General features: G+C 53.0%; 4 protein-coding genes and 1 long non-coding RNA gene across 5 annotated transcripts; 2 read left to right on the plus strand and 3 right to left on the minus strand.

The window, feature by feature from the left end:
• Nucleotides 1-6,685: 6,685 nt before the first annotated feature.
• On the plus strand, nt 6,686-21,928 carry LOC128847190 (L-amino-acid oxidase-like). Its single transcript, XM_054046552.1, has 7 exons — nt 6,686-6,710; nt 11,105-11,328; nt 13,299-13,405; nt 14,027-14,228; nt 16,947-17,000; nt 20,007-20,137; nt 21,040-21,928. The coding sequence occupies exons 1-7, from the start codon at nt 6,698-6,700 to the stop codon at nt 21,833-21,835; spliced, it is 1,527 nt and encodes a 508-aa protein (XP_053902527.1). The 5' UTR covers nt 6,686-6,697; the 3' UTR covers nt 21,836-21,928.
• Nucleotides 21,929-25,740: 3,812 nt separating this feature from the next.
• Nucleotides 25,741-41,182, plus strand: LOC128847292 (uncharacterized). Its single transcript, XR_008446887.1, has 3 exons — nt 25,741-26,000; nt 36,181-36,290; nt 40,874-41,182. It is a non-coding gene; the product is annotated as an uncharacterized LOC128847292 (long non-coding RNA).
• Nucleotides 39,182-49,104, minus strand: LOC128847290 (killer cell lectin-like receptor subfamily B member 1). The gene is made up of 6 exons (XM_054046684.1): nt 49,017-49,104; nt 48,343-48,432; nt 47,439-47,600; nt 45,040-45,194; nt 44,374-44,479; nt 39,182-39,412 (listed from the first exon to the last, which is right to left on the minus strand). Exons 1-6 carry the CDS (start codon nt 49,102-49,104, stop codon nt 39,282-39,284), a joined length of 732 nt encoding a protein of 243 aa, XP_053902659.1. The 3' UTR covers nt 39,182-39,281.
• A 3,004-nt stretch (nt 49,105-52,108) lies between these two features.
• On the minus strand, nt 52,109-59,826 carry LOC128847289 (killer cell lectin-like receptor subfamily F member 1). The gene is made up of 6 exons (XM_054046683.1): nt 59,739-59,826; nt 59,124-59,207; nt 54,778-54,954; nt 53,763-53,917; nt 53,096-53,208; nt 52,109-52,478 (listed from the first exon to the last, which is right to left on the minus strand). Exons 1-6 carry the CDS (start codon nt 59,824-59,826, stop codon nt 52,355-52,357), a joined length of 741 nt encoding a protein of 246 aa, XP_053902658.1. The 3' UTR covers nt 52,109-52,354.
• Nucleotides 59,827-62,772: 2,946 nt separating this feature from the next.
• Nucleotides 62,773-67,304, minus strand: LOC128847291 (killer cell lectin-like receptor subfamily F member 2). Its single transcript, XM_054046685.1, has 6 exons — nt 67,217-67,304; nt 66,252-66,341; nt 65,346-65,507; nt 64,308-64,462; nt 63,742-63,854; nt 62,773-63,059 (listed from the first exon to the last, which is right to left on the minus strand). Exons 1-6 carry the CDS (start codon nt 67,302-67,304, stop codon nt 62,936-62,938), a joined length of 732 nt encoding a protein of 243 aa, XP_053902660.1. The 3' UTR covers nt 62,773-62,935.
• Between the last annotated feature and the right edge of the window lie 1,706 nt (nt 67,305-69,010).

Raw genomic sequence — 69,010 nt, forward strand, 5'->3', positions numbered from 1 at the left:
TGTCGATAAAAACTCAACAGACACTGGCTGTGAAAGATTTCAGTTAATCAAATACCCAATTTTCCATCAATTAACAGTTTGGATGGGAAATTTTTGACTCATTCTACTCTTGATTTCGAGATCTTAGATACTGTATTATCGAATGAGCATGCTCAGTGCTTCTCCAGTGCGGACATCCTGTTCCCTTTATCGATGGGTCAGCTCCGTGTTTTATCAGTACCAGGAAGAGAAGATGTTAATATCAGCCATTATCAGACTCAGTAGCAGACAGTAGCTTCTTTTTTAAAGTGAAGTTAAAGTTCTTTAAAGCCAGGCTGCACAGAAACCATGTGGGAGGGGCACCCCAATTCTTTGTGTGCTCCCCGAATTCCACACCATGTCCCCAGGAGTGGAGAACCTCACTGGCTCAGACCAAATCCCTGGGCTTCTCTCCACAGCTTTCGAGGGGGGAGAGATTAGCCCCAGAAATACGCGCTGGGCTCAGACATGGCACCATTGACTAGATCCGGGCAAGGACAAACCCTCGATGGATACAAGGAACCATTCAGGGGCCCCCATGTGGAGTCCCCCAGCCCTCCCCCCACCGCAGCACAATGTACTGAGTCCCCAACACTGCTACATGCACTGTACCAACTAATCTAACCTGATTACGAGTCCAAACAGCCCCTCCCTCCTCCTCACCAGCCCCCGGCTCTTAGGGCTAGATCCACAAAGGCACTGAAGTGCTGCAATGCTCAGGTTATAACCTTTAGCCCAGTGGCTTGGTGTGACGTTGCACTCTGTATGATTTTATGAAAGTATGCTGTTGAGTGTGAATATAATGTAACTAAAATATGCTTAATGCAAAAGGTCTCTTGTAAGGTATCATTACAAAGCTTATAATCTACTGAGCATGGTCATCCTATTTGTATAAATGTACCACTCTTGTACCAGAAACTAGAAATATGAAATATAACTCGAGGGCCTATTGTAGTTATGCAAAATGTGGGCCATTAATGATGGTTTGGAGTCTTGATGGCTCCCATTAACCAGGACAATTGACTGTGGATGGCTCCGTTTGCTTGCAGGCCTCCCTGTGAGTCAGGCTGGGAGGAATGAAGGCTTGGGGGTCTTACAGTGACATGTGATCATGTCACCTGAACTGGAATCCATCTTTAACCTGGTGCTTTTCCATTGAGGAGGGTGGGAACCCAGAGGGACAAAGGATTCCCGCCTTATGCAAAAGATATATAAGTGGGTGGAACAGAACAAAGGGGGTGGCCATCATGAGGAATCCCCTAGCTACCACCTGAGCTGGAACAAGAGCTGTACGGGGAAAGGATTGTGCCCAGACTAGGAAGGCATCTAGTCTGAGAAAATAAACTTATTGAAACATCTCTAAGGGTGAGATTTTATCTGTATTCAGTTGTATTACTGTATTAGGTTTAGATTTGCGTGTTTTATTTTATTTTACTTGGTAATTCACTTTGTTCCGTCTGTCAAGACTTGGAACCACTTAAATCCTACTTTCTGTATTTAATAAAATCACTTTTTACTGATTAATTAACTCAGAGTATGTATTAATACCTGGGGGAGAGGGGGGCAAACAGCTGTGCATATCTCTCTATCAGTGTTATAGAGGGCGCACAATCTATGAGTTTACTCTGTATAAGCTTTATACAGGGTAAAATGGATTTATTTGGGTTTAGACCCCATTGGGAGTTGAGCATCTGAGTGTCAAAGACAGGAACATTTCTGTTAGCTGCTTTCAGTCAAGCCTACAGCTGTTAGGGGATGTGGTTCAGTCCTGGGTCTGGGTTTGCAGCAGGCCAGCGGGTCTGGCTCAAACCAGGCAGGGCACTGAAGTCTGAAGTTGCCAGGGCAGGAAAGCAGGGGCAGAAGTAGTCTTGGCACATGAGGTGGCAGCTCCCAAGGGGGTTTCTGTGATTCAACCTGTCACACTTGGGCACTCAATGAAGATGTGGGAGACCTGGAGTTCAATGCCCCTCCCCGCCTGATGGGGAAGTGGGATTTGAACCTCCGACGTGAGTGCCCAGCCATGGGGCTGGGGGGATCCTGGAGCAGGGCTCTCTCTCTCTCTCTCCTATTGAAGCGGTTACTCTTTGTATGAATAATTAAATAGGCATTAGCGCAGGTGGGGGGAGGGGGGGAGTGGAACCTGGATCTCCCACCGTGTCCTGACCACCAGGCCACTGAGTCATTTTCACTCTCTTTCTGGCCCAATTTCCTACCAGCTCTAATGAGAACTGGAATGGAGCTATTGCTGGTAGCTGCATTGCATTGCCAGTGTGTTTGCCACTTGGGCAAAACGCATGGCCCATTGGCGTTTAACTATTCAATTTTTTTGTGTGGCAAACACACTGCTCTTACAGCATATGCAAACACAAATGGTTAAATTCTGACAAGTCCCTGAAGGACCGGTACTTGCTTAGCCAGTGCTTCCTTTTCTGCCTGGAAGTCCTGTCTCAAGGCTTGCAACTTGCCCTGGGTGTAGGTTTGAGTTGCTGCCTGGTTCATGATCTATGCTCTTAATTGCTTAATTTTAGTTATCAAGTACACAACTTATTTTTTTCTTTAACTTTTTTATTGCCCAGTCTTGCTACGACTGGGGTAGATCCACTCTGAGATGTATGATCTTATCTAGATTGAAGGTACTTTCTAGTGGGCATTGTTTAGATGAATTTTTACGCGTGTAATGATTCTAATTCTCTAAATACTTGCAGGTTTTAGTACCATAATGTACGTACATGAAATAAGCTGGGGTACCCTTAGTGGGTGAGAGGGAATCCTTAGACTGTCCCCCACCCATTTTCCAATCACACACACAGGGAGGAGGATGCCTTGTCCGCGCTAGCGGCACATAAACTAAGGATCTCTCTCTACAGGCTAGTCACACAGGAGAGACTAACAAGGATGGCCACGACTCTCCTACACCTCCCTTCAGCAAAGAGCATTGGCTAGTCTCAGAGAGACGGCGCCGCTTACTCTGTTGCATCCAGTGAGATGATCAGACTGTCAGTGGCTCACACGGAGAGGAAAAGGGGAGGGAAGATGGGTTCACACACTCCTAGACCCAGGTAGCCTCCTCGCCGGACGATGCCAGGCCGAGTTAGCCCACCGTGGGTCGGATCTCCTAAAAGATCCTCTAGTTACCGGGCTTGCGTTAGAGTAGTTCTGGTCACGAGCCAAAAGACTTCGCAGAGTACTCTGGGCATCTTCCGGTAACACTCAATTCACACTGATGTACACACACACACACACACACACACTAAGGCCTTATTCCAGGTACTATTCCCAAGTACCTCCAGGTACTATTCCCAAGTACCTCGATGCATCACTCGAGGCGGTAAAAACCCCTCCTGAGGCGGTAACAACCCCTCAACACCGGTGCAAACCTATGCACCTCGCATATGCATACAGGGGGCGGCAACAATTCCCCTATTACGCCGCTCAGCATCTGACCTTGCTGCACAGTCAATAAGTTCGGATGGCGTGAGCCCAACAAGGACAGACGGCCCCACGGACAGTCCTCCTCCGACACCCCAATAGAGATTTCAAAAGGTCTCCTACCTCTATTGTGGCGCCATGGGGTTCGAAGAGGAACGATCCGTAGCAGCTGCCGGTGCCTCTGCGGGCGTTGCCATCCCGGACGAGCACCCAAATTGTCGGAGAAAAACAGAGTTCTCACTATTTGTTTAGGTACAGCAAATCAGATGCTTTATTAACTCTCACAATTGCGCAGAGGGAGAGAGCTAAGCAGGTCTCTCAACAGGTAAACAATTACAGCAAGCATTTATACCTTTTGTTACAGACCATAATAAGCAACAGCTGCATTTTGTTTATACATAGGTCATTTTGATATTTTGTTTTGCTCACTAATGTAGACTCTTAGTCTACATTCCATATTATTTACACAAGGTCGCAGCAACTTCTCTCGCAGTTCTTTCTCACTCGCCTCACACATTCCTCGCTTCTACAAATCTCATGTTATTAGGGTTACAGTTAGCCTAACTTTTGCTAATGAACTGTCATGCATTGCATCCCCTTCCTGTCAGTTCTTTCTCTGCTTCCACACAAAGTTATGGGGCAATTTCTAATTGTGCTGGGTGTTGAAATCCATTTTCTAGGCATGAGAAATCCAGCACATTGTCATCCAACTTAGGTCACCTCCTTTAAGGGCCTGGACTGAATTTTCTTAAGAGTTGCCTACAAATCTGTTCACAAGTTTGAACGTTAGAGACAGTGAAAATGAACTTGCAAAACTTGTTCACTCGTGTGTGTAAGGGTTTGACCCTCCACTCAATGGCACCAGTGTTACATCAGTGTAATTCCTTTGGCTTCACAACCATGCCACGTTCCCTGGCTGCCCAAGAATTCTACAGCCTCTCTGACACCAGCGAAGGGTGATGGTTCTTTGCCAGGGGTGTACAACTGTTCTCCAAGGTCACAATCTTTTTTCTTTCAGTTCAACCATCAGCTGTCACTTCCTACCCAGGAAATCTCCTCTGTCTTCAGGCAGGAAAGGAAACATGATCACAATCACTGGCCCATTGCTCATGGAGAATAAAGCACAGACTCTATTCACTCAGAAACAACCTTGTTCGCTGCTGAGGAGTTTGCCTTGCAGCGGTTTATATGCCCAGTCTGGCCCGTCAGTAACACCCCTTGCTAACAGGGAGGGAGCAAAGCATCCCAGACATTTCAGCACTTTAAGATGCAGGGAAATCATACCCCATTCAGTGAAGCACCACAGAATCCCCCCAGCTCGGGACCTGGTCCCATTGACTCCAACAGAGCTCTGCTTGTCTGCCTCAGCTAGAGGGCTGGCCCAGTGACTCCAGTGGGGCTAAAAGTGATCCACAGCAGCTGGGGAATGTGGCCCTGTAGTGTGCAATCTTCAGTACACTGACCATGGGATGGGCTGTGCGCTCCAGCTGGGTCTCAAGGAAACCAGAGCCAGGGTAATGGGGCTGCTCAGATCATACAAAAAGTAGGATTCTAGGTCACCACAGACCCGTATCGTGTTACACGAACGTGATACAGGTCTGTGGTGACCTAGATGCCTCCTTTCGACGTCTCCGACTCAAGGAATGTTTCCAGCACACCTCTGAACAGCGCACTCACCCACAGAAACCTTCCTACCAGCACTACAAAAAGAAGGATTCTGCGTGGACTCCTCCTGAAGGTCGAAACAACAGACTGGACGTCTACATAGAGTGTGTCCGCTGACGTGCACGGGCTGAAATTCTGGAAAAGCAGCAACACTTGCCCCATAACCTCAGTGTGCAGAACACAACGCCATCCACAGCCGCAGAAACAACTCTGAGATTATAATCAAAAAGGCTGACAAAGGAGGCGCTGTCGTCATCATGAATAGGTCGGATTATGAAGGAGAGGCTGCTTGGCTGCTCTCCAACACCACAAGCCATTACCCTCTGATCCCACAGCGGGTTACCAAAGGAAACTACAACATCTGCTCAAGAAACTCCCTGAAAAAGCACAAGAACAAATCTGCACAGACACACCCCTTAGAGCCCCGACCAGGGGTAGTCTATCTGCTACCCACGATCCATAAACCTGGAAATCCTGGATGCCCCATCATCTCAGACATTGGCACCCTGACAGCAGGGTTGTCTGGCTATGTAGACTCTCTCCTCAGGCCTAATGCTACCAGCACGCCTAGCTAAAAGTCACAATTATTCAACAACAAAACGTCAAAAACAGACTCCAACGAGAAACAGCAGAACTAGAATTAATCTGCAAACTGGACACTATTGAATTAGACTTGAATAAAGACTGGGAGTGGATGAGTGGTTACACTAACTAAAAGCTATTTCCCCATGTTAATTTCCCCCCTACTGTTACTCACACCTTCTTGTCAACTGTTTGAAATGGGCTGTCCTGATTATCACTACAAAAGGTTTTTTTTTCTCCTGCTGATAATAGCCCCTCTTAATCGATTGGTCTGGCAACCCCCATTTGTTCATGTTCTCTGTATATCTATCTATCTTCCTACTGTATTTTCCACAACATGCATCTGATGAAGTGGGCTTTAGCCCACAAAAGCTTATGCTCAAATACATTTGTTAGTCTCTAAGGTGCCACAAGTACTCCTCGTTCTTTCCACAAATGAAATAAAATTTCAAATGTTTTTAAACCCAGGAAATACAGATTTCAACTTGTGCCTCCGAAACAAAGCACCCACTCATTGGGCCAGAGAAAGAAAACAAGCCCGAGAATGACTTTGTTGTCTAGTGGTTGAAGCATTGAAGTGGGAGACCCAGCATCCAGTCCCTCTGTGCCAATGACTTCTTAATTTTATTTTCCCCACAGGGGAACAGCTTCAACAGGAGAGAGGATATGGGCTCATGAGGATATGGAGGGAATTTTGGGGTGGTTTCCAGGAAAGAAGAGGAGGCTGCCAGAGTCAGCAGGGTGTGGAAGAAGATAGATGGGCCAGAGTCTACTAAGACCACAGTTCCTTTGTTCCCAGGTCCTATGTGCCTGGATGGAGCTGACCCAACTCAGAGTAACCTGCAGGCTATGAGCACATCACAGGAGGAGGTCCGATAAGACCATGTGACAGTTTCTCTAGGCACAGAGTCAGCAGTTCCTGCTAAGATATTTATCAGTAGGTCTATATAAAAGGTGGGTATAAAATAAGAGGGTAACTGGATGACTCCACCCGCCATCTGAAATGGACAGGTTCTGTGAGTGAAACTTCTCTGAGCTTTTTCAGTGCGATGGAATAGACTGTTCCTTTGGGCACATGTTACTGTAGCAATGGGCTTTCATGTTTCACATCTTTCTCTCTCTCTTATCATCTTTCTCTGTTTGTCTTTTTCTTCCTCATTTTCAATTGAACTTCTCCCGAAATTGTCTACTCCTCTTTCAGTGTGACTATAGGAGGAAACAAACACCAGTGTGGTATTTTCGGTTGCGCTTGGCCGCAGTGACACAGTAAATCAATTGTACTGTGGAACGCAGGTGTAGCAGCTCTGCACTTTCTGCGGCTGCGGCTCGGTGATTAGATTCAGTTAAAATGTTAAGAGAACAAATGATCTGTTCACCAAGTGAAGGGACACCAGTGTTGTAAGTCAGGGCTGGACATATTTATTTCAATTCACCAGCAAAGCCTTTGAGATTTTAAATACATTTACTCAAAAATCAAAGTACTGATGGTGCTGAAGTTCTTGCAGAAGTTCTTAGGTAACCCCTGAGTTACCATGACAAAGGGGGCTCCCAAATGCAGGCTGTTTTTCCTCACAGTATATGTTAGATGCCCTGTTTATTTCTTGTCCAATGTCCATTTGGAAATGTGGGTGGAAGAGAAATGACAATTTTATAATGATTATTATTTATTTATTTATTTATTTATTATTCCTTGGCTGACTGTTTTCACCTGCAACTGTTACAGTTAAATTGTACGGTGTATTTCACAGTCCTGAATTAACCTGCATTTAAAGGTCATGGCCTATGAAGGAAGATTGAAAACATTGGGTTTGTTTAGTCTGGAGAAGAGAAGCAGTTTTCAAGTACATAAAAGGCTGTTACAAGGAGGAGGGAGAAAAATTGTTGTTCTTAACTGACAAGAAGCAATGGGCTTCAATTGCAGCAAAGGAGGTTTAGTTTGGACATTAGGAAAAACTTCCTAACTATCAGGGTGGTTAAGCACTGGAATAAATTGCCCAGGGAGGTTGTGGAATCTCCATCATTGGGAATTTTTAAGAGCAGGTTAGACAAACACCTGTCAGGGATGGTCTAGATGGTGCTTGTTCCTGCCATGAGTGCAGGGGATTGGACTAGATGACCTCTCGAGGTCCCTTCCAGTCCCACAAGTCTTTGATTCTATGATTGCTGTCATGTCCTTTTATTGTTGGAAGGGCTCCATGAATAGGACGTGGTCTGTCCTTTCTTTGACGATAGCTGATTCAAAGCATGTTTCTGAAAAACTAAGTTAACTTTAACGCTCCTCAAAATATGTCATTTGAAGAATTTTTTTTTAGGAAAATTGACCTTAGTTCTAAACAAAAACGTTGATGGGAAATTTTTAATTTTCTTTTAAAAATACATTTTAATTAAAAATGGAGGATTGGATACATTCTGGTTTTCAGCAGCTGGGGAAGGAGACCGAGGAGGGAGGATGTAGTGAGTTCCCTCTCTCTGCATCTGATAGAAGGTTTAAGGGGCTAAGAAGCAAACAGGATGCCTCCAAGGTGAGCCTGATGCCTGAGTGGCTGTCAGGAGCCATTGAGGGACGACAGCCTTCCAGCAAAACCCTGGCAAGGTGGGGAGAATTGAGCCAGGTCAAGACTGGGGATGGAGTGAAGCACCGGAGACTGAGGACAGATGTGCATGGTAGCTGGGTCCCGCCTGCAAAGGAGAGGGGTGGCCAGCTGAGGCCGAAGATGTTGTTATTTTTATAGTTCTGTTGGACTTGTTAAATCAGCAGTTCTCCGATGGGGGTCCGCAGCCCCGTTTGGGATCACGGGCAGGTTTCAGGGCTCTGCCAAGCAGGACTGGTATTAGATTCACTGGGGCCCAGGACAGAAAGCTGAAGCCAAGTCCTGCCGCTCGGGCCCAAAACCCAAGCGCAGCTGCTTGGGGCTGAAGCCGAAGCCCAGGTAACTTAGTTGTTTGTGGCAGGGGGCCCTAGACAATTTCCCTGGGAGGGATAGCTCAGTGGTTTGAGTATCAGTGTACTAAACCCAGCGTTGTTAGTTCAATCCATTTAGGGATCTAGGGCAAAAATCTGTCTGGGGAGTGGTCCTTCTTTGAGCAAGGGGTTGGACTAGATGCGTTCCTTTCTAATCCTGATAGTCTATGATTAATTCTGGCCCTGCCTCTTATATGCAGGAAAACAGTTGTTGTGGCGTAGGTGGACTGGTGAGTTTTTATAGCACGTCAGGTGGGCCTCAGAAAGAAAAAGGGTTAAAAAGCCTTGTGCTAAAGGATTCAGTGGTCCTGGATGGGGTCAGGCATTTGACGGTGTCATGGATGGATGGTCAGGTCACTCCTACGGACAAAATAGGCCAATAAAAGACATGAGGAAAACTGAAGCACAGTTACCTCAATGTCACACACGGCCACAATTGGGTGTGGTGCACTGGTGCCAGAAACAGGAGGGACAGGAGTCCATGCCCCTCCCCCCCACACACACTCATTTTAACAAAAGAAACACATGTGCTGTGGGAATAACATGATCATGCTACTAAATCTATTTCAGTGTCATTGCAAAACAGAAAAATAGGCATGGTGGCAATCCTCCAGTCCATGCTTCCGGGTGGCAATATCAGCCTAGCACATCTGAAGAGTAAGGAGAATGTAATAATTGTCAAGTGTATCGATGGCTTTAACCCAGTCCTTCCTGGTTTTGCTTTTTGCTAATCGTTCCAACACTGTCATTAAAAATACATTCCATGGGTGTTTATGGCTGTGGTGACCCTGTACCATTTTTGGTTTCATGGGATAGTTATTTAGAACATAAGAACAGCCATACTGGGTCAGATCAAAGGTCCATCTAGCCCAGTATCCTGTCTTCTGACAGTGGCCAATGCCAGGTGCCCCAGAGGGAATGAACAGAACAGGTCATCATCAACTGATCCATTCCCTGTCGTTCATTCCCAGCTTCTGGCAAACAGAGGTTAGGGACACCATCCCTGCCCATCCTGGCTAATAGCCATTAATGGACCTATCCTCCATGAATTTATCTAGTTCTTTTTTGAACCCTATTATAGTTTTGGCCTTCACAACATCCTCTGGCAAAGAGGACCACAGGTTGACTGTGTGTTATATGACAAAATACTTCCTTTTGTTTGTTTTAAACTTGCTGCCTATTAATTTCATTTGGTGACCCCTAGTTCTTGTGTTATTAAAAGGAGTATCAGGATTTGTGACAGGATGTAGCCCTGTGTCCACACCCTCCACACTATGGTAATCATTTTTGTACCAAGTATGTTTTGTAAGGTATCAATCGAAAACTCATAATCAAAACTCAAGATAGGGGTTTGGTTAGGTCCAAGAGGGCTGGCGGATGCTCAGGATGGAGTTATAGCCCAGATTAATATCTCCTTTGGGATCATGGGCAGGTTTCAGGGCTCTGCCAAGCAGGACTGGTATTAGATTCACTGGGGCCCAGGACAGAATATCTCCTTTCATCTGCTTTCGCTGAGCAGAGTCACCATTGCTGTGAAATGTGGGACCTCCACGCCTTTGTCACCTTCAGTTTAGACCAGTCAGAAACTGATACTAGCAGAAAATGTGGGTGCTCACTTGGAAGGAGCTTTCCATAATAATCTTGCTTTGAAAGCTGCACTGGCCACCTGTGAACTTCCAGACAGAGTTTCGAGTGTTGTGTTGAATTTTAAAGCTGTAAGGGGTTAGGGGAGTGGTGGCCTCACGCACCACGTATTTCTTTGTGGGATCCTTCCGTAACTACACTCCACAGGACACAGAGCTCCTTCGCGGTCATCGAGAGAGGGAATCACAGCTTTCCATTTTGAAAAACAAAAAGCTTATCTCGAATTGTGGAAAGCAAAAGCAGAACTGAGGTTTTTTTAATGGCATAAAGCAGAGACTCTGGTTAGGTTCCTCAATTCACCTCATGACGTTAAATCTTGAAGACCTTGTTCAGTCACATTGTCCACGGTAGATTAATTTCTCCTGCACCATTCCCTCAGGTGATGGCTGGCCCCCAAAATCATGACATCCCTGTGGTATGCACAGCTCTAAGTCAATCTGTGGGGCCCACGACCCTCAGTGGTAGACTGGGTGGTGGCCACGTGTGGTACCAGCCACTGACAGAAGGCAGGATACTGGGCTAGAGGATCATTGGTCTGACCCAGTATGGCCGTTCTTATATTTTACAGTTATAAGAATGCATGAACTGTGAGAGGATTTGAGAACTGACTTCCCTTCTCTGGGTTATACGCTGATTGTATTGGATCGTAATAACATTCCTGGTTTGTTGATATAAGCGAGCTCTGCATTTGCAGTTGTTAGCCTCTTCCTAGAGATGAGGAGTAGCATGTCAGTGATGATACTGAGCTGTCTGAGAGAGTGAGTTTGCTTCAATGTGGGTGTTTTCTTTGCATCTCTGTTCTAGTATTTCTTCAGCTCTTCCTCCTTGTAGCAGTCCTGAGCTCGGAGGGTCTCCTGCGCAAACAGAAGGAGTGGGAAAAATGCTTTATTGACTTGGACTACGAAGAACTGGTGGATATTGCCAAAAATGGGCTGGGAAAAGCGTGTCGTTCAAAGAAGGTGGTGATTGTCGGGGCAGGAATCAGTGGACTCACTGCTGCCAAACTGCTGAAAGAAGCTGGTTGCCAGGTAACGATAATGCCCGAGTGGAGCCCGAGACAGGCCAGGGAGGCAGTGCTCCTCTGAAATAGTCTCATCATTCCTTATGGATGGCGCCGGGGTGGGCAAACCTTTTGGGCCGAGGGCCACATGTGGGTGGGGAAATTGTATGCCGGGCCGGAGCAGGGGGTTGGGGTGCGGGAGGGAGTGCGGGGTGTGGGAGGGGGAGCGGTGTGCAGGAAGGGGCTCAGGGCAAGGGATTGGGGCAGAGAAGGGTGCGGGGTGTATGAGGGGGCTCAGGGAAAAGGGTTGGGGTGCAGTAGGGGTTCGGAGTGCAGGAAGGGGCTCAGGGCAGGGGTGCAGGAGGGGTGCGCACTGCGGGAGGGGGCTCAGGGCAGGGAGTTGGGGTGCAAGAGGGGTGCGAGGTGCAGGCAGGGGGCTCAAGGCAGGGGGTTGGGGTGCAGGAGGAGTGTGGGTGTACAAGGGGGCTCAGGGCAGGGAGTTGGGGTGCAGGAGGGGTGTGAGGTGCAGGCAGGGGGCTCAGGGCAGGGAGTTGGGGTGCAAGAGGGGTGCGAGGTGCAGGCAGGGGGCTCAAGGCAGGGGGTTGGGGTGCAGGAGGAGTGTGGGGTGTACAAGGGCGCTCAGGGCAGGGAGTTGGGGTACAGAAGGGGTGTGAGGTGCAGGCAGGGGGTGGGGGGCGGGGTTCAGGAGGGGTTTGGGCTCCGGCCCGGCGCTGCTTACCTAAAGCGGCTCCGGGGGGGCAGCGGCATGCACCAGGGCCAGGGCAGGCTGCCTGCCTGCCCTGGCCTCACGCTGGGCCGCTCCAGGAAGCACTGTGGCCCCTGGGGGAGGGGAGGGGCGGAGGGCTCCACGTGCGCTGCCCTTGCCATGCCTCCAGGTTCCCGGCCAATGGAAGCTGCGGGGGGTGGTGCTTGGAGGCAAGGGCAACGCATGGAGCCCTCTGCCCCCCTTCCCGGGGGCCACTTCTGAGAGCAGTGTGGGGCCCGTGGCACCACGGGGGGCAATCCCACAGGCCGGATCCAAAGCCCTGAGTGGCCGGATCTGGCCCACGGGCCATAGTTTGCCCCCCGCCCCGTGATAGAGTAAACAATGCTGAAGAACAAAACGGTGTGAACTTAAGTAAACTGGGTGAATCACGAAAGAAAGAAATCTATTATTTCCAGACAACATGTTCATTGCCTTGAAGTTAAGGTTGTTAGTGAAATAGCAAAGCTGTATGAAAAATAATGCGGCAGCTAAAAAAATTCTACTCACTACCGTTTATGGAAATGGTGATTTGTTTAGTCAATGTTCCAAAAGACCAGTTTGCACATTTCTGACAAAATTCTCTACCTGTGAAAACTGATATTAACGATCCCGTAACAACTTTAACTTTCACTCTCACTCGTTTGTTTGTTTGTTTTGTTTTTCCATAGAAAGAGCGACTGTCTTGGGCCATGGGAAAGACCAAAACCCATTATCCCTATAGATTGCCTAAACATCCTCTACTCCCCCTCCTCAGAGCCACCCAAGAACTACAGCCCCTGAGTCTGGAAAAGTCAACAGACATAGCTTGTGTATTTATAGTTGAAGTGCTTAGTTGATGTTGTTGGTTTAAAACCTCCCTCACTGAAAATCTGGCATTAATAATGAATGGAAAAATTGCTATTACTATGAAAACTTCCATACGGGAATGTGTTCCTTGAGTACCCAGTGCAGGAACACAGCCCGATTCTGGATGCATGCTTGAGAATGTGCTTAACTTTAAGCCTATGCTTAAGTCTTATGAAGTTGAAATTCAAGTTGAGCATATGTGTACCTGCTTTCCTGAATCAAGGCCTGTTTGCTTACATAGCATCTGAAATTACTTTGATAAAACATTAATGTTCTTCCTTTGATGGCCATTTACAAAAGAAAGGATGTGGGAGAAATCAAGCCCTACCTACAGCTACTAGGCACCAGCCAGGGATTGAAAATCATGACCTGCGCTTTGCCCCTAGGTTGAGATTCTGGAAGCCAGTAACCGCGTGGGAGGACGTATCTTGACCTATCGAAAAGAAGATTGGTATGCGGAGCTGGGCGCCATGCGTTTGCCAAAAAACCATAGGTAATACCCAGTTCGCCCTCCTTACCCTCCAACCTTGTTCAGAACCGTGGAAGCTCCGTTTCAAAGACTTTTATGATAATTCCAAGAAAAAAAAATCATGGAAGGCTTAAAATTGAGTAGGTTAAAATCTCCCCTTGCTTCGTTATGTGGACGAATTGCATTGCATCAAATAGTCAGTCTGTGTGCATGGACTGAGATCTCTATGGAGCTGTAACTCTTCCTGCATAGATGGGATGGGATTGGGTGGGCGGAAGTGCAGAGTGGGAGGATGACAATCTACTCCACCAGCTAAAATGCCAAATGGCATTTTTTCAAAAGTAAATTGTTTAGTACATTTTTTTGTTTCAGTTTTAGCAAAATGTTTCATGACACATTTAACCAAAATGTTTATTATGAACGTATTTATAATTGTTATTGAAATAGTTATCCACATTTTTCATCTACTGCAAAACAGGGTTGAATGTGGATTTGGTAAAATATGGATTTGGGGTCATATGACACACAAATAATGTCATTTACCTAGGTAGGATTGGGCCATTCACGCTCGGGACCATATATGAGCATGTAACATTCTTTCTCATTTGGGAATTTTTCTCTTTTTATTCCTTCTCTTTTCTTTAGGATTGTGCGTGAATTTATTACCAAATTCAGACTTAAACTGAACCCATTCTATAATACTAATGACAATGCCTGGTATTTGACTAACAACGTCAGGGCAAGATCTGGAGCTGTTGACCGAAACCCTGATATCTTGCAATACCCTCTGCTTCCCGCAGAGAGGGGGAAATCTGCCAGTGAACTTTATGACCAGACACTGGATGAGGTATGTGTGTTGTGGAATGGACTCATGTACTAGAGGTAGGTCTTCACTTCAAAGTTAGATTTTGGTCCTAAACCCCGTCTCATCCACACACAAAACCATCTCGCTCAACTTAAGTGGTCCTTTCAACACAGGCTAGCTGGCATGGCTTGAGGGCACAGGCGCCGGCTTCCTCCTTTCCCTAGGCGTGCTCAAACCCAGCTCAACCCCTTCCCCCAAGGTCCCACCCCTGCTCCACCACAGGCTCCACCCCCAGCCCACCTCTTCCTGCCCCCACTCCGCCCCCACCCCACCTCTTCTGCACCTCTTCCCACCCAGTTCCGGCCCCTCTCCTAAGCAAGCCCTGTCCCCACTTGTCCTCCTCTCCCAGCGCCTCCTGCATGCTGTGGAACAACTGACCACAGCAGGCTGGAGGCACTGGGAGGGAGAGGGAGGAGACGATCAGCTGGACCTGCTAGTGGGCCGGAGGTGCTGGGGTGTAGGGGGTGGCAGCTGACTGAAGATGGGTGCTAAGCACCCACCAATATTTTCTGTGGGTGCTCCAGGTCTGGAGCACCCATGGAGTCGGTGCCTGTGGCTGAAGGTATGAGTTAGAGCTAAGGATTTGTGTTCACTTGAGCTAGTTGGCAACTCAGTGTGTGCAGGGAAGATGCAAGATAAAACCCTTGAGTTCTGATAGTCCTCCAACGCCTTCCCACAATCCCCACCCTACCTTTCTGGGAGGGAATCATCGAGGGGCTCAGCTTACTATGGTACAGAGAACCGTGGAAAATGGCCCCCGAAGCCCTAGCGATATATACATGGGGGAATGCGTCACCGGAGAGGGCGCGGTATCTCAGCTGCGAGGAACAGACCCCTGTTCAAATCCCCACTGCTGGGCAGATAGAGGGAAGACTTGCACCAGAGGTTTCTCCCATGCTCGGTGAGTACCCAACCCCCTGGGGAAAGCTATGAGGCTGGCGCTATTGATTTCAAGACACGCCTTAAACTCCTGACTCCAGGAAAGGCTTCACAGCTGAGATCCCCAAGCAGAGATAGGCCTCTCTGGGAGGAGTAGGGATTAGGACACACCTAGGGTGACCAGATGAGAGGAAGAAAATATGGGGACACACGGGGGCTGGTGAAAGAAAGCCAAGTGCTGCTGGCGGAGCGAAATATCGGGACAAATTGCGTTCCGACCAAAGATCAGTCGGGACGTGGGACAAACACCTAAATATTGGGACGGTCCCGATTTTATCGGGACGTCTTGTCACCCTAGACACACCCCTCTCTTTGGCATCTCCCATTGGCCAGTTTACCTGGCTCAGGCTGCTGTCTGTTGTGGATCCCATGCTTAGGTGCCGAACGTTTCTTCCTCCTCATTGCGTAGGGAGCCTGAGAATGTGACTGTGTGAATCCCGGTGATTTTCTAGGCACCTAAAAGTGAGGTGTCGAGAACGGAGCGCTGCAATGTCTATATCCACTTGTGAATCTAGCCTCCTGTGATATTTCCAAAAGATCAATGGGATTTCAATGGGATGAAAGACACTTGGGTGCTTTGGAAAATGCCAGTAGATGCCTATTTAAACAACTAAAGACACTGGAAAATCTGGTTCTCTTTTTCCCTTTAGGCCAGTGGGTCTCAAACTTTTTTACTGATGACCCCTTTCACATCGCAAGCCTCTGAGTGTGACCCCCCCCTAATAAATTAAACACACTTTCTTATATATTTAACACCATTATAAATGCTGGAGGCAAAGGGGGGGTTTGAGGTGGAGACTGACAGCTCGTGACCCCCCCATGTAATAACCTCGCAACCCCCTGAGGGGTCCTGACCTCCAGTTTGAGACCCCCTGCTTTAGGCTCTGTCTACAAGATGGATCTTACAGCTGCAGAGCTGTGCCGCTGTAAGGTCTCCTGTGTAGCTGCTCTACGCCGGCAGGAGAGAGCTCTCATAATGAAACCACCCCCAATGAGCTCTCCCGCCGACATAGCGCTGTCCACACCAGTGCTTTTGGTGGTGAAACTTTTATTGGTCAGGACGGATGTTTTTTCACACCACTAATGGACAAAAGTTTGACCAACAAAACTGCTACTGTAGACATTGCCTTAAACTATTTATTTTATTGTTCAAAAAGTCTGAGCGAAAGTGGTTGAGTGAGCTGGAGAACTGCAGGAAAGGAAAACAAAACTTACCCCTCCAGGGCTGGAGCACCCAAGTAGAAAAATTAGCGGGTGCTTAGCACAGCACCAGCAGCCAGCTCCCTCCTCTCCCCAGTGCCTCCTGCCCACCGGCGGCCCCGTTGATCAACTCCCCCTCTCCTTACCTGCGCCTCCCACCTGCCTTGAACAGTTGCTCTGCGGCATGCAGGAGGCTCCTGGAGGGAGGGGGAGGAGTGGCGACGGGGCACACTAAGGAGAGAGGGCAGAAAGAGGTGGGGCAGGGGTGGGAAGAGGCAGGGCAGTGGCAGGGGCTTGGTGGAAGGGGTGGAGTGGGGGCGAGGCCTGGGGTGAGGGGCGAGTACCCCCCAGCTAAAGGAGAAGTCCGTGCCTATGTCCCCATTAAAAAGATCTTGTTAACAGATCTTTCTCCTGAGCAGTCGTTTCATGTCCTGCCTCCTTGGGCACATGCACTAGGATACCAGCCGTAAGTACATGATCGCAAACAGGGAGAATAACCAATCTGCAAAGGCAGAGCTGCGATCTGTGACACTAGCGACTGTTTTCTTCGTTGCTCCCCAGGTGACAACAGACTGCAGAGCTTTGAAAGAGAAATACGACTCATTTTCCATCAAGGTAATTGAAGATGCCATTCCAGTATCTTGTGCCTGATTTCCTAAAGCTTTCCTCCCACCAGCGAATGCAACTCCTTGTGGGACAGATTGTGCCATGTTCACACAGTCCATGGCAGGCGGTATCGCATCTGAATCCTCCTACGCCTCCTGGGTACGTGGAGGAAACACACTTGCCTCATGGGGCCTTGCATGGTCCTCCGGGTTCTGCTTTGTGGAAGGGGGAGGGCAGGGCCACGGATCCACATCTTCTTTGCCTCTCCCTACCCAAGACATCAGGCTGTAGAAAGCCAACGGTCTCTGTGCTCCCATCTGCCCTGTGTTTGTGTAGTGAAGACAGGACCCTCCTCCATTCCTATGTAACCCACTTGGCATCTCTTCTTCTCACCCTGGTCTCTGAAGCTATGTGTCCTCATCCATGGTTATTTCAATGCGATACCCTTCCTCGGTGTACCTGCACCACCATTATTTTTACTCCGTACAACAGCTGCTCTCAACCTTTCAGGAGTCTGATTTTCTTGCATACCCCAAGCTTCACCCCACTAAAAACCACTTGCTTACAAAATCAGACCTAAAAATCCGAAAGTGTCACAGCACATTATTACTAGGAAATTGCTGCCTTTCTCATTTTTACCATATGCTTATAAAATGAATCGATTGGAATATAAATATTGTACTTACGTTGCAGTGTATAGTACACAGAGCAGTACACACAAGTCATTGTCCGTAGGAAATTTTAGTTTGCACTGACTTCACTTCACTGGTGCTTTTTCTGTAGCCTGCTGTAAAACTAGGCAAATATCCACATGCGTTGATGTACCCCCTTGGAGACCTCTGCATTCCCCTGGGGATACGTGTACCCCTGGTTGAGAACCACTGCTGTAGGAGGTGTGACCTGGACCATGGCTGTTTAATCAAAGGCAATACAATCTTGCTATGGACACTCTGAATGAAATCCTGCCCCACTGAAATCAATGACAAAGTTGATTTCACTGGGGTCAGGATTTCACACGGTGACTCAAAAGGGATGAGGGATTGTGTCCTGAATGGGATCATCAGCCTTACTCCAGTGATTGGTTATGAGGAAGCTGACAAATCACACAGGAGGGTGGTTGATGTTTGGGATGGTGTTCCAGTCAGCCGGGACTGTAAGGCCATGTCTATACTAACACTGGGAGTTGATCTAAGTTACGCTAGTTAAGTTCCATAACGTAAGTCGACGTCTATGCCACGCTATGTTGACGGGAGACACTCTCCCATCAACGTAGCTTCTGCCTCTCATTGAGGTGGAGTGCTGAGCTCTCCCATCGACTTATCGCGTCTTCACCAGGCCCTCTAAATCGACGCCGGCTGCATCCAGGGCAGCAGCACCGACTGAGCGTGGTAGTGCAGACAAGGCCTAAGTCACTTTGTTTCTCCCGGCCTCCAGCTCGAGGAAGTCTTTGTTGTGGTAGCTGCGGGGCCGCTCCCTGACACCACCAGCCTTTCAGTCACTCAAGCTCCCTCCTCTGGGCTGTGCCAGTCGTAGCTTTGCCTTGCGGGCGGTTAACAGTACGTGAACCCCAGTCCCTGAGACTCATTCCCCTGGGATATCCGGTCCCTTCCGCTGGCTACTCAGAAATCCCAGCTCCTCTGCAGTGTACCTCAGTTTACCAGTTTACTTTAAACCACCACTCCTGTAAACCACATAGCCCTGGTGAGCACTTAGAATGGAAGAAGGTTTGTTTGAGAAAGAAGAAGTATTTAACTAGAATGGAGAGAAAGTGATAGACGCAAATGGCTAGAACATAAAAGCATAAAACACAAAGCTGGGTGTCCCCGTCTCAATAGTTACCTTTCCAATATACTCAAGTCGGCTTCCCCTGCCGAGCTCAGGCTGTTGCAAAGTTGGCTGGATTCACCAGAGCCAGCATCAAAATGTTCATGAAAGGCCCCTGCTCCTTAAGACAGTGGTCCCCAAACTTTTGATGTCATGCTCCCCCTTACCCATAATGTTATCTGTCTGCACACACACACACACACCCCGGGAGCCAGGGCCGGGAGCGGGGCCAGGGGCTGAGAACTGGGGATCAGGGTGAGAGCTGTGACTGGGGCCAGGGCCAGGAGCGGAGCCACCGCCAGAGCTGGGACCATGGTTGGGAGCTGAGCTGCAGCCGGGAGCCGGGCTGCGGTCAGTGGCTGAGGCCAGGGTCGGGCCATGGTTGGGGGCCGGAAGCCAAAGCCAGGGCCTCAGCTGGGGTTGGCGCTGGGCTGGAGCAGAGATGGGGCAGAGTGGGCCTGGGTGGTGCTCCTTCTCTGCCCCCAATGGGGGCTGGGCCCCATCAAGCCCCCTGAATGTTCCTCCATGCCCTGCTAGGGAGGGCCTGCCCCACAGTTTGGGGACTACTGCCTTACGGGGTTTTCTCGGCGAATGAATCCAGAATGCCTTCCCTGACACTCTATTTATACCGAAACAGGCTTTTGCCTTGATTCATAGCCAGGGCGATCTCCTGCCTGTTATAATGGTCTTTTTTGCTAATTTGTTCTGGGATGTGGCCAGGGTAGGGAAAAGAACCTTGCATTATGTCCTGGCCGACTGGGGGAGGGGAACAGTCTGGTTTGAATGAGTTGTCACCTAGACACAGTACCCCGCTGAATAATTTTTACCCCAAGTCCACCAACCATACGTTCAGTATAAACACTTTACTCCTTAAATATTACCCATACATACATCTCGCCACGATTATGAATCTTGACAAGTTGTGAGCTGTCTGCAGATACCTCACATGTTACTCTTCATAGACAAATAGCTTGTAAGCTGTGTTCGGTGTAGTCAGTTTGTCAGGTCTGAGCTGAGAGATGTTTGCAAAGAACAGGGGACTGTTTGCCAAGGGGTCTCTGTGTCTCTATGGGTGTGACCTTTGGCTAACCCTTACGGGTACCGAATAATTCCTACGTTCATCTCTCCAGCTGTCATGTTTCAATGTGGATGTGATATGCACTTTCTGCCCTTCCTGTCTTCCCCAACCAGGAATATTTGATTAAAGAAGGAAAATTAAGTAGAGGAGCCATTGACATGATTGGTGACCTGCTGAATATGGATGGTAGTTTCCATCTGTCTTTTCTGTACTCTCTCATGGCTGATATTGCATTCAAAGAAGGGTAAGAAGAAGAGTATCTTTAATTACTTGCTTTATATGGAGAAGAACATGTATCTATGGTAGGATCTGTCTATCTATCCAATGAGGTTGATAAGCAGATAGACGGATCTTGTCCATCTATCAGTGTGACCAGTTGCCTTCTTTCAAGTAGGCACCGATGGTCTGAAGTGTCACAGAGGGCAGGTGTTCATTACTATATTTCTCTAGCCATACAAGGCAGGGGGCACCTCCACAAGGGATGAGATGAACATTACGGAAAGTGTCTATCTCTGGCTTCTAATGGGGAGCGTTCCTGTGGAATTCAGTAATTAAGTTCTGACAGAGTTGAGCGGGAGGGATAGCTCAGTGGTTTTAGCATTGACCTGCTAAACCCAGGATTGTGAGTTCAATCCTTGAGGGGAACATTTAGGAACTGAGGTAAAAATCTGTCTGGGGATTAGTCCTGCTCAGAGCAGGACATTGGACTAGATGATTTCTTGAGGTCCCTTCCAACCCTGATATTCTAAAAGTACCTGGAATAGTGATATTAGAGCATCACTCGGTTATACCAAGGGAACCCTTTGGTCAAATGACCCCCAATGAGGATTACTAATCCTACCCTGTCCCCATGAGACACACCTAATTCTAAGGCAATCTTAGTAATTGTGCAGAATTCAGATCACGTAGAAGAGTGAAACTTTAACCAGAAAGCTGGTCTTAACTTTAACTACTGCAGACCTGGCACTTGCCTGTAATAAAAGGAGCCGGAATTGAAGTAGTCACTGGGGGAGGAGGGATTATATCTTCAGCTAAGCAGCGCCTTACAGAGCCGCTTATTATTTTTGTGATATTCACTCAGAACTATCGACAGAAGCTGTCATTCTTCTACCGTCATCTCCTCCCCACCCCCTGCCTTTCTTTCAGATTTGATGAGATCACGGGGGGATTCGATCAGCTCCCAGAGGCCTTCTACAAGTCTATGCATAGGGATATTCGATTTCAGTCCACAGTGGTGAAGATACTACACGACAATGAAAAAGTGACAGTGTTTTATCGCAGGCCACTCACATGGCTCCCCTCCTCAGAGACGGCCGACTACGTCCTTGTCACAACCACAGCAAAAGCCGTACGGCTCATTAAATTTTCTCCACCTCTTTCCTCCAAGAAGACCCATGCTCTGCGCTCCCTCCACTACTCACAGGCTGTGAAGATTTTTTTGGCCTGCAGGGAAAAGTTTTGGGAGAAGGATGGAATCTATAATGGGAGGTCAATCACTGATCGCCCATCCAGATTCATCTACTACCCCGGCCACAATTTCTCCAGTGGAGTGGGGGTGATCCTGGCTTCCTACACTTGGGATAATGATGCTGAATTCTTCATTCCCCTTAGTGATAAAAAGTGCGTCGATCTGGTACAGGAGGACCTGGCAGAAATCCACCAACTGCCCAAGACTTATATCCAGAACGTCTGTGATAAACATGTAATCAAGAAATGGGGCCTGGACAAATATGCGATGGGAGCCTATGTTTCATTAACCCCGTATCAGTTAGTTGACTACTCCAAAGCTTTGTTTCAGAACGAAGGGAGGGTCTATTTCGCAGGAGAATACACCGCTCACCCTCACGCTTGGATCGAGACGGCTATGAAAGCTGCTGTGAGAGCAGCCAGGAGCATCCATGGCGCTGTCAGTGCATCACCCAGTGGCAACAGGAAGAGCTGAAGGAAAATGAACTGTAATGGATTTATGAGTGTTTGGTGGAGATACAACCCAGGGGGATTCTGATTGGAGAATTAAAAATTGCGCCACTGATCATTGAGAGTCCTTATTGTTGTGGTTGTGCTGGTGGTAGCGCCTCACATAGGCGCTGACTCCGTGGGTGCTTCGGGGCTGGAGCACCCACGGGGAAAAATTGGTGGGTGCTCGGCAGCTCCCTGTGGCCCTGCTCCGCACCGCCCTGCCCTCCCCCAGCTCACCTCCACCTCCACCTCCTCCCCTGAGTGTGCAGCCACATCCTGCTTCTTTCCCCTGCCTCCCAGAGCTTGTGCCGCCAAACAGCTGATTGGTGCAATCCTGGGAGGGAGGGGGGAGGAGGAGGAACGCACGTGCTCGGGGAAGAGGTGGGGCCAGGGCGGGGATTTGGGGAGGGATCCAAGGGGGCAGGGAAGGGGCAGAGTCAGGGTGGGGCTGGGGGGCGGGGCCAGGGCAGGGCAGGGATTTGGAGGGATCCAGTGGGACAGGGAGGGGGTGGAGTCGGAGCAGGGCTGGGGCAGAGTTGCGGTGGGGGGGGGAGTTGTTAGGGGGCTTATTCCTTCACCCTCTCACTTCCCTGGTCCTTCTCGCATGAACAGAGAACAACAATACCCGAAGTCCAAAGCCGCAAACAATTTGATATTTTTGGGGGTGAACTTCCAGCAAGCATGATTCCAGTTTCCTTCCTTAGTGTCCCCCTTCCCAACTCTGACACCACAGAGCCTTGCCTGTGTCCCTGTTCCCATTCCCCCCCTTAACAAAACATAATCCCAATTCCCCCCGTCCCTGTTCCCATTCTCCCACTCCACTTCCTGATTGACTGCAGACTATATAGTAAAACTTGAGTTCTGCTTAGCTATACCTTAACCAATCATTTTCCTGAAATTTAACTAACCAATCCTAACACATTGTAACATGGTTATTTAAGGTTTCAGGGTAGCAGCCGTGTTAGTCTGTATCCGCAAAAAGAAGAACAGGAGTACTTGTGGCACCTTAGAGACTAACAAATTTATTAGAGCATAAGGTTTCGTGGACTACAGCCCACTTCTTCGGATGCATATAGAATGGAACAAAGTTTTTTTTTTCTCTTAATTAATTGGCCTCTCAGAGTTGGTAAGACAACTCCCACCTGTTTATGCTCTCTGTATGTGTGTATATATATCTCCTCAATATATGTTCCATTCTATATGCATCCGAAGAAGTGGGCTGTAGTCCATGAAAGCTTATGCTCTAATAAATTTGTTAGTCTCTAAGGTGCCACAAGTACTCCTGTTCTTCTTTTTATGGTTATTTAACCAATTATATCCCACCACCTTAATTGGTTTACCCCCAACAAAATTAATTATACAGCAGACAGAAACAATCACAGAACCAGACAGAGATTATACAAACAATAGGGAAGTGGAGACTACAGTGATAGAACAATACAGAAATGGGGATTTTACATCCCAGCTATTGATAAGTGAGTTCTTGCCAGACAGGATGCTATCAAACTAAGTTTCCTTTTACATCTTCTAGACTCTTCCCTTTCTCTGGAGGTGACAGGAATATCAGGACAGGATTGTATTCCTAACAGCCCAATAGCACCTTATTTCCATGTGACTAGTTTGGGATGGGAGGATGTGACCATACATTTCCCAGTTTATGGCTGCCTCTGCTGCTTAGCCGAAGGCCTTACTTGGCCTAAGAACCAGGCCTCAGACTGTCACGGTGAGAGACGGCCCTTTCACAGACAGTGATTTTGATTCTTTCTTTTATACCTCTATAACTAGCTAAGTGATAAGAATACACCTAAATTCTTAAAGTATAGGCCTTTACAGACAGGCCTGAATATCTATATCCTAACAGGGGTGCGAGCACCCACCGGCGCCAACAAAAGTTGGCGCCTGTGGCGCCTCGGTGTCCCACTGTGTGAGTCCCTTCAAAAAACGCAGAACAAAAAAGAGGCGTGCCTGCCTATGAGGGGGTGTTCAAACGCCACACTGGGCATCAAGGAGCTCAGGGATTATTTTGGGCTCAGCCAGCCCCGCCCCGCCACACCTGCAATATCCTGTTTTAAATATGAGCTGCAACATTTACGGAGTTAACAGAAGCAAAAGGGACCCACCCGTTGTTGAATTCGGTGCCATTGGTCCACATCCAGGGTTGGTCCGGTTCCCTCCAGAGGCCAATCCCATGGTCAAGGCGTCCTTTATAGCGCAGCAGTGGGCAGAAAACCCAAAGCCCCTTCCCTGAGGCCCTGCCCATGCCCTGCCCCTTCCCCAAGGCCGCACCCCGCTCACTCCATCCCCTTCCCCATTTGGCCGCCATACCATTTCACAACTCTGATGTGGCCCTCGGGCCAAAAAGTTTGCCCACCCCTGCACTAGAGACTAAGAGATTTCCCCCCCTGCTTTGCCAATGATGAGTGTAGCTAAAATAGACTGAGGCTTGCCCCAGAAGTAAAGGGGTTAGACCAGGGGTGGGCAAACTTTTTGGCCCGAGGGCCACATCAGGGATGTGAAACGGTATGGAGGGTCGGGTGGGGAAGGCTGTGCTTCCCCAAACAGCCTGGCCCCGCCCCCTATCTGCCCCTCCCAGTTCCTGCCCCCGACTACCCCCCTCAGAACCCCCGACCCATCCAACCCCCCCGTTCCTTGTCCCCTGACCATCCCCTCCTGGGACCGGACCCCAGACCCCACCCCCATCCAACCCTTCTTCCCCATCCCCTGACTGCCCTGACCTCTAACCACACCCTCGCCTCCTGACAGCCCCCTGGGATCACACCCCTATCCAACCCCCCCACTCCATGTCCCCTGACCAGCCTCCACCCCGAACCTCCACCCCATCCAACCACTCCCTGTCCCCTGACTGCCCCCCGGGACCCCACCCCCTATCCAACCCCCCCGCTCCCTGCCCCCTTATCATGCCTCTCAAAGCGGCAGGACTGAGTTATTGGAAAGCCTGGGAGGTGGGCGGGCGCAAGCCGCACAGCCCAACAGAAGCAGCGGTTCAGAGCACTCCCCGCGTGGCTGTGGGGTAGGGGGAACAGCATGGGAGGGGCCAGGAGCTCGCCTCCCTGGCCGGGAGCTCAAGGGCCAGGCAGGACAGGGACCATTCTTATGTTCCAGGTTGGCTACGAAATCCCCACATGAATCAAAACTTTTTTCAGATGGAAAAAACTGAAAAGAGTTGAGAGAAAAAAAAGTGCTCCTTTCTACCACATTTTAAACTTTTTATTTTATTTTTTAAAAAAAATCATACATTGCCGGTTGGCATGAAACCAGACGTTTTGCTCCTGGGGGAAATCTTTCCAAATGCAGCTCTGTGCACAACACACATTCTCACAAAGCTGCCGGGGAGAGGACTCAAACTGGCAGTGTTTGGCTGCCATGTGATAGACATGACATGTCAGTCACACACTTACTCTGGTGGCAAGTGGCCTGCAAGCCCTATTGTGCTAGGTGCTGCACAAATTCAGAACAAAAAGACAGTCCCTGCCCCCAAATATCTACCCTTCTATCTCTAACAATGCCGGCTGCATTTCAAAGCTCTAATCATTTACAGATCTTCCTAACCAGTCTCTAAAGTTCGACCATGGGTCAGGTCGGTCTGTGAGTTAATTAACTCTTTCTGGCCCTGTCACCGAGATATTATATTAAACTCATAACGTCACACTGGGACAGGCACCGGGTGTCGGCCGCCTTCCTGGCACTTTGGCACCGGAGGGTGTCGTGCCAAGTCTCATTCAGTTGCTAGGGCTGTAACCATCCACTAGCTGGCACTGCTGGTGCATAAACTAACCCAGCCCCGCCCCCGGGGCAGTCCTGGGAGGAGCATTTTGGGAGCCTTTTCCCACTGCAGCAACCCAGAGATCAGAAGCTGAGACAGTCCTCACCAGCAGGCAGTTCTCTGCGGAGTAGATTCACCCCCATGTCTCCGGAGCACAGAGATGGGCAGGGGACAATCTCCCACTGCTGGGGGCTCTGTGGATTTCCTTAGCTCTGTGGATTTTGCTGTGTGGATTCCCCCGACCTGAGGGCTGGCTCTGACCACACCGGGAAATGATGCTGAAGAGGGAAAGGGAGCTGGGGCTGCAGCTGGAGCCCCTGCCCCGCACATGGGGCGTGAGTGGACTGGACAGGAGGGAGTGCAGGTAAGGGGCAGTGCGGAACCATTGCGATAGACCAGGCGCGGCATGAGAAACAGGGATGGGACGGTGCGGGGCTAAGCCCCAGGGTGTCCCTGGAAACACCACATTGCTGCTGGAGAGAGTTAAATATTGTGGTGTTTAGAGCAGAGGAGACTGGGAGCCAGGCCTCCTGGATTCCATCCCCAGCTCCGGGGAGAGTGGGGTCTAGTGGTTAGAGCAGGGAGGGCTGGGAATCAGGACTCCTGGGTTCTCTCCCTGGCTCTGGGAGTGGAGTGGGGTTTAGTGGTTAGGACCAGGTGGGGATTGGGTCTCAACGGGACTGAAGGATGAGAAAGAATGACACCTGACATGGGAGGAGACAGCAGAGATTATCCTGCTGTAGAGTCACCCGCCATCGCAGCAGGAACAGACACTAATGGTGACCCAGACCCAGGAGATCAAACTCCAGACGGAACACGTGACCCCCACCCTGGCTGGTACCCCCTGACAGAGCCCTTAGGGGTTTGGATTCCTTGTGCACCTGCTGACCTCATCCTGTCAGCGTGGCCTCTTTGCAGTGAAGTGGGGTCTGGCTGGACTCATTCATTCTCCTCTTCCTCATGGGTGTGAGGCTCATGACGCGCTTTGAGATCCTCCAGTGGGAGGGGCTAGCGAAAGGCGCTGGATTATTGCAGCTGTGTTTGGATCACTCCTGTAGCGCCGGGACACGGTCTGCAGGCTTTGCTGGGGAGCTTTACCCAGAATGGAAATTCGCTGCCAGGGCGTAACACAGAGGGAGCGTTGGACTGCTCCGAAGAGACAGCCTGGGTCGCGTCCCCCTGGGATCCCGCTGATCCGCACGTGGAGGGGCACCCCAGCCTGGATTCTCCCCTGGTCCGTGCAGGAGCCGGGCGGCACAGCTGGAGCTGGGTGAGACAGTGATTGGTCGGGTCACTGGCTGTTCCAGAGAAATGAGGGGGAAATAGTTTTGGGTTGAAGGAAACGTTTCATTTCAGTTCTGGGCTTGGGGGGGGGGGTTACCTTTTTTTTACTGAAATAAAGCAGAAGGAAATTTCTACAGGAAAAGCTCTCGTGAGTTGAAAACTGAAGCGTTTCAGATTGAATTTTCCCGACTGGCATCTGCAGCTTTTGGCTGGCGAAAAGTTTCACATTGAAAATTGTTGCCCATCTCTAGCTCAGCCTCGTCCCCACTCCAGGCCATGTAGAATTGTCTCTGTGCAAGCCGGAATACGTGTGTACACAGACACACACACACACACACACACTCTCTCTCTCTCTCTCCCCCAGCTTCCTGGACCTTACATGCAGAATGAATCCTATCCCAGGCTGGCTTCTGGGTCCATAATTTCCTGTCTCCATGTTTATCCCCTGCCCATCCCTGGTGGCACCTTAAAGACTAACAGATTTATTTGGGCATAAGCTTTCGTGAGTAAAAACCTCACGAAAGAAGTGCATCCGAAGAAGTGAGGTTTTTACTCACGAAAGCTTATGCCCAAATAAATCTGTTAGTCTTTAAGGTGCCACCAGACTCCTTGTTACAATCACAGTTCCTAAATGCTAGAACTTTCACCTCACTCTCACTTCATGGACCTAGTTTCCTTTTGCCCAGATGTTTTCAGGTGGGATTGGTGGAGCGAGACCTTTAATTGAACTTGAGTCTTTAACATCAATGGGCCTTGGAGGCTTTTAGCTTTGGAGCCATTGTTACGTGCTGTGCATTTACTGAGCCAGGGTGGAACGGCAGCCAGAGCCGGGGCTGACCCCATTTTCAGCCAACAAATATTTTGGATTGACAATGCTTAAAAGCAAATATCCAAGAAGGCAAATTGCCCCTGAGCTCCTCAAAGATCCAGTTCATCAAATCAAAGGATCTGAAAAATGTTGGGTGGGAAGGGACATCACATGTCATCAAGTCCGGCCCCCTGCGCTGAGCACGACCAAGTAAACCTAGACCATCCCTGACAGGTGTTTGTCCAACCTGGTCTTAAACACCCCCAGTGACGGTGATTCCACACCCTCCCCTGGAAGCCTGTTCCAGAGCTTCACTCCTCTGAAAGTTCTATTTTTCCCTAAAAAGAAGAACAGGAGTACTTGTGGCACCTTAGAGACTAACAAATTTATTAGAGCATAAGCTTTCGTGGACTACAGCCCACTTCTTCGGATGCATCTAATAAATTTGTTAGTCTCTAAGGTGCCACAAGTACTCCTGTTCTTCTTTTTGCGGATACAGACTAACACGGCTGTTACTCTGAAACTATTTTTCCCTAATATCTCACCTACATCTCCCTTGCTGCAGATTCAGCCCCTTACTTCTCGTTTTTCCATCAGTGGCCGTGGATAACAATTGATCACAGTCCTCTTGATAACAGCCCTTAACGTATTTGCAGGCTGTTATCAGGTCCCCCCTCAGCCTTCTCTTCTCACGACTACACATGTCCAATTCTTTCATCCTTTCCCAAAAGTCGGGTTTTCTAAACCTTTTATCACTTTTGTTGCTCTCCTCTGAACTCTCCCAAATTGTCCACACCTTTCTTAATGTCCAGAACTGGGCACAGTGCCCCAGATGAGGTCTCACCAGCACTGAACCGAGCTGGACAATGACCTCCTCGGTCTTCCACACAGCACTCGTGTTCATGGACCCCAGAATGTTATTCAAGTCTTTTTTGAAACTGCATCACATTGTTGTCTCACATTCAAGTTTTTGATCCACTAGAACCCCCAGATCCCTTTCCCCACTACGACCACCTGGCCAGTTATTCCCCGGTTTGTAATTGTTAATTTAATTTTTTTCCTTCTTATGTGTAACACTTTGCACTTGTCCTTATTGAATTTCATCTTGCTGATTTCAGACCAATTCTCCACTTTATCAAGGTCATTTTGAATTCTAATCTTGTCCTCCAAAGTGCTTGTAACCCCTCCCAGCTTGGTATCAGCCTCCCATTTTATAAGCATTCGCTCCACTCCATTATCCAGGTAATTAATGAAAATAATGAATAGCACCTGACCAATAACTGACCCCTGCTAAACCCTACTAGATACATCCTCTCAGCTGGACAGCGAACCACTGATAACTACTCTGAGCACAGACTTTTAACCAGTTGTGCATCCACCTTACAGTAATTTCAGCTAGACCACATTCCTCAGTTTGCTTGTGAGAATGTCACGTGGGACTAGGTCATGCTAAAAATCAAGATATATCACGTCTCCTGCTTCTCCACTAGGTCAGTGACCCTGTTAAAAGAAGGAAGTTAGGTTGGTTTAGTAAGATTTTTTTCTTGACAAATCCATGTGACTCTTACTTATTACCCTGATATCCTCTAGGCTAGTGGCTTACACACTGATTGTTTAATCATTTGTTCTAGTCCCTTTCCAGGGATCGAAGTTAGACTGACTGGTCTCTAATTCCCTGGGTCCTCTTTCTTCCCCTTTTTAAAGGTAGGTCCTATGTTTGCCCTTCTCCATTCCTATGGGACCTCACCCACCTTCCATGAGTTCTTGAAGATAATCGCTAACAGTTCCGAGATGATTTCACCTGCATCATCACTGCAAAGTGGGCAGGTTCCAGGCTCTCCGTAATAACCCAGGGTACATCTACACTGCAAAACAACATCCACGGCAGCGAGTCTCAGAGCCCAGGACTACAGACTCGGGCTTGTGCTATGGTCCTGGAGCGACACGGGGCCAGGGCAGGCATACCATTTCCCCACCCCAATGTGGCCCTCGGCCAAAAAAGTTTGCCCACCCCTGGTGTAGACCCAGGTGTGACCGGTTGGATCATAGAAACCCCCCTGGGAGCTGCCACCCGATGTGCAAAGACTACCCCTGATCCTGTTTTCCCTGCCAGCTCAGGACTCCAGCACCCTGTCTTGCTGAGCCAGACACTCCGTCTGCTCCAACACAGACCCAGGGTCTGAACCACTTGCCCCAAAGCTGCAAGTTTACCTGAAAAACAGCTCACAGAAGTGTGCTTGTCTTTAGCACTCAGATGCCCAACTCCCAATGGGGTCTAAACCCAAATAAATCCGTTTTACCCTGCATAAAGCTTATGCAGGGCAAACTCATAAATTGTTCGCCCTCTATAACACTGATAGAGAGATATGCACAGTTGTTTGCTCCCCCAGGTATTATACTCTGAGTAAATGGCGAAAGATTTATACGATCTGAAGAGAAACCAAAAGTGATTTTATTAAATACAGACAGTAGGATTTAAGTGGTTCCAAGTAGTAACAGACAGAACAAAGTAAGTCACCAAGCAAAATAGAATAAAATGCGCAAATCTACGTCTAATCAAACTGACTACAGATAATCTCACCCTCAGAGATGCTTCAGTAAGTTTTCTCTCAGACTGGACACCTTCCAGGCCTGGGCACAATTCTTTCCCCGGTACAGCTCTTGTTGCAGCTCAGGTGGTAGCTAGGGGATTCTTCATGATGGCTCCTCTCTGTTCTCTTCCACCCCTTTACATATCTTTTGCATAAGGCGGGAACCCTTTGTCCCTCTGGGTTTCCACCCCCCTCACTGGAAAAGCACCAGGTTAAAGATGGATTCCAGTTCAGGTGACATGATCACATGTCACTGCAAGACTTCATTGCCCACTTGCCAGCGCACACATATACAGGGAGACTAACAGGTAAACACAACCATCTGCAGACAATGGTCCTGGTTAATGGGAGTCATCAAGATTCCAAACCATCCTTAATGGCCCACACTTTACATAATTACAATAGGCCCTCAGAGTTATGTTTTATATTTCTAGTTTTAGATACAAGAGTGGTACATTTCTACAAATCGGATGATCACACTCAGTAGATTATAAGCTTTGTAATGATACCTTACAAGAGACCTTTTGCATGAAGCATATCCCAGTTACATTATATTATACACTTATTATCATGTTTTTATAAAGCCATATAGACTGCACAATGTCACACCAGGCTCGGAGATGAACATCTGTCACGGGTGGTTTATTCTCTCTTGCCCTCTGCCCAGGGGGTGAATCGCCAGTGCCCTGGAGTGTTTTGTTTTGGCAGGGTTGTGTTGTTAACACACACACACAGTACTAAATAGCAACATTTGCTACTAGCCATAAAACTCTCCAGAGTGTGGCAGCTTTTCTTCTGCTTCTGGGGACTTGTCTTTGGCGCAGGGTGAGCTGGACGGGCCACTCGAGCGTTGCCCTGAGCCAGCTCCCGTGCACACCTACAAACCTCTAGCCTGAGTGAAGCGAAGTGGTGCCGTAACCACGAGCCAGCCACCCCGCTGGGGCTGGGGGGACCCGTAGCTCGAGCACTGCTGATGCCAGAGCTAGTACTGCAGTGGGGACGTCGTTAGCGCAAGTCGTCGGGCACAAACGCTCTGCTCTGCCCGTCTCTGTGCTGCCCGTGAAATCACCCGCGGGCTCGGCAGTGGTTCTGCAGCGTGGATCGCTGGGCTCAGTCGAGTGCCGCACCTCGAGCTGGCTGGGACCACAAACCCCTCTGGGCCTGGAGTGTTGTTACATTAGTAAGGGGGGGGGGCACTTTGTAGCATGTGCTGACTGGCCTCATTGCACCCACCAGGTACTCCCTGGATCTCCCCATATCGTGCCCTTCCCCTGCCCCACAGGCTGTCTGATGCCACCTTCCTCTACTTTCCCATTGCAGGCACTTCCTGCAACTGCCCCCAAACTTCCCCCTGGCAGGGCTTCCCCTCGCCCTCCCTCAGTTCCTGTCACGCAGCCCCAAAGCGGGAGGCCACAGTCCTTGGCGCAGGCACAACGTCTAGTCCAGTTACCAAGCAACCACAATCACAGCTCTGCACACCAGCACAGCTTTTCCCATCCCCCCTCCTCTTTCTTATCAGGCTTAATCAGACCTGTCGTGCCTGCCCCCGGCCCCACCCCTTACAATTTATGGCCATGTTCTGTTTTGGAGGATCGGGAGTCTGGGGGCTTCAGTACCACTTCTTTTTGTACGGGGCAAGGAGTGAGGGTGCGTATCGGCCAGGCAGGGTCACTGTTTCTTTGGCTTTTAGCCTTTCTTATGCCTCCACACACACACACACACACACCCCTCCCTCCGCTCCCGACTGGTTGCTTGACCTTGGCTTGGGAGAGGAGTCGGGCAGGTGTCCGCTCATATGTCAAACTCCCACCATCCCCAGCGAGACTTTCACTCTCTTCCTTCTCTTGTCTCATGGGCGGTGGGGGGATAAACTGCCTGGCACCCACACACAAGTGAGTGAGGCGGAACAGGCAACCACAGAAATTATAACTCAGAATTCTGCTATTTCATCAAGAACAGATTTTCCCCTTCATCGCCTTGCAGACTGCCACTGACGCTAGCGGGAACCTCACTGTGCATTGAGGGGCGAGCGTAGCCCTAAATTTATGCCCCCAGCCCCCGGATTGTGATTAAACACAGAGCCGGGCCTGTCACACAGAATTAACTGGGGAACTTTTGTATCCTATAAGTAGAATGAAACTAAACTGTTAGGGGTAAAAACAAACCAGACAGCAGCTGCAGTATTAAACTTAGCTAGGTAAGTAACAGGCACATATGAGATTGCAGCCAATCACAACCAACCACATCACTAGAAAGCTATTCCATTCTTCACTATTTTCACTTGCATGTTCTAGCCACGGCCCCAGCTCCTGGTCTGTTTTGTGTCTATTCAGACTACAAGCTCCTTGGGAAAGAGACTTAACTCTATCTATAAAACTCCCAGGGCAAAGGGGCTCTGTTCCCAACAAATCTCCAGACGTTACCATATAAATTCTATTCTTCTCCTCTCCTCATTGCTACATGACATGCGCATCTGTCGGTGACACGGGATTCGTTCCCTCTCCCATCCCGTCCCCGGAGGAGAACAGAACAGGACGTGCTGGGGAGCGTTTTCTTTGCTGGGGGCGTTGGTTTCAGTGCACACACTGGTGTGGGAACTAAATATAAATGTTTACTCTGGCAGCATAAAGCATCTCTCATATTGATGTCAGTTTTCTCTACATTCACTTTAACATCCCAAAGAGAAGCAATTCTCGCTCCCTCCCGCACTGTCCCCCTCCATCCCCCTGCTCTCTCACACAGACACACACGCACACAGAGAGAACAGAGCTCACCCCTTCTCCACTTCATTCACAACGTGGCTGCTGAGAACAGAGTCCCAGCAATGTCGGGCTGGACAGTACCTCAAGAGCTCATCAAGTCCAGCCCCTTGGGCTGTGGCAGGACCAAGTAAACCTAGACCAGCCCTGACAGGCGTCTGTCTAACCTGTTCCTAAAAACCTCCAGTGATGGTTACCCTTAGAGATTGTTACCCTGCCAACTTAGACGCCTCTCTGGTCTCTCCCACTGGCTCCCGCTCCTCTACAGTGTTAGACACAAGCGTAGCCTGTACCAATGGTTCTCAAATGTTTGTCCTGGTGACCCCTTTCACACAGCAAGCCTCTGAGTGCGACCCCCCCTTATACATTAAAAACACTTTTTAATATATGTAACACCATTGGAAATGCTGGATGCAAAGCGGGGTTTGGGGTGGAGGCTGACAGATCACAACCCCCCCCCCCCATGTAGTAACCTCGTGACCCCCTCAGGGGTCGTGACCCCGTTTGAGAACCCCTGGCCTATAGCACCCACTGGGCTCTGCTCACTGTGTACTGGAACCTTGGGCCACAGCTTTTGTGTAGCACCTTTTTCATTTACCTTCTAGCTTTTACCAGGGGTGTGAGCGGGGGGGGGGGGGAAGGGGGCAGGAAAAGAGCTGAGGGCCCCCCTTTGTCACTGCCACAGCAGGGCCACCCCTTAGCAGCACCCTCCCCTGTCCCTCCCAGCGTGGGGCCCAGCAGAGACTGCTGAGTTTATGTAGCAGAAGGAGTTCCCCTGATGGAGCCCTTCCTCCCTTAGGCAGGGTGTAAGAGTGCAGACTCAGCCCTGCAGCACCTCCTGCTGGTGACTTCCAGGAATTAGATCATTCCAGCTCCAGAGCACCCTCTGCAGGCTGGTGATTTGCCGGTCCTCTGGACCCCAGTGCCCTGGTACCTAGGGTGCTGCCCCCAGCAGTAACCCTTCAGTCTTAGGGTCTCCCCTCCCCAGAGAACCCCCACCCACTATCCCCACCTCACCTCCCTCTAAGGCTACTGCCCGTCACCAACTAGCCCCCACTCCCTGGGGCGGACTGCAGTATCAGCCACTCATCACTGGCAAGGTTGGGTTTGGACCTGCTGCCTTTGCCTACCCCTGGGCTGCCCTCTGCAACCCCCAGTACCTGTTGGCCTTATGCTAGGCCACAGCCTGGGGCTTTCCAGGCTGGAGCTCCTCAGCCTGTCCCCAGCCCTGCTCCACTCAGGTACTCTGCCTCTAGATCCCTACAGCCAGGCCCTTCTCTCTCTGAATACAGAGAGAGAGTGTCTACTTGAGCTCCTGGCTCAAGCCTTTATAGGGCCAGCTGGGCTAGGGTGACCAGACATCCTGATTTTATCGGGACTGTCCCGATATTTCCTTGTTTGTCCCGCGTCCCGACCAACATGCGGTCGGGACAACCGGACAAACAAGGAAATGCGCCGGAGCCTGGAGCCCGGAAGTGCTCGCACCCCCCCCCCCGACTCCGCCCCCTTCTACGCCGATTGGCTCCCTCCCCGAATCCCCGCCTCTTCCCCGGGCTCACCATTCCCCCTCCCTCCGCAAGCGCTGGAGGGAGTTCCCGGGAGACTCAGGGGGAGCGCGGGGCCGGGGTGAGTGAGAGTCCGGCCTGGCCCCGAGCGCAGGCAGGACTCAGTTGGGTGGTAGGGAGAGGAGGGGGGCGGCCCGCGGGGCCAGGCGGCGGCTGTTCTCCCCCCCGGGCAGCGGGACTCGGGAGCAGCCGCTGCTGCAGCTCCCACTGCCGCGGGGGAGGAAGCGGCCATGGCGCTCCGCGGCTGCGGCGCCCCCGAACCCCCCGAGCCGGGGCCTGCTGCGGGGACCCAGCAGTGTGCACGCTGGGCCCAGCCCCTGGCCAGTCGCGTCTGGGCTGCTGCCCAGCTGGTGCTATCCCGCGGCGGCCCCGGGGCGGAGGCATCGGCAGCCCAGCCCCGTTCGTTCCCCTGCGGGATGGGGGGGCTGGGGCCTGCTGCCCCACTCCGGGGCCGCCGCGGGATTGCACCAGCTGGGCAGAGCCCAGACGCGACTGGCCAGGGGCTGGGCCCAGCGTGTGCACTGCTGGGTCCCCGCAGCAGGCCCCGGCTCGGGGGGTTCGGGGGCGCCAGAGCCGCAGCCGCGGAGCGCCATGGCCGCTTCCTCCCCCCGCGGCAGTGGGAGCTGCAGCAGCGGCTGCTCCCGAGTCCCGCTGCCCGGGGGGGAGAACAGCCGCCGCCTGGCCCCGCGGGCCGCCCCCCTCCTCGCCCTACCACCCGACTGAGTCCTGCCTGCTCGGGGCCAGGCCAGACTCTCACTCACCCCGGTACCGTGCTCCCTCTGCGTCTCCGGGGTCTCCCTCCAGCGCTTGCGGAGGAAGGGTTGTGTTTTTTTTTGGCCCCCCCCCGCCCCCCCCCCCCGCGTCACCCTCCCCCCTTCTCCCCGCGTCCCGATATTTGACTTGGGTGATCTGGTCACCCTATCCAGTATGTTAAAGGCTTTTATAAAGAGGACACTGATCAGTTGTTTTCCGTGTCCACTGAAGGCAGGAAAAGACGTAATGGGCTTAATTTGCAGCAAGGGAGATGTAGGTTCGATATTAGGAAAAACTTTCTAACTCTCACGTTAGTTACGCTCTGGATCAGGCTTCCAAGGGGGTGGGTGGGGAATCCGCATCACTGGAGGTTTTAAAGACCAGGTTGGACAAACCCCTGTCAGGGATGGTTTAGGTTTATTTTGTCCTGCCTGAGCACGGGGGGCTGGACTTGATGATCTCTCGAGGTCCCTTCCAGCCCTGGGCTCTATGATTCCCAAAAGTTGGGAAACTGTAAGAAAATGGGAGGACCCCCCCCCCTCCCGGTACAAAATGGGGGGAGGGGCGGGAGCATGTTTGTTTGGTTTTTTTTAAATACATTTTCCTGTGGGGGGGGAAAAAATCATTTTGGATGAACCCCTTTGCCCTGTGTAGTTTGACTGGCAGCTGTTTGGGCGAGGGACCAGCTTCCTGTGTGTGCAACACCTAGCGCATGGGGGCCCTGATCCCCGTGAAGGTGGCTGTAACACAGATAAGAATATCATGTGTGTGTTCTTATCCACAGAATTTCATGCTGCGCTATAGAGAGATCCCTTACCGCTGGATTGGCCTCCAGAAGGAACAGGGCGAGGGCCAGCCCTGGAAGTGGACCAACGGTACCATATTCAACAACCTGTGCGTCCCTTTTCCTCATTCGCTTTCTCAGTAGCAGGGCGCAGAGAAATGCAACAAAACCCTGGGCTGGGTGGAGAACGGGGATTGGAAGTGAGACCTCAGGATCTTGAAAGCCTGATCCTCTACTGCCTGAGCGACAGGGCTCGTTCTGGGGAGGTTGCACCTGTAGGAGACTTGTAGACTCTTCCATAGCGTAGGCACCAGAGGAGGACAGAGAGCCCCACTCGGGTAATGTGGATGACACAAGTGGGACTGGTTGGAAAAATTCCAACTAAACGTTTTCCCTTATGTTGAAAGAAAATTTCCTGAAGGGAAAGGTCAATTTGGATGAGATTTTTCCACTGGGAAAATCGACTCAAATGTTTATTTTCAGTCAACCCAGAATGAAACACTTTCATTTTGGTTTGCCTGTGGGGTCGTTGCAGCACATCTTGGGAATTGTAGTTCTGGGTCCTTCCGGTCCCATTTGTCCCTGGTCTTTGACCAGACAACATCTCCCATGATGCACTGCAGTGTCTCACTCATGCGTGTTCTTATGTGTATTGATAAATTGGATTTTTATCAATACATTAGAAGCAAGAGGAAGACCAAAGACAGGGTAGGCCCACTGCTTAGTGAAGAGGGAGAAACAGTAACAGGAAACCCGGAAATGGCAGAGATGCTTAATGACTTCTTTGTTTCGGTCTTCACCGAGAAGTCTGAAGGAATGCCTAACATAGTGAATGCTAATGGGAAGGGAGTAGGTTTAGCGGATAAAATAAAAAAAGAACAAGTTAAAAATCACTTAGAAAAGTTAGATGCCTGCAAGTCACCCGGGCCTGATGAAATGCATCCTAGAATACTCAAGGAGCTAATAGAGGAGGTATCTGAGCCTCTAGCTATTATCTTTGGAAAGTCATGGGAGACGGGAGAGATTCCAGAAGACTGGAAAAGGGCAAATATAGTGCCCATCTATAAAAAGGGAAATAAAAACAACCCAGGTAACTACAGACCAGTTAGTTTAACTTCTGTGCCAGGGAAGATAATGGAGCAAGTAATTAAGGAAATCATCTGCAAACACTTGGAAGGTGGTAAGGTGATAGGGAACAGCCAGCATGGATTTGTGAAGAACAAATCATGTCAAACCAATCTGATAGCTTTCTTTGATAGGATAACGAGCCTTGTGGATAAGGGTGAAGCGGTGGATGTGGTATACCTAGACTTTAGTAAGGCATTTGATACGGTCTCGCATGATATTCTTATCGATAAACTAGGCAAATACAAATTAGATGGGGCTACTATAAGGTGGGTGCATAACTGGCTGGATAACCGTACTCAGAGAGTTGTTATTAATGGTTCCCAATCCTGCTGGAAAGGCGTAACGAGTGGGGTTCCGCAGGGGTCTGTTTTGGGACCGGCTCTGTTCAATATCTTCATCAACGACTTAGATATTGGCATAGAAAGTACGCTTATTAAGTTTGCGGATGATACCAAACTGGGAGGGATTGCAACTACTTTGGAGGACAGGGTCATAATTCAAAATGATCTGGACAAATTGGAGAAATGGGCTGAGGTAAACAGGATGAAGTTTAACAAAGACAAATGCAAAGTGCTCCACTTAGGAAGGAAAAATCAATTTCACACATACAGAATGGGAAAAGACTGTCTAGGAAGGAGTACGGCAGAAAGGGATCTAGGGGTTATAGTGGACCACAAGCTAAATATGAGTCAACAGTGTGATGCTGTTGCAAAAAAAGCAAACATGATTCTGGGATGCATTAACAGGTGTGTTGTGAGCAAGACACGAGAAGTCATTCTTCCGCTCTACTCTGCTCTGGTTAGGCCTCAGCTGGAGTATTGTGTCCAGTTCTGGGCGCCGCATTTTAAAAAAGATGTGGAGAAATTGGAAAGGGTCCAAAGAAGAGCAACAAGAATGATTAAAGGTCTTGAGAACATGACCTATGAAGGAAGGCTGAAAGAACTGGGTTTGTTTAGTTTGGAAAAGAGAAGACTGAGAGGGGACATGATAGCAGTTTTCAGGTATCTAATAGGGTGTCATAAGGAGGAGGGAGAGAACTTGTTCACCTTAGCCTCTAAGGATAGAACCAGAAACAATGGGTTTAAACTGCAGCAAGGGAGGTCTAGGTTGGACAGTAGGAAAAAGTTCCTAACTGTCAGGGTGGTTAAACACTGGAACAAATTGCCTAGGGAGGTTGTGGAATCTCCGTCTCTGGAGATATTTAAGAGTAGGTTAGATAAATGTCTATTAGGGATGGTCTAGACAGTATTTGGTCCTGCCATGCGGGCAGGGGACTGGACTCGATGACCTCTCGAGGTCCCTTCCAGTCCTATAATCTATGAATCTATGAATCTATGAATCTAAGGGTGTTAACGTGGCCAGGAAAGCAAGTCCCAGATCTCCAAAGGTAGGAGGGTGCAACCAGGGCTCCCGTGTGGCCCCGAGCCCAGGGCCCCAGCTCCTGTGGGCCATTAGCACCTGAGTCTGCGGAGAGCCTGAGCCAGTCGCCCTGACAGGTGTGAGCTGCCCCGAGCGGAACTGACCCAGCAACGCTGCCTGAGTCTGCTGAGAGCCTGAGACAAATGCGCCGAGAGGGGGTAGCTGTCCCATTGTTACAGTAGGAGTCGATCCCCTGCTCCGGGAGGGGACTGGGGTCTAGTGAGTCAGAGCTGGGGGGATGGGTGTCAGGACTGCGGGGTTGTCTCCTAGCTCTACGCAAAGGGTGGGGGTTAGAGCAGGGGGACTGGGAGTCCAGTGTTGGGAGCATAATTCCTAGCTCTGCAACTGACTGTCTGTGCAACCCTACCCGGGTCAATTCTGCTATCAGTGCCTCAGTTTCCCCATCCATATCATGGGGATGATGAGTCTGACTGAGCGCTGGGAGGTGCTTTGAGATCCTCATGACTGGCGCTAGATAACGTGCCAAAGATCTCTCATGATGCTTTTATTGATGAAAGGCTCCTTGCCATTGTTAACGGGCCATGGATGCCCCGTCAGAGTGCAACGGCATCTCTCTGGCAAATCCACCGAAGTACAGAGCTACAGGTGTCAGAACGAATCCGATTCCTGTTCAACACCCCACAGCTGTTCCCCTCAGCCAGGCCTGACACCGGGGACAAAGGAGAGGGCTGCTGCAAGTCAGGAAGGGGAGGGGGGAGGACGGAGGCACACACGTGCTTCTCAGACACAGCCCTCCCCTCCCCCATCACTCACCTGGAGTAGACGCTGAGGGGGCTTCCGGTGGGAGACAGGATCATCGGCAGTGGACCTCACTCACCTGAGCAGCTGCTGGGGCTTCGGTGAGTGTTTGACCCTGTGATCCGCCCCCCACCACCAGCCACCACTCCTGCAAACTGGGTAAGGGACAGCCCCATCCCCCACCCCCAGCGAGGCTATGGCGAGGGGCAGCAGAGGAGGAAGGAAGCCACATGTGATGGGAGTCCCGCCCCCCCACCCCCTCCCAGAGCCCACACCCCCTCTCCGGCCCCCAAACTCTGTCCCACAGCCTGCACCCAACCCTCTGCACTCCCTCCCAGAGCCTGCACCCCAGACTCCATCCCAGAGCCCAACCTCTCAACCGTCCTACACCCCAATCCCCTGCCCCAACCCAAGGCCTGCACCCCAGACCTCCTCCCCCCACCCAAACTCCCTCGCAGAGCCTTAGGCAGGTGGGAGGCAGAGTTGGGGGGGCGGGCTCTGAGTGTTCTGGGCACCACCAAAATTTCTACAAACCTGCTGCCCCTGATACTTGGAGGGGGGGTGAGGAGGCAAGTCGGTGGATGGAGGGGGGCATCCATTTTCAGTATTTTAATTTTTGGTACTGCATTGATTGACTGGAGTGTGCATTAATATAGTGACCCCCTGGGTCTTTGAATGAGGCTTTATACTTGGGGGGGGCGAGTGGTGAGCGGGTGGGCAAGCGGTGGGTGGGCAAATAGGCGAGCAGTGAGCCAGCAGGTGTTCTAGGGGCGGGCATGGGGGTTTCTGGCAGGGGAGGGAGAAGGTGAAAGAAAGCAAATGGTGGGTGGGGAACTGACTAGGAGGGACGCAGCAAGCCAGCAGGGAGCTAGGGGGTGAAGAGGGAGCCGAGCGGGGAGGGGGCGGGTCCTATTTTACTGCTGTGATCTGGTCACCCTATGCGTGCTGTTTCTTCCCTCTCCCCCCGCGAAACCTTCCTTTTTGGCTGTGACGTTATTGACATAATCTGGGACCGTTTAGAACATGGGTGCAACCAAAGTCCTGTAGTGGCACCAAATCTTGTATAAAGGGGGTCAAATGAGGTGTCTAAGTCAAGGTTATGGTTTGCTGGTTATGATTATGCTGTCTATATGTGTGTATCGTTTTTATAGTTGAAGTTATGAAGGTTGGCTCTATACTGTCTGTATTTCAAACTTATGCTATGCTTCTGGGAAACATCCCAGACAAGTTAGTGTTAGCTCTGCCTAGCCTGCTTGATGGCCCATTAAGGACCATCAGCTACACAACTGACCCATTGAGAGAAGGCAGATACACCTTGTAACTCAGCAAAGTATGCAGGGACTGGCCCATGTGACTCCAGACTCCATTTTGCTGTAATTTTCCACAGTGACAACAAAGAGGTGTTCTTACACCTGGAAAAGACTATAAAAGGCTGATGCCTCATCTCCATCTTGTCTTCAATCCTGCTTCTTACCTCTGGAGGGACTTTGCTACAAGCTGAAGCTCTGTACAGAGGACTGATGACCCTTCCCAGCTGGGGATGCACTCCAGAGACTTGATTTAAACCTGCAGTTTATTCTATCACTGCTACAAGCCTGAACCAAGAACTTTGCCATTACTGTATGTAATTGATTCCATTTAACCAATTCTAACTCTCATCTCTATCTTTTTCCTTTTATGAATAAACCTTTAGATTTTAGATTCTAAAGAATTGGCAACTGCGTGATTTGAGGGTAAAATCTGGTTTGTATATTGGCCTGGGTCTGGGGCTTAAGAACATAAGAACATAAGAGAGGCCGTACCGGGTCAGACCAAAGGTCCATCTAGCCCAGTATCCTGGCTACCGACAGTGGCCAATGCCAGGTGCCCCAGAGGGAGTGGACCAACAGGCAATGATCAAGTGATCTCTCTCCTGCCATCCATCTCCATCCTCTGACAGACAGAGCTAGGGACCTTTGGGATTGGGAGAACCCTTTTTCTTTTACGGGAGTATTGATTTTCATAACCATTTGTCCCCATAACGCATGGCACTGGTGGTGATACTGGGAAACTGGAGTGTCTAAGGGAATTGCTTGTGTGACTTGTGGTTAGCCAGTGGGGTGAGACCAAAGTCCTCTTTGTCTGGCTGGTTGGTTTGCCTTAGAGGTGGAAAAACCCCAGCCGTGGGCTGTAACTGCCCTGTTTTAAGCAATTTGTCCTGAATTGGCACTCTCAGTTGGGTCCCGCCAGAACCGCATTGTCACAGTGGCGTAGTCGGCAGAATCCACAGAACCGGGTCAATTAAGCTTTGGGTCAGAACCCCACGTTATCCAAATTTGAATTTTGGGATTGAGAGTTTGGTGGGTTAAAGAGCAGTTGCAAAGGGTGAGCAAAGAGCATATGAGGCCTTGACAAAAAAGCCCTGAAAGATTTGTGTTCAGAAAAGGGGATAAGCTTTAGAAAGAAAGCTACAAATCAAGAACTGAGAGAGCTGTTAATGGCCAGTGACCAGAAGGCAGAAGCAATTGAAATGCAAAAGGCAGCAAGTAAACTGCAACTTGAGCATGAACAAAGACTGGCAGAAATTCGATTGCAGGAACTAGATGCTGAGGCAAAAGTGGAAAGATTTCAGCTCCAAGTCAAAAAAGCAAGGGAAGAAAAGCAGAAATTGTATCCTCCTGAAAGTCCAGTTTCTAACAATGTTGGTATGTTGTATAACTCTGAGCAGTTGTGTGGGTGTAACCAAATGTACCCCAATACTGCCACCTTTTATGTAAATGCTTTTACTGTGTGTTCAGTAAAGGGTGGCTCCATAACTTGTGCCAATGCTCTGTATGGGAGTGGTAATGAAAAATTCATAGAGCGTGTAAAAGTCAATGGTAAAAGCTGTTTAGGGCAAATTATGGCTTCTAACATCACTCTGGTTAAAGCAGATCTTGTCAAAGGGGAAGATTATTTACCAAATCAAAGTGTGAATGTTGTAGTCCTCTACGAGTTCACTGTCCGTGTGCCTTTAGCCAGAATCCACCTTATAGATTCATAGATTCTAGGACTGGAAGGGACCTCGAGAGGTCATCGAGTCCAGTCCCCTGCCCGCATGGCAGGACCAAATACTGTCGAGACCATCCCTGATAGACATTTATCTAACCTACTCTTAAATATCTCCAGAGATGGAGATTCCACAACCTCCCTAGGCAATTTATTCCAGTGTTTAACCACCCTGACAGTTAGGAACTTTTTCCTAATGTCCAACCTAAACCTCCCTTGCTGCAGTTTAAACCCATTGCTTCTGGTTCTATCCTTAGAGGCTAAGGTGAACAAGTTTTCTCCCTCCCCCTTATGACCCCCTTTTAGATACCTGAAAACTGCTATCATGTCCCCTCTCAGTCTTCTCTTTTCCAAACTAAACAAACCCAATTCTTTCAGCCTTCCTTCATAGGTCATGTTCTCAAGACCTTTAATCATTCTTGTTGCTCTTCTCTGGACCCTTTCCAATTTCTCCACATCTTTTTTAAAATGCGGTGCCCAGAACTGGACACAATACTCCAGCTGAGGCCTAACCAGAGCAGAGTAGAGCAGAAGAATTACTTCTGGGGCTCAGCATGAAGTTATAGCTGGTGTAAGGAAGTTATTGCCTTAGGATCTTTTGATTGGGGAAAATGTTAAAGCTTTGTTCAGTCCAGGTAGCCAGTCACAGTACGGGAATGATCTTAAACCTGTGTCTATTGTGGGCAATGATTTGCCTGGGGAGGGTTTCTCCAAAGGTTTATCTGAGGAGAAGAGCTGTTTGTCTGTGAATGAAGTTTCTGAATGTCAGTCTAGTGTCTCAGAAGTGACTCTGAAGTTAGATCAAGAGCAGAAAGATCTCATTGGTCAGGACAATGTTTCTCAGGAGCAGATTGAAGTGGCTGGTCAGGTGAAAGCCCTGACGGAGGAAGGAAAGGGGAGATTTTGGATGGGTGACAGATTGGTGGCTAGTCCAGCTTGTAAAAGGGAACCTGGAAAGGGTAACTGGGATTTGCTGGCAGTGGCTCAGTGTAGTGAGAAGAGCGGCAGTGTATCCGTTGGGAGTGGCAATGTGCCCGGTAAGGAAAGTCTGGATGAACCTAGGCAGCCTTGTGAGCCGATGGCTTTGTCTAGTCAGCAGTTTGGGAAGGCCAGGAGAGTGGAAGATGGGTTTGTTTCCGCGGGGGCAGGCGGCGCTGGGTGTGTGGGTGTGTATGTGTTTGGGGGGGGGCTGTGCAGAGCTGGGGGGGTTGCAATTTTATATTCTTGCCTCGGGCGCAAAAATAGCTAGTTACAGCTCTGCCTCCAGCTCTGCCCTGGGGCTGCCCCCTCTCCCCACTGTCAGGGCCCTGGCCAGAGTCTCTAGTGGCCTCTCCCTGCCCAGAGCCCAGGGACCTGCTCCAGCCTCATCCTCCCTGCTGGGCTAGGCCCTGTCCAGCTCCCTCCCCTGCTCCGCGTCTCCTCCCCACCGGGCTGGGCCGACGCTGCCCCCTCCTGGTCCCCTCCTGCCTCTCTGGCTGCTTTGTGTCTCCACCTCCCCCCATCCCCCCACCCCATTGTCTGGGGGATCCCCAGGGCTCCTGCCTGGCCCCTTTGCTCTTCTCACTCCACATCCCGACTCTGGGCCACCTGCCCCGCCCCCAGGGCTCCAGCTTCACCATCTCTGTGCTGGGGGATGCGCAAATCTCTCCCTGCCCCATGGCCCTGTCTGCTCCCACCCAGCTCCCCTCTCAGCCGGGCCTCCCAGCCCCCCTCCTGGGGTCTCAGCATCGTCTGACACAGAACACGGCTCCCCCTGAGCTCCCGACCTTCCCCCCAAACCTCCCCCATCCCTGGCTCTGGCCCCTTCTGCCCATGGAGAGGAGGAAAAGTGTTTGACTCAAGGAATCACTCACAGGCTCTGATCCAGCCGGGAACCGTCCACCCAGATCCAGGCCTTCTCCAGGGAGGAGACGGACAGTCCGACCCAGAACTGATTTGAACCTTGTGTCAGGTCCTTTATGAACTCCTGCAGTGAGTGTGTGACAGGTAGATGGTGACTAGACGGGCTGTCGGGCTCTTTTTTTGTGAATCCAGGATGTCAACAACTTCAGGACCAGAACGTCTGTCTGTCTGTTCATCTATCCCTGTACACACCCATTATCCATCCCCATACATCTGTCCCCATACACACTCATCTATCTATCCAACTATCCCCCATACACACCCATCTATCCATCCATCCATCTCCAACCATCCCCCGTCTCTCTGTAGCCACCCATCCTCACACACCCAGCCCCTCTCTCCAGCTGAGCTGTGTTGGGCACACCCCAGAGGGGGGAGGGTACTAGGTGGCTTTAAGCTGCCTGTGTGTGTCCCTGATCCTGGGATAGTGATTTAGGCTGGGATTATGAAAGCTGCCTAGGGGGTTTGGACACCCCATTATTAACAATGCAAACAGGGTGTCCAAATCTCCCAAGCAGCTTTGAAAATCCCTGTCCTACCATGTAGCCTGTGCGCCCTTGGACTCTGTACCCAGGGCCCAGCCCTGCAGAGGCAGCTCTAGCAAGAAGGTATCATCCCCCTTACCAGCTCCTGGGGGTCCCGGATCACCAGCAGCTGGGAGCCCCTCACTGAGCAGTCGGCGCGGCTCTCGCTCCACATTTCACCTCTTCTGGAGACCCAGTAGCACTTGTCCCCGCGCAGCCACCAGTCCGTGGGGCAGAGTTTGCACCCGGGGCCCCCTGCAGAGAGACAGGCGTCATTAATGCTCTGAGCGCTCTGGGCCTCAGTCCTGGCTACTCTCGTCCTGCGACTGGGGCAGGAATGGGGGTAAAATTGGTTTGAGTCCCCTTTGTGCTCCCTGAAATCTGGGGCTGGGCCAGGCCCTGCCTGGCTCCTGGTGTCAGTTACAGCAGCCTCGGGGCTGCTCTGCCTTATCCAGTGCTCCCGTATGGGCCCTGGGAAGCAGAGAACACCCACAGCGCACTGCACTCTAGCCACACTGCCAATCTGCCCCCCATTTTGGGGGTTGGGAACAGGGTGGGGGAGGGCCCTTACCCCAGCTCCACACCAGCCAGAGAAGCCCCCCCCCCCCCCCCCCCCTAGGACAAGGGAGATTCTCAGCGGCGTATGGACTTTAAGGCCCCTTTATGCTGCCAGAATGGCCTAGAAAGGTCTTGGAGTAACTGGGGGGAAGGGATGGTGTTAAGCTGGGAACAGGAGGGGAGTCTGGGACCCAGGGGTGATGGGGAATGGGAGGGGACATGGGGCCCAGATGCCAGGGAACGGGAGGGGGTGAGACCATAAGACAATCTCATTAATAAGATGTGAACCCGCCCCCCCACACACACACACACACTGAAAAAAATTGGACACCTTTGTATTACATTGTGTCAAGTATCAGGGTGTAGCTGTGTTAGTCTGTATCCACAAAACAACGCGGAGTCCGGTGGCACCTTAAAGACTAACAGATTTATTTGTGCATAAGCTTTCATGGGTAAAAAACTTCAGAGGCATGGAGTGAAAATTACAGATGCAGGAATTATTATACTGACACATGGAGAGCAGGGAGTTACTTCACAAGTGGAGAACCAGTGCTGACAAGGCCAATTCAATCAGGGTGGATGTAGTCCACTCCCAATAATAGATGAGGAGGTGTTAATTCCAGGAGAGGAAAAGCTGCTTCTGTAATGAGCCAGCCACTCCCAGTCCCTATTCAAGCCCAGATTAATGGTGTTAAATTTGCAAATGAATTTTAGTTCTGCTGTTTCTCTTTGAAGTCTGTTTTTGAAGTGTTTTTGTTCAAGTATAGCTACTTTTAAATCTGTAATAGAATGACCAGGAAGATTGAAGTGTTCTCCGACTGGCTTTTGTATGTTACCATTCCTGATGTCAGATTTGTGTCCATTTATTCTTTTACATAGGGACTGTCCGGTTTGACCAATGTACCTGGCAGAGGGGCATTGCTGGCACATGATGGCATATATCACGTTGGTAGATGTGCAGGTGAATGAGCCCCTAATGGTGTGGCTGATGTGGTTGGGTCCTCTGATGGTGACACTAGAGTAGATATGGGGACAGAGTAGGCAACTGGGTTTGTTGCAAGGATAGGTTCCTGGGTTAGTGTTTTTGGTGTGTGGTGTGTAGTTGCTGGTGAGTATTTGTTTCAGGTTGGGGGGCTGTCTGTAAGCGAGGACTGGCCTGTCTCCCAAGGTCTGTGAGAGTGAGGGATCATTTTCCAGGACAGGTTGAAGATCGTTGATGATGCGCTGGAGAGGTTTTAGCTGGGGGCTCTGGGTGATGGCCAGTGATGTTCTGTTATTGTCCTTGTTGGGCCTGTCCTGTAGTAGGTGATTTCTGGGTACCCGTCTCGCTCTGTCAATCTGTTTCCTCACTTCCCCAGGTGGGTATTGTAGTTTTAAGAATGCTTGATAGAGATCCTGTAGGTGTTTGTCTCTCTCTGAAGGATTGGAGCAAATTTGGTTGTATCTTAGAGCTTGGCTGAATTCGGTTGTATCAGACAGGGCCTGATTGAATTGGCCCTGTCAACACTTTGAGGTAACTTGTGAGGTAACTCCCTTCTCTCCATGTGTCAGTATAATAATGCCTCCATCTGTAATTTTCGCTCCATGCATCTGAAGAAGTGGGGTTTTTACCCACGAAAGCTTTTCCCCAAATAAATCTGTTAATCTTTGAGGTGCCACCGGACTCCTTGTTGGATTTTTGTATTACATTGTTATTAAAATCTTCATGGCTGGGTATTACCCTAAACTGCCACTAGATGTCACTGCCCCATGCCCAGTCTCAGCAGAGGCAGGTACATTCATGGCCTGGCACCGAGCGGGGCTGGTGGCTAGATCGGTGCAGCCAGCAGGGGGCGGCATGTCCCTGCCCTGCAGGATCCCCACAGCCTGGGACGGCAGCTGGGTTCCCACTGGCCGTGCCCGGGGCGGAGGGCGGCTCAGAGACACACGAGCTGGGGTTACCTGCTGGGCCGGGCGGGGCCGGGTGGCACAGACGTTGGCTCAGATGGGATCGGAAATGCTCCAGGCGGTTGCTGCATTCTGCTGTGCTGGGGTCTGCGCTCCCGGCTCCGTCGGTCCCTGGGGCTGTCGGGGTCGGTCCCTTCTGAGACACCAAGTGGGAAACTGCAAAGCAGCGTCGGTGGGAGTGAGGGCGACTGATCAATGTTGTGGGAGTTGCTGGTAAAAACACCAGCCCAGACCTCTGCGGAGACACAGGGCCTGCCCCAAATCCTGTTCAGCCCCATTACCACTGACTCCAATGGACTTCGGAGCAGCCCCAAAGGGACACGGTCTGAAAAAGTGTCCAGGATTGAAAATCACTGGGAATTGGGTGCCTAAATCCCTTGGGCTTCTTTGCAATCCCAGCCCATGTTTCCACCTATTCGCACCCTCAAAACACCCCTCAAAACTGGCTGCATGGGGATTGTCAGACTGAATCAGCCCTGGGGCCCATCTAACCCGCTATCCCATCTCCAAAGATGGACAGCCCCAGCAACTTCTGAGCAAGGAGCAAGACACCCCCTAGTGGACAATGAGAACTTGTCCCCCAAGTTACACCCTTCCTGCCCGTCAGTTAGAAGTTGATTGATGTCCTGAAGCAAGAGGTTTACAGCCCCGCCAAAGCACTTGTGTACTTTCTGGCCCTCTGGCTAGCCTTGTTCCTTGTATATGTGTCCTGATCCTTCACTGAGCCCTGCTAAGCTCATGGCCTCAGTGAGATCCTGTGGCAGTGAGTTCCACAGGTTAATTGTGACTAAGCATCAGTTTTCAATGTGCTGCCTCTCAATGTCCCTCCCCCAGTGTTGCATCCACGCTGCAGACTGACGCACCCGGTCTGATAAAGCTACAGCCTTTGGTGACTCACCACACACCGCCAGCAATAGCACAGCCACTGCCTGGATGAGATTGCCAGCCCCTAGAGCGACCTGAAGCCAGCCAGGATACTGACGGGAACCTGTAATGAAACACAAGCAGAGCCGGGCTGAATTAAGGCCCAGCCACTCTAGATCCTGGCCTCAGGCCCCAGCTCCACGAGTCAGGTGATTGTACCAGGGTCTCAGCTTTAATTTAAAAGAGAAAGGCAGTTTTTAGCCCTCACAGAAGGGGAGAAAAGATTGAAAATGTGACCCCCCAAGTGTTACTGATACAGCAACGCTGCCTGAGAGCCTGCACCAACAGGGGGTGCTGGGAGCCAGGACGCCTAGGCTGTATTCCCAGCTCGGGGAGGGGAATGGGGTCTAGTAGGTGTGTCCTTGTGAAAGATTTTCCCCTGATCTGTGCCTCAGTTTCACCCATTTGACCCACCGTTTTGGCTTCCAGTGGAGAAAGCTTCCTGGGAGCGCCCCCACTTTCGCTCTGTCACTTTGTGGATCCCCCACGCTCTTTACTTCTGTCTGTGGCCCTACCCCACCCTGTGATATAACCACATGGCCAGACTCTGCCGGCCCCTGGCCAGTCTCTGGGGTCCCAGCCCCGGTTCTGCCCCTGCTGCCAGGACATGGAGCCCATACGGGGGGAGGAGGGGATTGAAATCGCTACCTTGGTTCTCGGCTGGGGACGGGCCGTCCGAGCCGCCCTGCTTGGGCTGCAGGTTCAAAGCCGTGTAGACCTCCTTGTCCTCCATCATGTCCGAGTGAGAGGATGCAGTGAAGGCGTGGGCAGGAGGTGAGGGGCTGGGCTGTGAGATCACACAGGAAGCTGAGCCACTGGGCTGCAGCCGCGTGGTTGGTGGGGCCGTGGTCAGAGGCTCCGGCCTGAATTTCCTCTCTCTGCTCTGGCAGATGTTGGCTCTGTCACGTGAAAGCTCCCAGCCAGCCCCGGACGCCCCCCGTCCTCCACTCCCTGGGGGTGATCCGCTGCCCTGACACCAGGGTGAGGGGCGCAGTGTTAAAATCTGAGCTCTATGGACAGGGTCAGAGCCTCAGCAGGTGCTGCTCAGAATCAGTCCCACTGATCGACCCCAGCCCAGGATCGGGCCCAGCGAGTGCCTGAAAACCCCTTATAGCCAGAGGGAAACAGCTCAGAGCGCTGGGGTGAGACCGACCCCCTCTCTGGGCCTGAAGTTCCCGGCTGCGCTCCTATGTGGCAGCCAGCCATGGGGAAGGGGAGAGTACGGGGTGTGTGACTCCGGAGTGACAATTTGCATGGGATCCCGGCGCCAAACGCCACCCGCCGGTCAGGGGGGCCATGACACTTCCCTGTGTCACCCAGCAGGGGGTGAAATGACCATGACCAGAATAGCCATAGACAGGCTGTGCCCCTCACCCTGGCATCAGGGCGGCTGCAGGCTGCATCAGGGTGGGACGGGGGCGACCATCACTGGCTGTGACCAGCCCCTGCGCGCCTGAGCCGACTTCTGCAGCAGCAGCGACCCCCTGAGTCCGGACGCTCTGACCAGCCTCCCTCCCCCACCCCCCAGCTGCAGCTTCCTGTGTGATCTCACACCACTGCCCCTCGCTGCCCTCCCCCCCAGCACCTGCCCCACAACCCCTCGCTGTACCGCCCCCCCGATGTCCTCTCTCTCTGGCACGACGCAGGACGAGGAGGGTCCCCAGCACGGAACCTGTGGCCCCAGAAGGGGCGCGTGAGCGTCCCATCCCCAGCCCAGAACCAAGGTACCAAAATCCTCCCCCCTCGCCCACATGGGCTCCGTGTCACAGCAAAGGGGCAGGGTGGGGGCTGCCACCCCAGGGCAGGGAACGGGGGGAGAATCTGGATGGAGCCGGGGTACCACTGGAGATGGGCCAGTCTGGGCTGGGGGAGGTGGAGCGGCTGATTCTACAGACCCGACCCCTGCGCCCAGGAGTGACCTGACTCCAGATCCCAGAAGAGAAAGGGCTGGAGAGCGCTGGCCTGTTTTCAGTTTGGTCATTGAGGCTGGACAAATGCAACATGCTGAAGGTGATGTCATTGGAGGGACGCAGTGAGACCTAATAGCACACTGGAGCTAATAGCATCAATTCACGTTGATCCCGATCTGCATATCCGTTGCTTCACCTTTTTCGTGGCTTGTCTGTGGGTGCTTCCCCTGGTGTTCAGGAGGCACTGGGAGGGAGGAGGAGGAGGAGGAGTGGGGATGGGGAGCTGTCAGGGTTCCCTCCCCACTCTGAACTCGGGTACAGATGTGGGGACCCACATGAAAGACCCTCTAAGCTTATATTCTACCAGCTTAGGTTAAAACTTCCCCAAGGCACAAATTCCTTTTCTTGTCCTTGGATGGTATTGCTGCCACCACCAAGTGATTTACACAAAAATTCAGGGAAGGGTCACTTGGAATCCCTATCCCCCCAATATATCCCCCCAAGCCCCTTCACCCCCTTTTCTGGGGAGGCTTGAGAATAATGTGAATACTGACCAGACCCTTTGTCTCTAGGTCACTGAAAAATCAATCAGGTTCTTAAAGGAAGAACTTTATTTAAAGAAAAAGTTCAGGAATCACATCTTCAAAATCAGGATGGAAGGTAACTTTACAGGGTAATAAAAAGATTTAAAACACAGAGGATTCCCCTCTAGGCTCAGCTTCAAAGTTACAAAAAAACAGAAATAAAACTCCCTCTTAGCCTAGGGAAAATTCACAAGCTAAAACAAAAGATAATCTAACGCATTTCCTTGCTATTACTTACAATGTTTGTAATCTTAGCTGAATCATTTCAGGTATGTTTTCAGGAGATGTTTTTCCTGCCTGGTCTCTCTCTCCGTCTGGAGAGGGAACAACAATGAGAGCCACAAACAAACCCTCCCCCCCCAGCCCCCGAGATTTGAAAGTATCTTCTTTTCTTATTGGTCCCTTTGGTCAGGTGCCAACCAGGTTATTTGAGCTTCTTAACCCCTTACAGGTAAAGATTCAGTACAGCTACCCAGGAGGGATGTTATGGTACTCTTATCTGTATGTATAAGGACAGGTGCACTCAGAGGAGGGGGTGGAACTGGGTGGGAAGAGGTGGGGCAGGCCATTATTTCTTATGGGGAAAAATGTCCTGGTATCTTGTCTTTTTGATATATCTTCCCCTTTTCAAGAACCCAACCCTGACGTATACTGGGGACCCCCTGTACCGGACCAGTTCTGTCCTGTTGCATTCACAAGCCCAGCTGTGTTGGGGGGTGGCTCCCACGCATACCTTGGTCTATTTGGAAGGTCACCTCTCAGCCTGGCCAGCCAACCTGCCCTCCAGCTTTCCCAGTCCATCTCCTCCTGGGCTGCTGGGACATGGGGTAACAGGGTGTTCGTTAGCCCCCAGCCCTCTCCGTAGTGCCCCCCTCACTGCCACGGAGCACCCCAACCCGGCTCCTCTGGCAGAGACAGTGACACCAGAGGTTGTCAAGTAATACTCAGGGAAAGGCTCTGTTTGGGATCACAGGTGCTGTGGTGGGTGAGGTTCTTTGTAAAGATCCTCCAGGGAGATAGTAAGTGGACGGCCTGGTAAAGCTCTCAAGCTGATGCCTGAAGCTGAGACCCCTTGTTAGTGACAGGAGTTAACGATCCGTTAGGGCAGGATGGGCAGAGGTGCGTCAGGTGACAGGATGGACGGGAGCAGTGGACAGGCCGGGGAAGGGAGCTGAGAGCGGGATCGGTCAGAGGTGAAAGGAATTTAATCAGGGGTGAAATATGTGCAAAGCCAGAGCTTGGAATCGCTCTTCTCTAGGCTGAGGTACGATTGGGCGTCAGGATGCCTGGGTTCTATTCCCAGCTCTGGGAGAGGGGGAGGGGCTAGTGGGTTAGAGGGAGGTGGGCTGGGAGCCAGGACGCCTGGGTTCCATTTCCCATCTTGCCAACAATTCTCGGTGTAATTTGGGCAGGTCAGTGTCTGTGTCTCAGTTTCCCCCTATGTGATGTGGGGATAACAGGGCCGCGCTCTGAGGTCTCTTCCACACCCTGCTCAGAGCAGGACAGCGTCTATCTGGCAAATCCACTGAAATGCAGAGCTGCAGGTTTCAGAATGAATCTGATTCCCCTTCACCGCCCCACAGCTGTTCCCCTCAGCCGGGCCTGACACCGGGAACCTGCGGGACAAAGGAGAGGGCCCCTGTCAGCGCCTGTGGGTCCATCACACGCAGGCAGTAGCGGCTCTTCCCTGTTTCAACAGGATCCGCAGCCGTCGTCTCCTCCAGCTCTGCCCTGGGGGCTGCCCCCTCTCCCCACTGCCAGGGCCCTGGCCAGGGTCTCGAACGGCCTCTCCCTGCCCAGAGCCCAGGGACCTGCTCCAGCCTCATCCTCCCTGCTGGGCCAGACCCTGTCCAGCTCCCTCCCCTGCCCCGCGTCTCCTCCCCACCGGGCTGGGCCGATGCTGCCCCCGTCCTGGTCCCCTCCTGCCTCTCTGGCTGCTCTGTGTCTCCCCCTCCCCCTGCCCCATTGTCTGGGGGATCCCCAGGGCTCTGGCCTTGCCTCTTTGCTGTTCACCCTCCACACCCCGACTCTGAGCCACCTCCCCCGTTCCCAGGGCTCCAGCGGTCATCTCTGTGCTGGGGGTCGTGCAAATGTCTCCCTGCCCCATGGCCCTGTCTTCTCCCACCCAGCCCCCATCTCAGCCGGGCTGCCCAGCTCCCCCTAACCCTCCCCCATCCCTGTCCCTGTCCCTTTCTGCCAGGGGGGAAAGTGCTTGACTCAAGAAATCACTCACAGGGTCTGATCCAGCCGGGAGCCGTCCAGCCAGGTCCAGGCCTTCTCCGGGGAGGAGATGGACAGTCCGATCCAGAACAGATGTGAACTTTGTGTCAGGTCCTTTAGGAACTCCTGCATTGAGTGTGTGACAGGCAGCTGGTGACCAGACGTGCTGTCGGGCTCTTTTCTTGTGAATCCAGGTTGTCAACAACTTCAGGACCAAAACTACTGTTTGGCTGTCAGTCTATCTAGCCCCATAATCCATCCCCATACATCTATCCTCATACACACCCATCTCTCTATCCATCTGCCTATTCCCATACATACCCATCTATTTATCAATCTATGCCTCATATATACCCCTCTATCCATCCCCCTCATACATACACCTTCTCTCTATAGCCATCCATCCTCATACCCCTCTCTCTCTCTCCGGCTGAGCTGTGTTGGGCACACCTCAGAACGGGGACGGCACTGGTGGCTAGTGATTGAAGCTGGGATTGTCAAAGCTGCCTAGGGGTTTTGGACACAGTGTTATTAACAATTAATGGCAGTGGGGTGTCCAAATCCCCTGAGCAACTTGGAAACTCACAGTCCTAAAGTGTATCTAACAAGCCCCCTGGACTCTGTGCCCAGGGCCCATCCCTGCAGGGGCAGCTCCAGCAGGAAGGTATCATCCCCTTTACCAGCTCCTCGGGGTCCCGGATCACCAGCAGCTGGGAGCCCCTCGCTGAGCAGTTGGCGCGGCTCTCACTCCACGTTTTACTTCCTCTGACAACCCCGTAGCACTTGTCCCCGCGCAGCCGCCAGTCCGTGGGGCAGAGTTTGCACCCAGAGCCCCCTGCAGAGAGACAGGCCTCATTAATGCTCTGAGCGCTCTGGGTCTCATTCCCAGCTACTCCCGTCCTTCGCCTGGGCAGGAATGGGGTTCAAATATGTTTGAGTCCCTTTTGTGCTCCCTGAAATCTAGGGCTGGGCTAGGCCCTGCCTGGCTCCTGGTGTCATTTAGAGCAGCATCGGGGCTGCTCTACTTTATGATTTGCTCCTTATGGGCCCTGCACTGCACTCTAGTCACAGCCCCCAATCTGCCCCCTACACCGAGATGTGGGAGCAGGATGGTGCAGGGCTCTTGCCTCAGCTCCACACCAGCCAGAGAGACCCCAAGCACACAGGGGAATCTCGAGAGGCTGTTTGCATTCATTTTAATGCCACTTTATGCACCAGAGTGGCCTGGAAGGGCCTTAGTAGAAATCTAACAGGATATGGGAGGGGAGGTGGGGGCTGAGGAGAACAAGAGATGAACTCGGGATCCGAGGGATGGCTGGGAATGGAAGGCGGAGAGTCCATGAGACAGTCTCTCTGCTGGGATCTGTCCCTGCTCAGCAAACATATGGCCATCCCTGATCCTGGTACTAAATTATTTTAAAACCCACCTGTGTGGTACCCCCTTGAGCAGTACCTGGCATGGCCACTAGATGTCGCTCCCCCCACAGTCTCAGCAGAGGCCCCAGGCCCAACCCCAGTTGAGGCAGGTACATTCATGGCCTGGCACCGAGCGGGGCTGGTGGCTAGATCAGTGCAGCCAGCAGGGGGCGCCGTGTCCCTGCCCTGCAGGATCCCCAGGGGCTGGGACGGCAGCTGGGTTCCCACTGGCCGTGCCCGGGGCGGAGGGCGGCTCAGAGACACACGAGCTGGGGTTACCTGCTGGGCCGGGCGGGGCCGGGTGGCACAGCTGGGATCGGAAACGCTCCAGGCAGGTGCTGCATTCTGCTGTGCTGGGGTCTGCGCCCCCAGGGGCTGTCAGTGTATCTCTGCTCCCGGCACCGTCACTCCCAGGGGCTGCCGGGGTCTGTCCCTTCTCAGACACCAAGTGGGAAACTGCAAAGCAGCGTCGGTGGGAGTGAGGGCGACCGGTCAATGTTACAGGGGGTTGTTAGGTGGAAGGACCAGCAGAGAGTCCTATGGAGCCACAGGGCCTGGCCCAAAGCTCATTCAGCCCCATCTCCTCTGACTCCCATGGGCTTCGGAGTAGCCCCAAAGCCGCACCACGGTCTAAAAAGGTGGCTGGGATTGAAAACCCGGAGGGTGGGGGGGTTGGGGTGTTGGGTGCCTAAATCCCTTGGGCCTTTTCCAAACCCAGCCAGTGTTTGTATCTAAGTTATCCAGCCCCCATCAAAGCAGTATCAGAACCTCAGAGTTTTTGCTACATTTCGCCTCCCAACCTCACCCTGTGAGGCAGGGCACAGGGCTGTTATCCCCATTGTACAGGTGGGGAAACTGAGGCACAGAGCTCCTCATGGTGGCGAGGACCAGCCTGGGTTCCGGGTCGGGACAGGCCACCTGACCCGCTCCTCTGGGGCTGCAGGTTCAATACAGTGTAACCGTCCTCACTGTGTGTCCTGCCCTGGCGAGAGGAGGGGCCGGGAGCTGCGTGGGCTGGGGTGTGAGATCACACAGGACCTTGAGACGCTGGGCTGCAGCTGTGTGGGCGTCAGGGAGGCGGTCACAGCGTCCGGCGTCAGGGGCTCTCTGCTGCTATGGACGTTGGCTCAGTCAAAACAGGGCTCCCAGACAGATTCCCCCTCTGACGCAGCCACCCTGAGGGGCACAGCCTGTCTGTTGTGGAGTTTATCTGGCCCCTGTCACTTGCCGTCTCTGTCCCTCACCCACATTCCCTGTGAAGAAGGGGAGGCTCATGGCTATTCAAGGGGTTTAGGCACCTAAAGCTGCAGAGAGGCCCTGAGTGGGGTTTTCAGAAGCACCTAGACCCAGATCCTCAACAGGATTTAAATACTTAACTCCCTTGGGTGTTGGGCACCTAAATACATTTGAGAACCTGGGCCCTAGGATCCCAATTCCCATTGACTTCAATAGGCGTTAGGCACCTAGTGGGTTGGTTTTAGGTGCCTAGATGCATTGTTAGGTACCGAAGCCGCTGTGGAATTCCAGCCTTAAGGGACCAGCCCAGGGTCACACGGGGAATCAGTGGCAGAACCAGGAACTGGTCCCAGAGCTCCTGAGTCCCAGATGAGCACCAAAACCAGTGGGCAGCCTTCCTCTCGGGATGCCTGTGAGCTCCCGCCCAGTCCCCCATCCCACTGCGAACAGCCAGCTCCGTCTGACATGTCAGCCCGGCGATGGAACACGACATTCAGGGGGAAACATTCCCAGCCATGTTTTGGGGACGTCCTTTCTCCATTTATCCACCAGCTACATTTCCTCACTATTACGTGTTGAGGACAGTTGTATTGAAACGCCCCAGGCTGATGAAAAGCTGGGGGGACACTAGGATCTGCCCCAGATTTTCAAGCAAGTGGAAATGTTTCAAAATTAGAAATTACACCAATCCCTTTACAACTCCCCAGCCGGTGGTACTGGCCGGTGCCCAGCGTGAACAATGGAGAGGCAGCGTGAGGAGGAAATCGGGATTCAAGACTCAGCTCTGCCGTATGACCTTGGCCAAGTAATTTCAACTCATTTGCTTTGACTGTCTTGTCTACGGAGCTTCAGAGCTCTGGGAGGGGCAGGGACTGTCTCTCGCTGTGTGTCTATGCAGCGCCCGGCACAACGGGGCCCTGATCTCAGCTGGGGCAGGGACTGTCTCTCGCTGTGTGTCTGTGCAGTGCCCGGCACAACGGGGCCCTGATCTCAGCTGGGGCAGGGACTGTCACTGTGTGTCTGGGCAGCGCCCAGGACAAAGGGGCCCTGATGTCAGCTGGGGCAGGGCCTGTCTCTCCCTGTGTGTCTGTGCAGTGCCCGGCACAACGGGGCCCTGATCTCAGCTGGGGCAGGGACTGTCTCTCCCTGTGTGTCTGGGCAGCGCCCGGCACAACGGGGCCCTGATCTCAGCTGGGGCAGGGACTGTCTCTCGCTGTGTGTCCGTGCAGCGCCCGGCACAACGGGGCCCTGATCTCAGCTGGGGCAGGGACTGTCTCTCCCTGTGTGTCTGTGCAGCGCCCGGCACAACGGGGCCCTGATCTCAGCTGGGGCAGGGACTGTCTCTCCCTGTGTGTCTGTGCAGCGCCTGGCACAACGGGGCCCTGATCTCAGCTGGGGCAGGGACTGTCTCCCTGTGTGTCTGTGCAGCGCCTGGCACAACGGGGCCCTGATCTCAGCTGGGGCAGGGACTGTCTCTCCCTGTGTGTCTGTGCAGCGCCTGGCACAACGGGGCCCTGATCCCAGCTGGGTTACTAGTGCAGTGTTAATAAAACTTTCCATTGACTTAGATGCCCTTTGAAGTTGAATCGCCCCCTCACTGCCCAGACACAGTTCCTGTCCTCATTTTACTTCCTCTCCTACACCACAAAGAGAAACCATCAGAGTCTCTCCTGCCGCCCAAGTAAACAAGGTTACAAACAGGGACAGAGCAGCGAACGGCACCTTCTGCCCAGAGCCCAACTGGTTCCCTACAGCTCAGCACAGAAACATTCTAGGCTGCAAATAGGCCGTAGGCTCTTGGACCAGCCTCTGTTATTGTTGTTATATCTAGTGCTGTGGAGTCTAGAGGCCCAGCTGTGCAGAGACACACAGCGAGAGACAGTCCCTGCCCCAGCTGAGATCAGGGCCCCGTTGTGCCGGGCGCTGCACAGACACACAGGGAGAGACAGGCCCTGCCCCAGCTGAGATCAGGGCCCCGTTGTGCTGGGCGCTGCCCAGACACACAGCGAGAGACAGTCCCTGCCCCAGCTGAGATCAGGGCCCCGTTGTGCCGGGCGCTGCACAGACACACAGCGAGAGACAGTCCCTGCCCCAGCTGAGATCAGGGCCCCGTTGTGCCGGGCGCTGCACAGACACACAGCGAGAGACAGTCCCTGCCCCAGCTGAGATCAGGGCCCCGTTGTGCCGGGCGCTGCACAGACACACAGCGAGAGACAGTCCCTGCCCCAGCTGAGATCAGGGCCCCGTTGTGCCGGGCGCTGCACAGACACACAGCGAGAGACAGTCCCTGCCCCAGCTGAGATCAGGGCCCCGTTGTGCCGGGCGCTGCACAGACACACAGGGAGAGACAGTCCCTGCCCCAGCTGAGATCAGGGCCCCATTGTGCCGGGCGCTGCACAGACACACAGCGAGAGAGAGGCCCTGCCTCAAAGCACTTGCAATCTACTTAGATGAAGGAGGCATGATCTCCATTTTGTAGATGGGGAAACTGAGGCCCAGAGCACTGGCCCACAGTCACACAGGGAGTCTATGACAGAGTCAGGAATTGATGCTAGAGCTAAGCGCGGCTTGCAGCCGAATGGAGGATATTTAATGTCAGTAGGAAGGTGGTGTCCTAAATTCCTTAAGGGCGTCTGAAAACCTCCCTGTAAGTAGACAAGGCAAATCATAGGCTGGGGAGGGAAGAGAAACACAAAGGCAAAGTGCCTTCTGCAAGGTCACCCAGCAGATGTGGGAACAGAACCCAGGGCTGGACTGGGCTGGGCCGGGTGGCACAGCTGGGATCGGAAACGCTCCAGGCGGGCGCTGCAAAACGGTCTGGGATTGAAAAATCACTGGGAATTAGGTGCTTAAATCCCTTGGGCTTATTTGCAAACCCAGCCAGTGTTTCACCCATTCTCACCCTCAAAACACCCCCCAGAACTGGCTGCGTGGGTATAGCCAGTCTGAATCAGACTTGGGGCCCATCTAACCCGGTATCCCATCTCCAAGGGTGGACAGCCCCAGCTACTTCTGAGCAAGGAGCAAGACACCCCCTAGTGGACAATAATAACTTGTCCCCCAAGTTAGACCCTTCCTGCCGATCATTAGGGGTTGATTGATGCCCTGAAGCAGGAGGGTTTATAGCTCCTGCCAAAGCCCTTGGGTACTTCCTGGACCTCTGGTTGGTCTCGTTCCTCTTATATGTGTCCTGATCCTTCACTGAGCCCTGCTAAGCTCATGGCCCCAGGGAGATCCTGTGGCAGTGAGTTCCACAGGATAATTGTGACTGAGCATCAGTTTTAAATTTCCTGCCTCTCAATGTCACTGGCCGTCCCACCCCCAGTGTCACACCCACGCTGCAGACTGAGGCACCCGGACAGATAAAGTTATAGCCTTTGGTGACTCACCACACACTGCCAGCAATATCACAGACAGGATGAGATTCCCAGCCCCTAGAGCGACCTGAAGCCAGCCAGGACACTGGCGGGAACCTGTAATGAAACACAAGCAGAGCCAGGCTGAATTAAGGCCCAGCCTTAATGGGTTAGAGTAGCGGGGGCTGGGGCCCAGGACGCCTGGGTTCTACCGCTGGCTCTGGGAGGGGAGTAAGGTCTGGTGGTTAGAGCAGGATGTGAGTGGGAGCTCGGACTCCTCTGTTATAATCTCAACCCTGGGAGGGCAGTGGGGTCTAGTGGGTCAGAGCAGAAGGGGCTGGGAGCCACGACACCTGGGCTCTAGTGCCAGCTAAGGGAGGGGAATGGGGACTAGTGAAAGATTTTTTCCCTTGTCTGTGCCTCAGTTTCCCCCATTGACTCACCTTTTTGGCTTCCAGCGGGGAAAGCTCCCCGTGAGCGCTCCCACTCTCGCTCTGTCACTTGGGGGATGCCCCACACTCTTTACCTCTGTTCGCGGCGCTCCCCCACCCTGTGATATAACCACATGGCCAGACTCTGCCGTCCCCTGGCCTGTCTCTGGGGGGACATGGAGCCCATAGGTGGGGAGAAGGGGGTTGAAATCGCTACCTTGGTTCCCCACTGGGGACGGGCCATCCGATCTGCCACGCTTGGGACGCAGGTTCAAAACCGTGTAGCCCTCCTCGTCCTCCATCATGCCCGAGTGAGAGGATGCAGGGAAGTTGTGGGCAGGGGGAGAGGGGCTGGGCTGAGATCACACAGGAAGCTGAGCCGCTGGGCTGCAGCCGCGTGGTTGGTGGGGCCGTGGTCAGAGGCTCCGGCCTGAATTTCCTCTCTCTGCTCTGGCAGATGTTGGCTCTGTCACGCGAAAACTCCCAGCCAGCCCCGGACGCCCCCCATCCTCCACTCCCTGAGGGGGATCCGCTGCTCTGACACCAGGGTGAGGGGCGCAGTGTCAACAATCTGAGCTCTGTGGACAGGGTCAGGGCCTCAGCAGGTGCTGTTCAGAATCAGTCCCACTGATCGACCTCAGCCCAGGATCAGGCCCAGCGAGTGCCTGAAAACCCCTTATAGCCAGAGGGAAACAGCTCAGAGCGCTGGGGTGAGACTGACCCCCTCTCTGGGCCTGCAGTTCCCGGCTGCGCCCCTAGGTGGCAGCCCGCCATGGGGAAGGGGAGAGCGTGGGGTGTGCGACTCCAGAGTGACAATTTGCATGGGATCCCGGCGCCAAACGCCACCCGCCGGTCAGGGGGGCCATGACACCTCCCTGTGTCACCCAGCAGGGGGTGAAATGACCGTGACCAGAATAGCCATAGACAGGCTGTGCCCCTCGCCCTGGCATCAGGGCGGCTGCAGGCTGCATCAGGGTGGGATGGGGGCGACCATCACTGGCTGTGACCAGCCCCTGCGCGCCTGAGCCGACTTCTGCAGCAGCAGCGACCCCCTGAGTCCGGACGCTCTGACCAGCCTCCCTCCCACGTACCCACAGCTGCAGCTTCCTGTGTGATCTCACACCACTGCCCCTCGCTGCCCTCCCCCAGCACCTGCCCCACAGCTCCTCCCTGCACCCCCCCCAATCTCCTCTCTCTCCGGCACGACGCAGGACGAGGAGGGTCCCCAGCACGGAACCTGTGGCCCCAGAAGGGGCGCGTGGGCGTCCCGTCCCCAGCCCAGAACCAAGGTACCAAAATTCCCCCCCTCGCCCACATGGGCTCCGTGTCACAGCAAAGGGGCAGGGTGGGGGCTGCCACCCCAGGGCGGGGAACAGGTGGGAGAATCTGGCTGGAGCCAGGATAGCACTGGAGATGGGCCAGCCTGGACTGGGGGAGGGGGAGCGGCTGATTCTACAGACCCCTGCGCCCGGGAGTGACCTGACTCCAGATCCCAGCTGGGGGGAACTGGCCGTCGCTCCACTGGGGTCAATGGGGCAGATCCCAGCTGGGGGGAACTGGCTGTAGCTCCACTGGGGTCAATGGGACAGATCCCAGCTGGGAGGAACTGGCCGTCGCTCCACTGGGGTCAATGGGGCAGATCCCAGCTGGGGGGAACTGGCCGTCGCTCCACTGGGGTCAATGGGGCAGATCCCAGCTGGGGGGAACTGGCCGTCGCTCCACTGGGGTCAATGGGGCAGATCCCAGCTGGGGGGAACTGGCCGTCGCTCCACTGGGGTCAATGGGGCAGATCCCAGCTGGGGGGAACTGGCCGTCGCTCCACTGGGGTCAATGGGGCAGATCCCAGCTGGGGGGAACTGGCCGTAGCTCCAGTGGGGTCACCGCTCTGTGCTCCAGCTGACGGGACGGGGCACTGGGCTGATTTACACCAGCTGAGGATCTGGCCCCCTGAGGGCAGAATCGGGCCCCGACGTTGCCAGTGAAATTTCTGCCCCCGACGCTTCTGTCCTGCAGCGTCTCCCCCGAGTCTGCGCCGGTCCCCACGGCTCCAGCGCGCGGCTCTGGCTGGGATCGTGCTGAGCCGGGTGGGGAAGCACCTGGGGAGAGACCCCCACGTCAGACTCCCTGTGGCTGGGGCCCTCTGCCTAGGATCCTGCCCCCCCGCCGCCCCACTGACTCCAAGGGGGCGTGGCTGGTGCAGGGAATGCAGGTTTTTGCCTTGTACATTTCGCCCGTTTAGTCACCTGGGCCCCCCATTCACAGCGAGAAGAGGCTCGCAGAGCAGATCTGTCTGCACCATGTGTCCGTCTGGCCACCTGGCACATGGGGGCCCCCGTGTTAGAAACAAATCCAAGGCCGTGTTCTCATGGGCTAGGGGCACCGGGCGCGGCTCCCCCCTCTGCCTGCCCTGCTCAATGCGACGGGCTCCCTGCTGGTGCAGCGGGGACAGGAACGGGGCCCAGGGTTTGTGCAATTCAGGCTGGTGCAGGAAAGACCCAGGGGTCCTGTCTGGGGCTGAAGAAGCTGGTTCCCCAGCTGCCCTCGATCCCCTTGGGTCTCAGCCGTATTGTAGTAACCCTTGTAGGCTCCTAACCTCCCTGGACACCGCTGCTCTTTGGGAGGTTTCCCGGGCCGCTCCCAGGAATGGCGGAGCCGGGTGGGATCGGAGGGGGAGGAGTCGATCAGGCAGCTGGAAAGGGACGCAGATGCACCACCAGGCTGGGGATCTCGGGAACCTGCCTGAAAGAGTCTGCATGGCCCAGTCATCAGCTTCCCGTGTCCCCCTTATACAGCCCCTGGGAGAGCTCCCGCCGGCTCCCTCGGATTGCAAACCTCGCTGCAGGCTGGGATTTCCTGGACACACATGGGCCAGCAACCAACAGGCCGGAGCCAAAGGTGGCCGAGGTGGGCATAGGGCAAACGCTATTTACCTCTCTGCATTCTGAAAACTGACCATTTATTCCTACCCTTTGTTTCCTATCTTTTACCCAGTTACCGATCCATGAGAGAACTTTCCCTCTTATCCCATGACAGCTTACTTTGCTTAAGAGCCTTTGGTGAGGGACCTTGTCAAAGGCTTTCTGAAAATCTAAATACATTGTATCCACTGGATCCCCCTTGTCCACATGCTCGCTGACCCCCTCAAAGAATTCTAGTAGATTGGCGAGGCGTGATTTCCCTCTACAAAATCCATGTTGACTGTTCCCCAACAAATTATGTTCCTCTCTGTGTCTGACCATTTTGTTCTTTACTATAGTTTCAACCAGTTTGCCTGGTACTGAAGTCAGGCACTGAGCACTGATGAGCTTTGAGATCCTCACGTCACAGGCACCACATGAAGTGTTAAAGATCATTCACGATGGTTTTAGTGATGAAAAGCTCCTTCCCATTAGTAAAGAGCCCTGGATGCCCTGCTCAGAGCGGGACAGCGTCTCTCCGGCAAATCCAATGAAGTACAGAGCTGCAGGCGTCAGAATGAATCCATTTCCCCCACACCGCCCCACAGCTGTTCCCCTCAGCCGGGCCTGGTGCCTGGAACCTGCGGGACAAAGCAGAGGGCCCCTGCCAATGTGTGTGGGTCCATCACACGCAGACGATAGCGGCTCTTCCCTGTTCCAACGGGATCCGCAGCCGTCATCTCCTCCAGCTCTGCCCTGGGCCTGCCCCCTCTCCCCACTGCCAGGGCCCTGGCCAGGGTCTCGAACGGCCTCTCCCTGCCCAGAGCCCAGGGACCTGCTCCAGCCTCGTCCTCCCTGCTGGGCTAGGCCCTGTCCAGCTCCCTCCCCTGCTCCGCGTCTCCTCCCCACCGGGCTGTGCAGACGCTGCCCCCTCCTGGTCCTCTCCTGCCTCTCTGACTGCTCTGTGTCTCCCACTCCCCCTGCCCCATTGTCTGGGGGATCCCCAGGGCTCTGGCCTGGCCCCTTTGCTTTTCTCACTCCACACCCATCTCTGAGCCACCTCCCCCCGCCCCCAGGGTTCCAGCCACCATCTCTGTGCTGGGGGATGGGCAAATCTCTCCCTGCCCCATGGCCCTGTCTGCTCCCTCCCAGCCCCCCTCAGCCGGGCTCCCCAGCCCCCCTCCTGGGGTCTCAGCATCATCTGACACTGAACACGGCTCCCCCTGAGCTCCCGACCTTCCCCCCGAACCTCCCCCATCCCTGGCCCTGGCCCCTTCTGCCCACAGAGGGGAGGGAAAGTGTTTGACTCAAGGAATCACTCACAGGCTCTGATCCAGCCGGGAACCGTCCACCCAGGTCCAGGCCTTCTCCGGGGAGGGGATGGACAGTCCGACCCAGAACAGATGTGAATGTTTTGTCAGGTCCTTTATGAACTCCTGCAGTGAGTGTGTGACAGGCAGCTGGTGACCAGACGTGCTGTCGGGCTCTTTTCTTGTGAATCCAGGTTATCAACAACGTCTGTCTGTCCATCTATCTCTATATACACCCATCATCCATCCCCATACATCTATCCCCATACACACCCATCTATCTATCCAACTATCCCCCATAGACACCCCTCTATCCATCCATCCATCCCATTCCATCCCCGGTCTCTCTATAACCACCTGTCCTCACACACACCCAGCCCCTCTCTCCAGCTCAGCTGTGTTGGGCACACCCCAGAAGGAGGGGTACACCAGGGGAGGGTACCAGTGGCTTTAAGCCGCCTTTGTGTGCCCCAGATCCTGGGTCTAGTGATTTAGGCTGGGATTCTCAAAGCTGCCTAGGGGGTTTGGACACCCCATAATCAACAATTAATGTGAATGGAGTGTCCAAATCCCCTTTACCAGCTCCTCGGGGTCCTGGATCACCAGCAGCTGGGAGTCCCTCGCTGAGCAGTCGGCGCGGCTCTCGCTCCACGTTTTACGTCCTCTGGAGACCCAGTAGCACTTGTCCCCGCGCAGCTGCCAGTCCGTGGGGCAGAGTTTGCACCCGGAGCCCCCTGCAGAGAGACAGGCGTCATTAATGCTCTGAGCGCTCTGGGCCTCATTCCCAGCTACTCCTGTAACGTGACTGGGGCAGGAACGGGATTCAAATGGGTTTGAGTCCCCTTTGTGCTCCCTGAAATCTGGGGCTGGGCCGGCCCTGCCTGGCTCCTAGTTTAAGTTAGAGCAGCCTTGGGGTTGCTCTGCCTTATCCAGTGCTCCCGTATGGACCCTGGGGAGCAGAGAACACCCATAGGCACTGCACTCTAGCCACACTGCCAATCTGCCCCCCATTTTGGGGGTTGGGAACAGGGTGGGGGAGGGCCCTTACCCCAGCTCCACACCAGCCTGAGAGGTCCCTCCAGGACATGGGAGATTCTCAGGGGCCCATGGACCCACTTTAAGGCCCCTTTACACGGCCAGAATGGCCTAGAAGGGTCTTGGAGTAACTGGGGGGAAGGAGTGGTGTTAAACTGGAGGGGAGGCTGGGACCCAGGGGTGATGGGGAATGGGATGGGACGTGGGCCCAGATGTCAGGGAATGGGAGGGGGTGGGACCGTAAGACAATCTCACTAATAAGATGTGAACCCCCCCCCCCCCACACACACACACACACACTGAAAAAAAATTAACAGCTTTGTATGACATTCTTATTAAAATCTTCATGACTGGGTATTACCCTGTATGGCCACTAGATGGCGCTGCCCCATGCACAGTCCCAGCTGAGGCAGGTACATTCATGGCCTGGCACCGAGCGGGGCTGGTGGCTAGATCGGTGCAGCCAGCAGGGGGCGCCGTGTCCCTGCCCTGCAGGATCCCCAGGGGCTGGGACGGCAGCCGGGTTCCCACTGGCCGTGCCCAGGGCGGAGGGCGGCTCAGAGACACACGAGCTGGGGTTACCTGCTGGGCCGGGCGGGGCCGGGTGACACAGACGTTGGCTCAGCTGGGATCGGAAATGCTCCAGGCGGGTGCTGCATTCTGCTGTGCTGGGGTCTCTGCTCCCGGCTTCATCACTCCCTGGGGCTGCCGGGGTCTGTCCCTTCTCAGACACCAAGTGGGAAACTGCAAAGCAGCGTCGGTGGGAGTGAGGGCGACCGGTCAATGTTGTGGGAGTTGCTGGTAAAAGCACCAGCCCAGAGCCCTGCGGGGACACAGGGCCTGCCCCATAGCCTGTTCTGTCCCATCGCTGCTGACTCCAATGGACTTCGGAGTAGCCCCAAAGGGACACGGTCTGAAAAAGTGTCCAGGATTGAAAATCACTGGGAATTAGGTGCCTAAATCCATTGGGCTTCTCTGCAAACCCAGCCAGTGTTTCACCCATTCTCACCCTCAAACACCCCCCAGAACTGGCTGCGTGGGGATGGCCAGACTGAATCAGACCTGGGGCCCATCTAACCCGGTATCTCATCTCCAAGGGTGGACAGCCCCAGCTACTTCTGAGCAAGGGGCAAGACACCCCCTAGTGGGCAATGAGAACTTGTCCCTCAAGTCAGACCCTTCCTGCCCATCAGTTAGGGGTTGATTGATACCTTGAAGCAGGAGGGTTTATAGCCCCTGCCAAAGCACTTGGGTACTTCCTGGCCCCCAGTTGGTCTCATATATGTGTCCTGATCCTTCACTGAGCTCTGCTAAGCTTATGGCCCCAATGAGATCCTGTGGCAGTGAGTTCCACAGGATAATTGTGACTGAGATTCAGTTTTCAATGTGCCGCCTCTCAATGTCACTGGCCGTCCCTCCCTCAGTGTCGCATCTACGCTGCAGACTGACGCACCCGGACAGATAAAGCTACAGCCTTTGGTGACTCACCACACACCGCCAGCAATATCACAGCCACTGCCAGGATGAGATTCCCAGCCCCTAGAGCGACCTGAAGCCAGGCAGGACACTGGCGGGAACCTGTAATGAAACACAAGCAGAGCTGGGCTGAATTAAGGCCCAGCCACTCTAGATCCTGGCCTCAGGCTCCAGCTCCAGGAGTCAGGTGATTGTACCAGGGTCTCAGCTTTCATTTAGAAGAGAAAGGCAGTTTTCCGCCCTCACGGTAGGGGAGAAAAGATTGAAAATGTGACCCCCCAAGTGTTACGGATACAGCAACCCTGTCTGAGTTTGCACGGAGCCTGCAGCAATTGCTCTGAGAGCAGGGCTCTGCTCCATGAATTGCAAGAACCAGTGTTTTGGAAACTGCAAACCCCACCTGAAACCCTGGTTTCTATGACCAGATATGGGCAGGAAACGAGGTCTAGTAGGGTGGAACAGTGAGGCTGGGAGCCAGGAGTCCTGGGTTCTAGCCCCAGCTCTTGGAAGGGAGTGAGGGTTAATGGGTTAGAGCAGTGAGGGCTGGGGGGACAGGAAACCTGGGCTCTATCCCTGGCTCGGGGGGGGGGGGGGGGGGGTTAGTGGGTCAGAGCAGGGGGGGTTGGGAGCCAGGACACATGGGTTCTATTCCCAGCTTGGAAAGGGGAATTGGGTCTAGTGGGTGTGTCTTCATGAAAGATTTTTTCTCTCATCTGTGCATCAGTTTCTCCCATTTGACCCACCTCTTTGACTTCAGAGGGGAAATCTCCCCATGAGGGCGCTCCCACTCTCGCTCTGCCACTTTGTGGATCCCCCACACTCTTTACCTCTGTCTGTGGCCCTACCCCACCCTGTGATATAACCGCATGGCCAGACTCTGCCGGCCCCTGGCCCCTCTCTGGGGTCCCATCCCCGGCTCTGCCCCTGCTGCCAGGACATGGAGCCCATAGGTGGGAGAAGGGGATTGAAATTGCTACCTTGATTCCCGGCTGGGGACGGGCCACCAGAGCCATCCCGCTTGGGCCGCAGGTTCAATGCCTTGTATCCTTCCTCGTCCTCCATCATGTCCGAGTGAGAGGAGGCGGCGAAGGCGCGGGCAGGGGGTGAGGGGCTGGGCTAAGATCACACAGGAAGCTGAGCCGCTGGGCTGCAGCCGCGTGGTTGGGGGGGCCGCGGTCAGAGACTCCATCCTGAGTTTCCTCTCTCTGCTCTGGCAGATGTTGGCTCTGTCACGTGAAAGCTCCCAGCCAGCCCCGGACACCCCCAACCTCCACTCCCTGAGGGGGATCCGCTGCCCTGACACCAGGGTTAGGGGCGCAGTGTCAACAATCTGAACTCTGTGGACAGGGTCAGAGCCTCAGCAGGTGTTGCTCAGAATCAGTCCCACTGATCGACCCCAGCCTAGGATCAGGCCCAGCGAGTGCCTGAAAACCCATTATAGCCAGAGGGAACAGCTCAGAGCGCTGGGGTGAGACCGATCCCCTCCTGGGCCTGCAGTTCCCGGCTGCGCCCCTATGTGGCAGCCTGCCATGGGGAAGGGGAGAGCACGGGGTGTGCAGCTCTGGGTGACAATTTGCATGGAATCCCGGGGCCAAACGCCACCCGCCAGTCAGGGGGGCCATGACACCTCCCTGTGTCACCCAGCAGGGGGTGAAATGACCATGGCCAGAATAGCCATAGACAGGCTGTGCCCCTCACCCTGGCATCAGGGCGGCTGCAGGCTGCATTAGGGTGGGACGGGGGCGACCATCACTGGCTGTGACCAGCCCCTGCGCGCCTGAGCCGACTTCTGCAGCAGCAGCGACCCCCTGAGTCCGGACGCTCTGACCAGCCTCCCTCCCCCGCCCCCCAGCTGCAGCTTCCTGTGTGATCTCACACCGCAGCCCCTCGCTGCCCTCCCCTCAGCACCTGCCCCACAAACCCTCGCTGTACCCCCCCCCCCGATCTCCTCTCTCTCCGGCACGACGCAGGACGAGGAGGGTCCCCAACACGGAACCTGTGGCCCCAGAAGGGGCGTGTGGGCGTCCCGTCCCCAGCCCGGAACCAAGGTCCCAAAAGCCCCCCTGCCTCGCCCACATGGGCTCTGTGTCACAGCAAAGGGGCAGGGTGGAGGCTGCCACCCCAGGGCGGGGAACAGGTGGGAGAATCTGGATGGAGCCAGGATAGCACTGGAGATGGGCCAGTCTGGGCCAGGGGAGAGGGAGCGGCTGATTCTACAGACCCGACCCCTGCGCCCGGGAGTGACCTGACTCCAGATCCCAGCTGGGGGGAACTGGCCGTAGCTCCATTGGGGTCAATGGGGCAGATCCCGGGTGGGGGGAACTGGCCGTAGCTCCACTGGGGTCAATGGGGCAGATCCCGGCTGGGGGGAACTGGCCGTCGCTCCACTGGGGTCAATGGGGCAGATCCCAGCTGGGGGGAACTGGCCGTCGCTCCATTGGGGTCAATGGGGCAGATCCCCGCTGGGGGGAACTGGCCGTGGCTCCATTGGGGTCAATGGGGCAGATCCCAGCTGGGGGGAACTGGCCGTGGCTCCATTGGGGTCAATGGGGCAGATCCCAGCTGGGGGGAACTGGCCGTGGCTCCATTGGGGTCAATGGGGCAGATCCCAGCTGGGGGGAACTGGCCGTGGCTCCATTGGGGTCAATGGGGCAGATCCCAGCTGCGGGGAACTGGCCGTAGCTCCAGTGGGGTCACCGCTCTGTGCTCCAGCTGACGGGACGGGGCACTGGGCTGATTTACACCAGCTGAGGATCTGGCCCCCTGAGGGC

The sequence above is a fragment of the Malaclemys terrapin genome, chromosome 13 (assembly GCF_027887155.1).
Source record: "Malaclemys terrapin pileata isolate rMalTer1 chromosome 13, rMalTer1.hap1, whole genome shotgun sequence".
Lineage (NCBI taxonomy): Eukaryota > Metazoa > Chordata > Testudines > Emydidae > Malaclemys > Malaclemys terrapin.

Bases quoted from the DNA above. Each gene is read 5' to 3' on its own strand.
- LOC128847190 (XM_054046552.1), top strand. The intron at 14,229-16,946 runs GTATGTGTGTTG...GTTGCTCCCCAG, and splicing joins ATGACCAGACACTGGATGAG to GTGACAACAGACTGCAGAGC. The intron at 17,001-20,006 runs GTAATTGAAGAT...TTCCCCAACCAG, and splicing joins ACGACTCATTTTCCATCAAG to GAATATTTGATTAAAGAAGG.
- LOC128847290 (XM_054046684.1), bottom strand. From the start codon at position 49,104: ATGATGGAGGACAAGGAGGTCTACACGGCTTTGAACCTGCAGCCCAAG. The intron at 45,195-47,438 runs GTAACCCCAGCT...GTCTCTCTGCAG, and splicing joins GGCCCCGCCCGGCCCAGCAG to GGGGCCCCGGGTGCAAACTC. The intron at 39,413-44,373 runs AGAGCCTGTGAG...TGCAGCAGCCCT, and splicing joins GGACGGTTCCCGGCTGGATC to CTCCTTTGTCCCCGGTGTCA.
- LOC128847289 (XM_054046683.1), bottom strand. From the start codon at position 59,826: ATGATGGAGGACGAGGAGGGCTACACGGTTTTGAACCTGCGTCCCAAG. The intron at 54,955-59,123 runs GTGAGTCACCAA...GCTGCTTTGCAG, and splicing joins GATATTGCTGGCAGTGTGTG to TTTCCCACTTGGTGTCTGAG. The intron at 53,209-53,762 runs GTAAAGGGGATG...CACTCAATGCAG, and splicing joins TCCGGGACCCCGAGGAGCTG to GAGTTCCTAAAGGACCTGAC.
- LOC128847291 (XM_054046685.1), bottom strand. From the start codon at position 67,304: ATGATGGAGGACGAGGAAGGATACAAGGCATTGAACCTGCGGCCCAAG. The intron at 66,342-67,216 runs GTAGCAATTTCA...GTTTCATTACAG, and splicing joins GTCCCCAGCCGGGAATCAAG to GTTCCCGCCAGTGTCCTGCC. The intron at 63,060-63,741 runs GTGAGTGATTCC...TTTGTCCCGCAG, and splicing joins TCCCGGCTGGATCAGAGCCT to GTTCCAGGCACCAGGCCCGG.